The sequence below is a fragment of the Chinchilla lanigera genome, unplaced genomic scaffold, assembly GCF_000276665.1.
Source record: "Chinchilla lanigera isolate Chin_1 unplaced genomic scaffold, ChiLan1.0 scaffold00023, whole genome shotgun sequence".
Classification (NCBI taxonomy): Eukaryota; Metazoa; Chordata; class Mammalia; order Rodentia; family Chinchillidae; genus Chinchilla; species Chinchilla lanigera.
In genome coordinates, this window is record NW_004955424.1 from 18,593,252 (window position 1) to 18,665,340 (window position 72,089).

Genomic DNA, 72,089 nt, shown 5'->3' on the forward strand with positions numbered 1-72,089 from the left:
GTACAAGTTTATGTAAACTGTCCCTGCACCTATTTTGGTCAATAAAGCTTTGTTGGAACACAGTTATATCTATTGCTGCCAATAGCCCCTTTAATGTTTCTATGGCAGAACTGAGTCTTTACAACAGAGCTAACACAACCTACAAAATCTAAAACATTCACTGTTTACCTCCTTCAAAGAAAGACTGCAACCTCTGGTTTGCAGTAGGCATACCACATAGAAAAATCACCAGTGCCAGTTCTCAGTATCAGTACAGATTAGAATCAACCAGTTATCACCGTCCTACTTAAACATTGAATCATACTAAAAAACTCAGTTCCCCACCAGAAAAAACTATTTGATATTTTCCTGTCTGACAGTACAGACTAGTTTTTCCATTATCTCTTGGGCTCAGCAGCAAGTACTGTTATAAAAATTCTGACTTGCAAAAGAAGGCAGTCTTGGAAACTTCTAGATTCAAAAGAGCAAAGAAGCTTTCCAGATCAACACTGTCCAGTGTGAGGAAGATTCTACATCTGTGCTTCCAAATGTTTTTGAACAAAATTTTTGATTTTAATTAATTTAAATAGTTCTATATTTCTAGGGTTTGTCGTATTACATAGTACAATTCTGAATAATAACTCTAAGTCCTGTGTTTTCCTGTAGATTTAAATGTAGCTAATAATGATACAGACAGACTCACAGATCAATAAAGATCTCAAAAATATTTTATAAAAAGGCATCTGAATACATTTGCATAAATAGGAAAAAAGCCTTCTTATTAGCAGCACATAAACCTAAACCAAAAAGGCAATGGAATCTGGTGGAGTAAAAGGGTGCTGCTATACTTCATTTTTTTTTTTTTTTTGGTACCAGGAATCGAACTCAGGACCTTGAGCTTGCCAGGCAGGCACTTATGCCGCTGAGCTATATCCCCAGCCCACTACTATACTTCAGCTGTTGAAAATACTTTCAACTTTGTGGAGATTCTGGTTTCTATGGTTGTAATTCTTTTTTTTTTTTTTTTTTGCCTCAGCTAGAGTTTAAGCTTTTAGCTTAAATCACAAAGAACTCTTTTAAATCTTTGATGAGTCCTAAATATTCGAATTTACTGCCCACATTTTCCTTTCTGCTTCACAGCATATTTATTCATTAGGTCCTATTTTTCTTATTAATTTAAATTCTGTCCTTTCTCATTTGAACAGAGAATAATTTTGGAAGAGTTACTTCATATTCCCCACTGCCCATCAACCCAACTAGAAAACACCTAGTGAACCACTGTAAATCATAACTGTTTGAATAAAAAAAATTAAAATGTCCATTTTTCTCTATTCTGGGTGTGAAAGAATCAGATTAGAAAATCCCAGTAAGCCCAACTCAAAGAAATAAGGGACAACAATACAGCTGCCAACTTTGTCCCATAGGTGTATGTCTTTCAGATTAACAAGATTTAAGCCATACTTCTCCAGCTAGACATGTTGGTTTTGCCCCTGCCATGAGGATCCTATGTGGCTGGGAATGTCAACTTTACTCTGAGGCTGAGTCTATGAAGAAGAAATGGCAGGACTCCTTGAGGTACCTGAGTCACCTACATAACCTCTACTCTGTATCTTTGTCAACTCTCAAGAGATATGATATACACTAGAGCCATAAGTATCTCACAGAATGCCAGATTGTCATATTTAGAGCAAGCAACAAAAGGTTAATCATGTGACATTGAACAAGTTAGGTCTTTAGTCATATCCAAGTTGAGGACCTTTACTTCCCTTTAAAATTTAAAATGTAAGAACAGAAAAATGTAAGTATTTGATTGTGCCTGACACCCTTCCCTCCTCTATGCAGGACCACTGACAATATGTGCTACATTCAACACGGAGGTACTCAGTGATCCATTTTCTGAAACTTCAGTTACAATTTTTGGACCATTCTCCTTCCAAAGCAATAAGGACCTTTTGGGCGGACCTTATATATTTGTCTCAAAACAATAGTGAGATCCAAAAAGCTCTAAGAAGGAACAACAGAAGTTCCTTTCTAGCAACACTGTTCACTACATGTTAAGACAAGAGCGGCTTTTTTCTCCATCACATTAGAAATCACAAGAACATCTGCCAAGACTATCATTGGTGATCTTATTCAGAGACTAAGCCGTAACTTTGAGAGGCTCAAAAGGATGGTTTTACTACACACAGACTGGAACTGTTAAGTATAATGATAACTGTAGAAAGTTGAAATCCCCAGTCCATTCCGGTTCCAATAACAAAACATATGTATGATAGGTACAATGCCTGACTACAACTTTTTCTACATTCAGCACTACAGCTGAATTTCCAGTCTATGGAATCTGCAAATTCCAGAACTATTGTGGCTGGAATTTTGGTCTAAACTGATTAGTCATAGTCCTGCAAGTCACCATAATGAGGATAACCAATACTCTTGTGTTTCTGCCAATTGTGCTACTGTGTAGACAAACCATGGATGATAAGATTGGCTGAAGATTGGATTGCAATTGGAATGGTCTCCAGTAGGCTAAACTGCCACATGCAAAAGGCCTTGTAATATGTCAAGGCAGAGATGTCTGCTGATTTGCAAGGCTACTGTATCAGAATATGTTTTTCCTGGACTCTCACTGGGACAGTCCTCAATGGGAGCCTTAGTAGAAGAAAGAGTCCTTGAACCCAGAAGTCTCTTAGCCTCCTTGGACTGTAGTTTCTTTATTCATAAAATAGACTCTGAAAAGCTGCTTTACATCTTCTTTTAGGAATCAAAAGAGATAACACATATATCTTAGTAACTCGGTAAGCCATTTAAACATGTCAAACATAAAATTTAAAAGTGCCTTGATTAGAAAGAGCTAAATGACACCAACAAAAAACTTACACCAAAACCAAGTGCTTTTAACTTTTCTGCTTTCTGAAGGGATCATTTCCTACCATTAAGCCTTACAAACAGTGCTCAATCTGGTTGTCCTATCTTCAAGTGTGGGTATGGAGCATCCTTAATATTCTAAAGGTGGAGATGAGGATTATTCCTGCAACATACTAGAAACTTCTTTTCCTGCTGTTGTTGCAGTAACTCTGTTTCCCCCAAAGGGCCGATGATGCCAAGGAAGTCACTATGCAGTGAAATCAACCTGCAGCTAACACAGATTTTCCAGATTGTAATTCCCAAATTACAATCCATTATATCATTACTTCAGTGAGCATCAGACCCATTGCTCTGCATTACAGGTTGATTGTCCCACCTGTTTAAATTTATATATTGAAGTCTTAACTCCTAATACCTCAGAATGTGAATTCATTTAGAGATGATAGCTTCCCAGAGATTACCAACTTAAAATAAGTTCACTGGGCAGACCCTAATCCAATATGATTAGTATCTTTTCTTATAGACTGGAAATTTCGAGACAGACATGCTGGGAGAACACATGTGAAGAGAGAGACGGAGGTGAAGGTAATGTTTGTGGACACCAAAGATCAACAAAGACTGTCAGCAAATCACAAAAAGCTGATGGAGAGGAACAAAACAGATTCTCTCAGTCCTTAAAAGGACTCACATCTTGGTCTTGCACTTCTAGCCTCCAGAAATGTGAGAGAGTTAATGTGTTGTTTAAGCCACTCAGTTTGTGATGTTTTGCCCTCTCAAACTAAAATACTCTGGGAGGATTATCCTCTAAGATAGCCACATGCTCTAGAGAAGGGAGGAAAGGGAATGAGGAATAAAACTAATATCTTTAAATGCATAGTATATTTCCAGTGCTTCACATTCCATATAATATCACCTTCATCAAATCCCTATGAAGTGCCACCCTCATTCTGCGGATGAAGAAACTGAAGCTTAGAGAATTTAAATAAATTTCCACATGTGGTACAGTTAGCAAACAGCAAAATGATGCTGTCTTCCCAGACCTTAAACATGACCTCTGCTCTTCCCACTTCTTCTCTGAGCCATCTAACCCTTGGAAAGGGTTCTTCCATGTTCTCTAGACATTTTAGAATTTCTGCTTTCTTGCATTGTCCTCCTATAAATTTAACTTCACAATCAACCTATTCCTTACTTTCATACTACCTAGAAACTAAGCCAACTACACAAGAGGAGGCATTGTTTTAGATTTGATGTAGTTTTTTGATTGCACAACTATTTTTCTGTTAGCTCAGTTGTAATCAGAACTTTCTTCTCTGAAAAAAGCAAGATGGAGTGTTAGTTTTCTTCAGCATTTAAGGTGAAGATCATGAAATTATCACAAAATGGTAAAATGGTTACAGCATGAGAAGAGTCAACACCAGTTCCTGAGTGGCTGGAGCAGTACAATGAAACATGAAGAGTTTTACAGTTACAGCTGAGGTGTGTTAGAAATTGCCCACCCGTCATCAACTACCCAGAGCAACACATATGCTAGATTCCTGATCTCAATCATTATATTTGAACTTTTTGAAGGTGTAGAGATGCTGGAGGGAGAATGTTCACTAGCTTTGTTTCTCACATGCACAATAAGAGTTCCTATGAAGACCTGTTCAAAGCCATACCAGTACAAAGTTAAGACATGATAACTCCACCCTACCATTTGCAGTGAATACAAATTCAATTTTATGGCCCACCCCAGTGTTTTCAGGTAGGCAGATACAGAAGAATAAGACAGCTACAAAGACATCTGTGCTCCACTCTTGCGTTACCTTTCTAAACAATGATGCTCCCTTACTGAGCGGCATGGAAAATGAGGTAGGAAGTTAAAATGTTTGATAACTAGGGCCTTAGGATCAAAACTAGGTGGAAATCTCAGCTCTTTTTTATGCAGGGAAAACACTTAACATCACTAAGTTTAATTGTCTCTCTTAAAAAAATATTGCATGAGGAAGACAGGATAAGTTCTTAATTTAAATTCCATAGGTCTGCCAAAAAGATTGCTTTGAATGACGTAGGCTATGTAAAGGGCATAGCATACAGTACGTGCTCAAGAAATGGTAGCTCTTATGATGAGACTAGAGTATATTTTTTGGCATCCTCTCAAGGTGTGGGCCTTATTGGGAAAGTCACCATCTCTGTGGTTGTTTTTTGTTTTTGTTTTGTACCAGGAATCAAACTCAGGACCTTGCACTTGCCAGGCAGGCACTGTGCCGCTGAGCTATATCCCTGGCCCTAGTCACCATCTCTGACCATGGATCCTGCCTATTGTAGCACTGATATCTTCCTTGCTTACTTGAACCATGCTTACAATTAGGTGCTACATTTTGGGAAGAAGGATATCTGGGTGACTTTAGATCTCGGTAATCTCTGTTACGCAGCAGTGCACAGTTATGTATATTGGAGCCTATGCTAGTCAGCTTTCTGTGGCTATGATAAATACCAGAGAGAAATCAACTAAAAAGAATGAAGGTTTCTTTCACCTTGTGGTTTCAGAGGTTTCAATTCATGGTTACATGGCCCCATTACCCTTGGGCTTGTGACAAAGCAGAAACATTATGGCAAGAGAATGTGGCAGAGGAAACTTCTGACTTCCTGACAGCCAGAAAGCAAAGAGAAAGAGGGTAGAGGCTGAAATACTAACTCCTCCTTCAGGAGTAAGCCCCCAGTGACCTAACTTCATTCCAGTATGCTCTACATCCTGAAGCTTACACTACCATCAAGAGTACCTGAGGTCAGTGACCAAGCCTTTAACACACGGCTTGGGGGACACTCACCCAAATGATAACAGAGCCCCTAGCATGAATGATCTAGACTTACCCCACTCTTTACAACATACAACCGGTTGCTGAAATCCGTCCTTTACTCACTCTGCCAACCCAGGCAGAAGTAACTCCTCCCTTCATACCCTTCACTCTCCTAGCAACCCAGAATGGTCAGGAGCACCACCAGACCCCCAGGAAGGCAAACTGAGAAGTACTAGAGCTCCAGAGTGTTGGTTTAGAACTGCAAAGCAAAATGTTGGAAAAGTTGGAAAAAAAGAGCTCATATCTCAGAACTGAGGGACCTGGGGAAGCACTCTCCCTTTGGAGAGACTGAAATTTCCAAACCGATCTATCTCACACACCCCTCCATCCATGAATTGACTTCTTTGAACTCAACCCAAGGGCCCCTGCCTGGATTGCCTATGGCTGTCAGTGACTTTAAGTGGTCTGCTCTGAAGATCCCTTCCCTGGGCATTGCCAAGGGTGTGCCTGTGTCTCCACAGGACTGAAGGAAGGGGATGTTCACCAGATACATAATGAATCGGTGCTACTCAGACACTCTGAAAGAAACAACTAGCTGTTTGCACAAAAATGCTGGCCTATGTGAGGGAGAAATCACCAAAATGCTCCAAGATAACGCCTGGTGTGGTGGCACACACCTGTAATCCCAGCACTCAGGAGGCTGAGGCATGAGGATTGCTGAGAGTTCAAGGTCAGCCTGGGCTACAAAGTGAGTTCAAGTTCAACCTAAATTGCATAGTGAAACCCTGTCTCAAAAAATACCAAAAAAAAAAAATTCCAAGATAAAATAGAGAATCTTCCTTGAATAAGTATATACAAAACATGGACAGAGTAGGCTTGAAGTTCAGATGGACAGCATTCTGTAGGCTTTATAGTAAATTCTTCCTTTCCTGTCCTTGGCCCACTGAACAGGAGACATGTTTCATATGTGTTAAAATTATTTCTAATTTTTTAAGAAATCAATAAACCATCAATGTACTGCAGGAGTTAATGAGATGTATTTGACCCGTTCTTTGAATGCTTGTATACTTCAAGGGGATTAAGGCACATCTCTGGTTAGGTCTTAAATTAATTCATTAATACCCTGGTTCAAAAAGAGTTACTTGATGCCAAAAACAATCTCTTTGGACTCTAAACTGCTTTGGAAGATAGACCTGACAATGTAGAATTTCAAGTTTTAGATTGTACGCTCTAAATCTACTCTGCCTTTGCTGTGAACAGAAAATGTACCACTTTGAAATATAAATCTATGCAAGCAGACTGTTTTTGATCCACACGGCCAAATTTATGACTCCTTAGGTTAAGTGTTAGTGAAGCTATAACAAACGGGAAGATATGTGAAGCAAATAATCATTTGATTTATAAGGGAAAATTGTAATGAGGCCCATTTGCACGGTATTTCAGAAAGCTGTTCTTTTTGTTGTGATGGTTATTCACAAGCCCTGGTCCTTCTGTCCTCATACTGTGAGAAGAATCTTCAGAACCACACATGTGGGATCAATGTAATGAATCCTCTGAGATTAACTTTCAAACTATGCATGGTAAAATCTAAATCAAAACAACTTCAGAAGTTCCATGACACCTCTGTATGACACTCAGCCCTTCATCACTTATATTGATGCACTGTGTTAGAAATTTCATCTAATCAACTGACTATTTAAAGAGTAAAGAATTTAATAGGAATAACAATGTGGTGGCAATTTAGTCTCCCCCTGCCTTTCATAAAAACACTGCCTTCCATTTGGTCCTCACTCAGTTCAAGACATTTCACTAATTTGTGAGTCATTAAAAAGATATTTTTATACCCAGCCTGTAATATTATACTCTTTAGTGATTATGATAACTCCCAGCAGAATTCTAGACTTGAAAATGAATGCTAGGAAGCTGAACTGTAATTATGATACTTTAAATAATTCCACAAAAATAGACATAGTTAAACAATTTATGGTCTTTGATCTTGTCCCAAATCTACTGAAATCACTCAAGCTAAATATTTTCAAACAGAAAGGTGATAGCTACTTTCTCCTGTACCCTACATTACCCCAATCTGGAGATACAGAAATAAAGTTTCCAGATGTTTGTCTTATTGAAAGATCAGACCCCAGAAAACACATTTCTGATGGACTTGAGTGACCACCAGAATAAAACACTTTGTGTGGCATTGACTCTACTAACCTGATTTGCACATCTCTAAAAGTAGAACTAAGAGAGGAGGTGAGAGAATAAATAAATTTTTATTAATTTTATCTGACTTTTTGCAAAACCAGATCAATAGCTAACAAACCTCAGCAGGCATCAGCATTACCAGCAGTGCAAGTGGCCTGGCCCCCACCCTGGAGTATCTGATTCAGGAGATCTGGGGTGGCCAGAGAATTCACCCTGCTGAGAAGTTCTGTGGTGATGCTGAGGCTCCTGACCTAGTGGCTGCATTTAGAGAACCCAACAGCTAAACCTATAGCTTCTGTTTTCACACACATAGTTGTACCTTGACCTGAAAGATTTTGAGCACTTAGAGCCAATCAGAGCTGTGGTAGGAAGTAAGTGTGATGTCTCCCCAAGGGTAAAGCCTGAGGTCATTTAAAGAAAGCAACCCCCTTAGAGGAGTTCTCAATCCACACAGCCAAGGGAAAGACAGTTTTCTTACCTAAGAGCAAATTAACCTAGGAACTCATCAGTAGATGCATCTGGAAACGAAAGACACCAAGTTGTTTAAAGTCACCAAATTCACAGGGGGAAATATCTCTGCTCATTTGAAGAGAGAGGGGACAACGAGAAACAGTTCAAAATAATTCAGGTTCTTTCCGTGACCATCATTTTTATCCTTAAGTCTTCAATGATCATACATTTCAGCCGTTTAACGGTTAACAAATAAGATACAGAAATGGGATTTCCAAATTATTTTGGGCTGTCTTCATTTGCAAACATAGCCAGATCTTGCTTACTAATTCCTATGCGAGCATGGAAATTGTTTGCTTGGTTTGTTTTCTTTTTAAAAAAATTTAGACATGGAGATGAGTGCCAATGAGATTATCAGAATATTTAGCTTTAGAAACAGAGGAAGCTCAAACCAGATGGAATTTGGCAGGCCTCTCCCGACTTTTTCTGCAAAGTAGACAACAAAGAATCTCAGGAAAGGATTGGGTGGTGATACCACCATTCCCTGATAATCCTCCCTCAGTAATTATCCCCAGTTTTGCCTCAGGGACTTAGAGAACTTGGGCTAAAGCAGGTGGGTTGTTTTGCAATCATTTTCCAGATAACTGCAGCTGAGAATATCTGCACAGAATACATCAAAACAGAACAAAAAACTGATTAGAACAAACAAATGGTGAATGCTGTTTAAAGGACTTTGAAGAATATTTTTACAAGTGTTAACTTACAAGAGATTGGCACTGGCCTATAAGGCAGCCTCCGATTAGAGGTGGAGGGAAAAAATGTAACTGAATTATTTTGAGCTTGTTTTTATTATGAAGTAAATGTATTTTGGTACACTATTTCCAAATTAAATAAACCTATGGGGAGATATCTGAGGGTTGTGAAGCTGGGCTGGCAACAGGAATAATATCAAGTATCTCCTGAGCCCACTCCACGAGCTTCACAACCACCCCAGGAGGAAGCCCTGACCTGAACACTGATAACAGTTCAAGGTCATGTGCTAAGTAGCAGAGCTGACCACCTGCATCCGTGTGACTCCAAAGGCCCTGGCAGGCAGCAAGTGGTTCAGAATTTGTAAAATAAAACAATCTGTTTTCCATAAAAAGAATTGTTGCTAGAGGAAAGTGAAAGATGTATATAGGATGTGCCTCTTTGTCCTAAAGCTATGTACACAGATGGGAGCTATAACGGAAGAACCCGCACCTCCGCGGAGAGAGGGGGCAGCAGCAATCAGGTACAGGGAGCCACATCTACATACACAGACTTTAGCCCCCAGTGCTGGCCCACATCCATTTGCGGTCACTGAAGCAGTCATTGTCTATAATTCTTCCTTGTGTCACCCAATTCTCTGGAGGAACCAAAATCTCAGCAAACTGTCTACTATCCATTTCGTCTTCCTCCTCATCCTACCATCTTTCCCAGATCTTGATAACCCAAAATGAGAAAACACTCGATTATCAAAACTCTAAACAAAATAAACAGTATCTTACACACAAAAAAAATAAATAAATAAATAAATAAAAATAAACTCAACACTCTCAGCTTAGGACTTTGCATCATTTTTCAAAAGACTGAAAATGAACTTAGCAGAAGACAAATATGGTGTTGCTAAAATCTCCACATTTCCTTCCAAAGCTGCTCTTCTCCACCCACGTAATTCCCATCTCCACATAGGGTGCTCTTGGCTTCTTGAGCCACACACAGGAGTCACCTGTGTCTCCTCCTCGGTCACTCTTCCTCCGCCCACCAGCCACTCCTCAGATCTCCCTCCAGGTTCCTGCTCCTCCCTCCCCCCCCCCACTCATCCCTGCCATGACTTTCCTGGTCTATGTGGACTACTGTCACCTGCCTTAGATGAGCCACCTCCTGCCTGGTCTTTGCATGCAGCAACTAGAGGCATTGTTTTCCATTCATCTTTCTAAAAAGTCTTTATCTTTTTAATCATATATAAACATAAATATGCTGAAAACGGCCCCCAAAAGATATGCCTGCCTTAACCCCTTGGAGTGTAAATGTGGTCTTCTTTGATTTAATTTTGCAGATGTGATTAAGGATCCTATATTAGGGAGATAATACTGGATAATCCGGTGGGTCTAAAACACTATCACTAGGGTCCTTATAAAAGGGGCAGAGGAGCATTGCACACACATGGGAAGAAGAGGTAATGTGACTACAGCGGTGGAGATCCTAGTGATACTAACACAAGGCAGGGGACACTTGCAGCCACACAGAGCTAGAGGAGGCGATAGATCAATTCTCCTTAGACAGAGACTGCCAAAACCTTGATTTCTATCCTGTGAAACTGACTTCCGGTTCCCAGCCTGTGAGAGAATAAGCCAATGAGAGAAGGTTATTTGCTACAGCAGCCATATGAATCTAACACATGCATTGCCAACTTAAAATTTTAAAATTGTGGATGAGATCCCAATATGACTTGATCATCCATCCTCCCACCTCATTCTATTGCCCTCCTCTGGAAAACCTAACGTCATAGGTTTCTATCAACCCAGCCCTTTTCCTATGCAGGTGTATGCATAGTGTACTCAGGAAAGATGCTAGTGTAGGTTACGTTTAGGTTTTAATGAACCCACTTTACTCCCCCAAAATGTATGGTTCACTTCTATCTGGTTATGAACTTTACATATTAGACTAAAATTATATATGTTCCTCATGTAACTTACATCTTTTCACCCCACATTGTTTTTGATATACATCTATATTGCTACAAGAACTTATTTCCGATTAATTTGTTTTCTCTGCTACAATGGATCTCATTCTGTGAATACACATAATTTGTTTATACATTTGCACATAAATTGGGTCAGAGTAAATTCTGAACAATATCACCTGTCCAGAGCCTCCCACTGCTTTCTCTTGCAGCCTATTCCCCACAGCCTACCCAATCTCCCTCCTATCCTACTTCATCCCACGCTCTCTCAAAGGGCTTTTGTTGGCTTTCTTTGGTTCCTTAAATCTATCACTCTCGCTGCCACCTTCGGTACTCCTCCCCGGACCACTCCATCCCCAGATATTTCCACCTCTAGCTCTCTATTCAACTGTTCTTAAAGTTTTTTCTTAAAAAACTCAAATCTCACCCCTGCAGCCTTCCCTCCACCCAGTCCAAATTAGCCCCATCCTATCATGCCCTCCCACAGGTTTTGTTTTCTTTTCTTCCATGCACCTCTCCCTATCAGTACTGGTGTGTATGTTTGCTTGTTGATATATCGTCTGTCCGCTTAAACCACACGAACCCGTTTTATCCTCTACTCCATACCAGCACCTAGAACAGCAGCTGGCATGAAGTGAATGGGTAGCATATATTTGTTGGCTGGTAGAATGAGTGAATCGATGGGTGAATGAATGGTGAATGAAGCTGTAAAGAAATTAAAATCTTGAGAGTAGATTACAGTTAACCAAACTTCAATTGCTCATTCATTCCTAGCACAGATTTTATCAAGTGCTTATTGTAATAAAGTCCTTGAGTTAGTACAGGTGATAAGAAGACATAGTTTACTCAATACAATGACTTCTTGTTCAACAGATTTGGTTAGTGAGGGCTGTCCCGTGGAATGTAGGAAACTGCAGTGGCATTTATTGAAACAGGGTTTAACTTTACCTCTCACTGCATGCTTTTTCAAGCAGGGTGTGTGTGTGCTCCCGGTGGAGACTAAGTCCCTGGACCCTTAACAGTAGTCAGGGGAACAGGTCACTGCAGTAGTCAGGCCTCTTCTGAGCAAGGAGGAAAAGATTTAACCAAGCCTGCCCTGATTGGGGCAGGATTCCCACAGGTGGAAAGGCTTTCCCCTAACTTCCAAGAGAAGATGGCCCGTAGCTTCCAAAGATCCACCGGGGCTCAGAAATCAAATACAAAATTGTTTGCTTTACCATTCACTTCCAAAACTTTCAGAGCCTCGTATTTCACTCCACGAATGTGATTTCAAAATTTATCTAGCTTCACTGCAGACCTGAAGCATTGATAATTCTTTCTAGGCAATCCATTTTCTAAATTTTAATTATGTCTTCCTTCAGTATAGCCAGAAAATACACACTTAAGCCTGTGCCAGGGAAAATTATGGCCAGCGATTTTACGTGTCTCAAATTCCCTTCTCAACAGTGATTTTCCTCTTACTTAAAAAAAAAATGTTCTCAACTACTAGGTTTCATCTTTTTTTAACATTAACTTCAAACCCCAAAGCTAAATTGGTATGACAAAGGGAAGCAAAGAGGAAGAGGTGGTTATAAAGTGCATTAACTCTGGGGGTACTAAAGGAAAGGATGACTCAGGATTTGGCACAGATAGCAAAACCTCTCATATCGACCCATAAGCACAAAAGTTTAACCCTAATAGCCACCTAGAATTTCTGGATGCACTAGGTAGGTGAATAGCCTTGTAGCATAGGATTTGTGTCACAGAGAAAGTAACCCATGTTCCATCTTTTTCATCCCAATTTAAGTCATGCAGAATGGAAAGTGAGTAACTGGTAGCAAAGTCACATTTCCCTGACAAGTCACCCTGTGTCTAAGGGTTGTGTTAATGCCCTTGAGGACCAGACTTTAATGAGTAAAGGTAACCCCAGCAAATTATGCTGATTTTGAGACCCACTGTCTCTCCAGAGGGAAGGTCTCCAAAACCATCCCTGGGTTGCTGGGTTGTCAGAATTTCCAAGAGAAGTCAAACATGAAGAAGCTTCCTTAAAAGAAATTTCTAGTTCTAAATGTTGGGAATACATTTTAATATCCTTTAGAGTTTTCTGTGTAGAATTTCTGTGGGCTGAATTTGTCTTGTGAGCTGCCAGTTGCCACCCTACTGTGTGACTTGGTCTTCCACACCCATATGTTCCTTTTCTTTTTTTCCCTTTCTTCTTTTTCTTTATTATAGTTTACTAGTGTATGTTAATACTAAATAGTGGTGGTCTTGGGGAGAAGCTGGTGTATACATCTGACACATCTTACTCAATTTAAATTCCATTATCCCCTCGGCTTTTCCTCCCACTTCCCACTGATCCCCTTTCTCATCTCTAGAAGTCTATCTCCTGGCTTCCTATCCTCTCTCATTCATTCATCCATTCTTTCATTCATTCATTTACCTATTTATTGTTGGGTTTCTCATATAAGAAAAAACATGTGATATTTAACTTTCTGAGTCTGGATAATTTCACCTAATGTGATTGCCTCTAGTTCCATCCATTTTCCTGATTTCATTCTTCTGTGTGGCTGAGTAATATTCCATTGTATGTATATACCAATATTTTCTTTATTCATCAGTCTGTTTTTGGCCCACCTTTTCTTGTAATAAACAGTTTGAAGTATCTTCCATGCCATTATAAAATAAAATTGACAACACAACTACATATAAACCTAATTCAAAAATTTAAAACTAATGCCCTAGCTTCAATATGAAGGAAAAATTTTAAAAGATATGTGTATTTAAAATGTATGTATTTCAGGGTACAAATGCAGGGTATCAACCACTTCAGGAGATGTGATAAATTTACCTGACACCTGTTTAGAACAAACCACTAAGATCCAACAGCTACAACACGCAGTGATACAGATATGCTGGCTAATGACTCAAATATGATCATGCATAAGTGTATCTTCTCCAGAAATCTCCAGTAGGACATTTGCAAGCCATGAAAGATGCATAGTGGCATGTAGGGCAGGACTGACCCAAATGACTGTCCTCACCCTGCAGTCTGCTTCTGCCCTCTGATCATTATAACAACAAAATGTGCTCCTGCAAAGCTACAAATGTCCCTGGGAGGTGATGCCAATTGTTTTAAGAACCACTGACATAGCCTGGTCAAACAAGAGATGAATAAATTTTAATTTTCCACTGACTGTATGACCTGGCATGCTATGCTTGACCCCTTTGAGTGTTCTAGTGTTCAAAAGAAGGAAATGATGGTACCTATTTCATAGATATTTTTGTAAAATTTAATGCACTGACAATTGCAAATGCTTGGATAATCAAGCTGCAAACAAATGCTACCTTTTTATATCATGATATTGGGTTGGGATCAGGTAGTAGTCCCTGATTCATCATCATCCCTCAGTCTAAAATTGTTGTTAATTCTGTGTCTCCTTTTCCAGAGTTTGTGAAGGAAGTGAGGCCCACTAGACATGTCCTGTAGAGATGCAAATCCTCGTTCATGACTCTGGACAAAGGTTTCCATCATTTTGCTGATTCTTTCTTTTAAATGATAATCATTTAGAAGAAATCCACAAAGATACCACTATCTCATATTTTCAAGCTGTTTTATTCGAGCATTTTTAGATTTTACCACATAAGAATAAATGAGAACCCGACCACATCACATGTGATAAATCAGTTCTGTCTACATGGCTCATGCTTTCTTCAGGGAAGAGTCCAAGTGTGATCCCTAACATTGGACCAGGGGAGCTCTTAAAAACATATGGCATCCACGTACTTACTGGTGGGTGCTATTTGTCTCTATCTATGTCCCCTTATACACACACATACACACGCACACCCAGGGCTTCAGGCTTCTATCTCCTGTACTCCCAAGACAACTGTGCACTGCTTAGGGTTCCTGTGAGCACACCTGGCCTGAATGTCTGCTCCTATAGTCAGCTCCACGTTAGTCTCCCACAGCCCTGAGTCCAACACTGTCTCCCTTCCCGTGCTTTGTATCAACTTTGTAGGGAGCTCAGCATTGTTCTCAATTTGCTGTAAAACTAGCACAGAAAACACAACCATGCTCAGAAGAATTTGTATGTATTGCAGGTCTTACCCAAGACTGAAGTGAAGAACTATTTCCATCACAGCTTGAAAATAATGTTCATGTAAGTGTTAGACCCCTATTTTATTAGTGTTTGTTTAACCACTTTGCCACATTGCCTGACCCTCCGCCAAGTCTTCGCAAAACTCCTTGCATTTTCCTTTGCAGAATGACCCCACTCTCCATAGCCCCTGCCCCTCAGCAGGACTGTGGCCCCCACCCAGGCTCTCCTGTGCCCTCTGCAACCTCTGCTCTAGAGCTCACCCTTTCCGGGCCCATCTGGCTCAGTGACAGGACCAACAGGGTGTCAGTATTTCTAGCCCTGCTGATAATTTATACCACCCCTCTCAAAAGATGGGGAAGGTTGCAGCTAGCGTTGGTTTTAAATAATAATTTTTCTGTCCATGTTAGAGGATGTTTGTCACTGGAGCATAATGGTTTGAACTCAGAAGACGAGAAACTTCTCAAATTCTTACTTTATTGTGAGTCACTTATTTAAAAACAACTGTGGGCCAGACATTTGCTAAGTCCTTATAACAAATCATTACTACAGGTTTTAGATATTAATTTCGTGCTGAATTTGTGGACAGAACTTGTCAGCCTGACCCTGCTGCCACATGAAGAAGAGGGCTAGAGCTGAGCAGGGCACTGACACCCTGCACCTTGGGTTCTCATTTGTTAAAGAGCAAGAAGGAACCAGATGAGCGCAGTCAATCTGGACTTAGAAATCACTGTGTAGTAAAGAGCATCGCGTAGTAAAAAACGGGGAGAGGCGCCGTGTGTGTCCAACAATGACCAGCAAAAATAAAACCATTTATTTCATGACACAGTACATTAAAGGTGTTTTATAGCTCTATATTTATATTTTCCACATTCCTGTTATTTCTTAGGAAAGACATAAATCTATCAAAGTAAAAGCACAAAAGTAGGATGAAATGCAGCAAACACAAATATTAACATTTTCAGCAAAGTCAAATGAAACATTTTCTCACAAAAACTTAGGCACAATGCCATACGTTGGCTTAGTTACTACTGACTTTATATAATTTTCTCATATTATTGAGCCAGAAAAATCTAAAACAACAAAATGTTCTTCGAGCCAAACCTAAGCCTAGTCAGTAGTTCCCTCAGTTCAACTTAAGGATTTGAGGGTTAAAAACAAATAAAAACAAGCAAACAAAATCATCTCTCTGATGTTGAAATAATTTTCTTCTGTAAATTAAAATAAACATCTGTATTTTATGTACACTGTAATCCAGTGATTACCAAGCCCAAAGAGAGAAGAATTTCTCTGGTCCACAAAAGGTTGATTAATCATAGTTCAAAATGGTTTTCTTCTCACTCCACCACAAGGAAAAAAGAAATTGCAATCTTAAACATATCTAAAATATAAGATCTATTGATATGCAAAATTTAAAACTTAAAAAGAAATAGACATGATTTAAAGAATGAGGTAGGAGATAGCAAGAACTCTCCTCAGGCCTGTGTTCATTTTTAGTAGCACAAGAGATACTTTATATTTTCTTGGCCATGTTTAAGCCATTCAAGCACTACTGCTATCATGTTTTTGTCACTTCATAACCTTTATTTCACAGTTTCAACTTTTAAAAGGGCTTTATTCATCACCCCAACTCAAAAGTGAATAGGCACATTTTAAGTATGCTGCCACCAAGTGGCAGTCCTGCTGTAATCCCTTGACCCAAATTTCAAAATCTTTGGTTTCACCTGCCATTCTGAAATAGATCTTTACTAAAATCTTTCTCTTTGTAGATTTATTAGGCTTCATTAACCAATTAATTTTCCACCACTGACACCACAAAAACATCGATACTTGTAGTCCCCTAGTAATACATTTTTTTTGTCCACTAGTACAAATTCTTTCAGAATGAAAATTCTAAGTAGAAAAAGAATTGCCTGTCATATGTGAGACACGAATAGGCACATTTAAATGGATAATCTCAAAGAGTATATTTTAGATCAACCTTTAAAGAAGTGAACATTTACAGTACAATGAAGTACCTTCTCCTCTGACCCTCCGCTTTTCTTTAAATAGTCTTATCTGAATTGCTAAGCTTGGCATCAGAATCCCTTCTTAACAATTTGCCCAAAAATTCTGAGTTCTCTCAGACTCAAGGACTCCTGTGGGCTTTGGTGATAAGCATATATTCTCTTTCCGTCTCACTAATAGTTACCACGGTGCTTCATCCGGGCTGCAAGAGTGAGCTCATGGTCCATATTCCCTCTTGCTCGCTCTTCATGAGACAGCAGAGAGTATCCAAGCTTCTCTTCCACCTCTCTAAGCTACAAGTGGCTAAGTTTCTACTTTATTCATCTTTGAGCCAACTTTCCTAATCCTAAATCATCGACTTCCAATTAGAGCATCTGGCAGAACTTGTGGAGACTAATTTCTACAGAGAATTTCATTAGTTATCTCAACCCCTAAACTACCTTAGCAAAATACCCAAGTCTCTCACCTATGTACACTGTTTCACCAATACTTTAAAAAAAAATTTAAAGCTTTAAAAACTATCTTCTGGAGGAATGTGTATCCCTTACACGGAAATATCTCCTACAAAATAGATATGAACTTTATCGATTTCTATTGTTTCATGATAGGGGATTTTTCGTATTGCTTTCAGGTATATTTTATAATCCACACAAACTAAACAGCTATACACACAACTGCTATAAAAAAGGAAGCATGGGAATATTTAAAAAGCACACTTGATAAATAGAAGAAAAGGTTTTCTCTTCTGATTCAGAGTATCTGAACCTCTCTTTTCCTCTTCGCAGTCTCTGCCGCTCCTCTCTCCTTTCTTCTCCTTCTAACTTCTCCCCTGTCTGTCCAGCCCTTTCTCAGTCCTGGGCTTTGCCTGCCCTTCCGCTGCTCAGGTGCTCTGCCAACCTCCTTCCACTTTACTCCCAGAGACAAGGCTGCTTACCTTCCGCACCTATGCCAGCTTTCCATTACTGTAACAAGATGCCTGAGAAAATCAGCTTAAGGGTGGAAAGGGTTATTTTCAGTCATGCTTTCAAAAGAGTCACTCCAAGGCCACTCGGCCCTGTGATGAGGCAGCACACTGTGACACAAGCACCTGGCAGAGCAAGGCCCTCAGTCATGGCGACCAGGAAGAAAAACAGGAAAAGGAAGGGGCCAGGGTCCCAGTAGCCCACTCAGAGGCAATCTTCCTATGCCATAACTTCCTTCCACCAGGCCCCACCCATAAATTTTCCAGCAGCTTCCTATAGCGTCACCAGCTGGCAACCGTGCCCTTGGCACATGGCGCTTTGAGATCGAAGATCCGAACCACAGCCGTATCCTAACAGCTTCCTCCTGCTCGGACAGTTCTAGCCGGTCTTGTTAACCACTCTGCTCATGTGAAAAACTGCAACTAAGACACAAAGGTGTCTTTTGAACACAGAAGAAAAGGTTTGGTTCACCCCCAAATGTTTAAATTCCTCATATATTTTCTCTCCCTCCTTCACGTCATTGCCTTTGCCATGGATCTGGAAGCCAGGATGATTGCCTCTGCCACAAACTCAAACCCTCTGGAGTTTTGTTTTGTTTTGTTTTCTGGAAAGTTAGAGGATTGGGCTGATCAACCTGTAAGACGTCCTCCAGTTTAAGACTAATGGAGGTTTTCCTTAAAATATAAATTCAAATAATGTCTGATTAAGAATAATAATATTTAATAGGTTACCCTTTTTGGACCACCTGCAACATACCAGAAACTACATATGCTATATAATCACAGAAACACTTAGCAGCTATTGTGCGCCAGCCACATGCAGAACATTTTACATACATTATCTCATTTGCCCCCTCGACAGCATTATTAGGCATATAGTTTTGCAAATGAGGAAAGTGAAGCGCAGAAAGATTGAATAATTTGCTCAAGGTCATACAGCTAGTAAGAGGTAGAAACAGGATATGAGGCCAGTGGGTTGTCCCCATCATCCAGACCCTACTGACTTCCCTCTACTCGGAATAGCCCTGCCAATCCGGCATCACGATCACAGGCACATGGGTGAATGAACATTCTCTCTCTGAATCAAATCGTTAAACGGGGATATGCACAGATTTTCACTGTGACTGGTTTTCATAGAGTGTGTGTCCATATATAAATTTGCATGCAAATAGAAATGTTAAGTAAAGGGAAATGGAATTGCTTTAAGCAAATATTATATCAGTGGAATGATTTATACAAAGAATTTAGAAGTAATATAAGAACAGGTTAATGTTGTGCCATTAAATGTAAAAATGGCCCTTACACTATTACTAAAACTTTTTTCTAGAAATTCTTTTTCCCTATCTTCTTGCTCTTTATTCATATTTTACTCTACCTTATAAAATATATTATTCTGTGTTCTGTGGCTTGTTTTTCCAAATTTGAAGTGGGTTTTTGTTTTTGTTTTTTGTTTGGCTTGGTTTTTATGTGGTACTGTGGATTTTTTGTTTGTTTGTTTGTTTTTCTTCTGGTACCAGGAATCGAACTCACGACCTTGCACTTGCCAGGCTGGCGCTTTGCCATCGAGCTAAATCCCCAGCTCCTGGTACTGTGGACTGAAACCAGGGTATTTGCAATGAGCTATATCCCTAGCCTATTTTTATTTTTCATTTTGAGACAGGGTCTTGCTAAGTAATTAAGTTGACCAATCAGAACTTGAACTCGCAATTCTTCTGCTTTTGCCTCCCAGAGTAGTAGAGATTACAGGTGTGTGCTACCACACCCAGCTGCCAAGAGTGAAAGTTTTTAAAGCCTTTAGCTTGTTATTTGTTTTTTTCTGATGGCTCTTGCTAATTGAGTCTTACTTCTTTGCACAGACATGAGTATTTTTAGCATTTTGTTTTGTCTTACTTTTTTTTTTTACTGTAAGGAAAATTTACTTGTGGAAAATCCTGGAACCCTAGAAGGAAGATGAATTTCACAAATAATGATTTATGTTTGCTTTGTTGGTGAATGGAGACATTACCAATACTGGAAAACTTAAAAGTTTTATCAGCGTGAGTTTTCAGGCCACTAGGGTGATATTGACTTGATCTGCAAAGCTTCATGACAGATGGCTTATGTTTAACAATTTTCAAGGGAGATTTTTCTTGCATTATCACAGTACCAACGCTTGAGACAGTGTGCCTTGAGGTCCCCTGATGGGCACAAGGGTTGTTAGTTTTACTTTTAGAGCACTGTTGCATAAGGGTGTGACTTCACAGAGCCCAGCTTCCTGAAGTCACTTCTAACTGACTCCCTCCTTTACCCACTTCTAGGCACAGCTACTTTTTACTTTCTTGAAAGCTCATGAGTGAGCCATAAAAAGATAGCTTAAATTTTGACTACATATCTTTGTTTTCAGTGGAGAGTCTGTTCAGGTACCTTATCCATTATTTTTCCCTGGACAAGTTAGTCTGCATCATTTATGAAACAATTAATGTATGCATATAGGATGGACTCAATATTTACAATAATATGATATTCATAGTTTGTTATTAAGAGTGAATGGGATTAGCTAGACAATCGATTTGAATTTTGGGTGCTACATAAATGTTAGCCATGCATTTGCTCATTTCTTAACTCATTCAAAAATAATTGCCTATTAAGTGCCTACTGTATGCCCAACACCATTCTAGGTGCAAAAGCTATAGTAATGATAGAGAAAAGTTAAGAGGTAAAGATAGAGTGAAGAACAAGACTGATAAGAAGTGACGGTGCATCCATCTCAGTTTCTGAGCCCTATCTACATGGGAAAGCCAGGCTACACCTTCCAATTCAACATCACTGGTCTCCCCTGGCCAAACGGAACTTGAGTAAACAGCCTGAGTCCATCTTCAATGTCTAGGATGCTTTCTGAATTAACAAGTGTACATGAAGCCAGAGTCAAAGGAAACTCTCTGAAGGCTGAACAAATGAGGGCAGGAGGCAGGAGATTGTTCTTTTTCATAATTCTTTGGAACAACATAACTTCCTATCATGTGTGTACAGTATGTTGCTTTTATGGAAAATAAGGAGCAAAATTCTAGGTGCATACTATTAGCTAATAAAATCTAGTGAATAAGAAGAACATGCATAGGCAGGAGGAGTCTGGACCTTGGTGAATCCTTCCCAGGGACTTTCTAGAGCTGGGCATAAACTCTGAAAGCCTCCTATATTTGTGAGTGAGTGAGTGCATGAGTAGGTGAGTAGGTGAACCACTAGATGGATGAATGAGGTGAAGTCATGTTAAGAAAGGCAGTATAGGTAGTGGTTAAACCTGGAGCACATGTAGTCCACAGATTGCATGGAAATTACACAGTGTCCTTCTAGAAGCACATGTTCCCTTGCCAGAGAGGAGGCTTTGGCTGAACTGAGCACCGACTGAACTTCATCGTCTCCTAGCCCTCTTGCGTGGGCTCCTTTATACATGAAAAGTCACTCAACTATACGGAGTTACTCTCAGTTAAGGTCACAGATGTGGAACTAGATGCGTGGTTCAAATCTGGGCTCCTCCTGCTACCAACACTATGAACTTGAACAAGTTTCCTCTAGTTTCCTTACAAGTAAGGTAGAGATAAAGCACCTTTTCAAAACAAAATATGTTGTGACAGTCTAACTAAGGAAATATATAATCTAGTTCTGAACACTGCTTGCAAATAGTAACCAGTGAATCAAGGTTTGCTGTCTTCCTTGTCCTTGCTTCATTCACTTTTGGCACATTTGAAAAAATATATTTCAGTTTGCACAATGACTTAACTACAGTATATGCATGGGTTTCATCTTCCATGGGGTAGAGAATTAAATGATGGTGTCTGAAAGCCCTTTCTCAGTGACACCTCTGCCATATGTTGACTCAAAACTACCATAAGTGACTTGGAATTGCTCACTTCCCTTTCAGTATAAAGTTTCTTGGCTCCAAACTAAAGTAGTAGCATTGCATAGCCTTGCTCTGAAGTTTAAATGAGATAGTGCACCCAACAGTATTTTCTTTTCATGTTAAAGTACTATCCAACTAGAAGATATTGAAGTAACTGGAAAGCATAAAGCAAAAGCTAGTCCTACTCTTCTCCTGTGTCTGTAAACATGAAGGCATTCACTAGGAACTTCTGAATTAATATGTAAACACATTGGTCAATGAATGAGTTTAGTAGTGCTTTTCAAAAAGAGATGGGATCAGCTACATTAATATCATCTGGGAAACTTGTGTAAAACTTCCTTGGGGATGGGCTAGATCAGCATATCTTGACATCTACTGCACACTGCACTGATTGAGGAGCTCTCAAAAATACTGCTGCCTGTATCCCACCCCTAGACTTGGAGTGGGGTTTGTCTGGGGTGTGGTCCATGTTCTGGTTTAAAGCCCCCTTGGCTGATTCTACCGTGCAGTGTGGGTTGAGAATCACTGTTCTGATTCAAGGAGTGCCAAGGCAGATCCAAATATTTGGAAACCCACAAGTCATCTGCAATGCCCTGTTCCTTGCCACTTCCCTCCATGAAGGCTGCAAGAGAAATGACTCCTTTTCTAAACCTTTACTACAGTTGGACAGCCAGATCTGGACTAAGGGTCAGAAACCTGGTGGATAGAAAGGGAAGGGTGCCTTAATGCTTTTACTGCTCTGGAGAAAAAAAGAGACAAATAGGCCTTACATAACTTCTGCTGCTTGACCCCCCGTCCCACCTTGAACACCAAAGTGTAGCTAGGCTTACTGTGCACTACCAGAGAAAGGCCAACCCAGTGGAGCTCGGAGGCATCAGCCTTGACTTTGTAGTCTCTGAACTGACTTCAGCAATCACCCGCCTCTGACCTCCTTGTTAACGTGAGAAAATCAAACCATGATTTGTTTAAGCTGCTGAAATCCAACTGTTACATGCAGCTGCACACAATCCTGACAGGAGACGATCCTGTCTATTTTCTTTTACTTCATCTCCAGAAACAAGGCCAGTATACTAAACACATTTATGTAAAAGGGACTCCAAGTTATTTACAGAGTGATGAGTTTTCTGAGAAGAAATATGAAGAATAGCTTACTTAAAGGTGTGGCCTCTTACAATTAAAAATACTAGGAGACTGTCCTACCCACAGAAACACCCATGATATAAGAGGGAGAAGGGGTTTTTACTGAGTGTTCCCCAGCACAGCTTTCTTCCCTAATCGTTCCTTTGCAGAAATGAACAATCTAAAGGACAGGTGTGAGGGAAAAATATATCTCCTCCACTCCCAGTCTACCATCCTCTCCCAACTTTTGGCAACTGCTTGAGGAGCACCAGTAAGTTTACCCCTGGCTGACACTGGTGGTTCTTTCTGGGTTGTCTGGCAAAGAACTAACTTTATTCCAGTAGCTTCCCCAAATGTTTCATCTTCCAACTATGTCTCCAGGTGTGTCATTCTCTGAGCAGCTGGCCTGGGCAGTAAGATGTCTGTTCTGTCTAGGAGGGCGCCCTTCATGACTGCAAAAGCCCCATGTTCATTCTCCTGGTCAGGGAAGGAACCAAAAAGTCCAACTCCCAAAATTCCTATAAAAAGGGAGAGAAACAGGAGAGCAGAGTTCTTCTCCTGGAGCATAACCCTCAGAGAACCCAGCTGCTCCAGCTCCTTAAACCTATGTGTCCGTAGCATGGTAGATGAAACAATGGTCCTCCTGTTGGTCCTCTGCCCATGCATTCCAGCCTGCACCTTACAGCAATAGTAGTTCTTTCTTGGGCCCTTGATTCCACACTAAAGCAGAAGGTTCTCCACACTGATTTGAGTTATATAAGTTTCTTTCTCATTCTTATTAAGTTTATTGGTACAAATTAGATATACATAGTGATCACATTCACCATATGGAAAGTGTACTTGTACATGATATATCCTGATGCCTCTTTTTTTTCTCCAGTGCCTTCCTCCCCCTCCTTCTCTTTCCTACTCCTTTATTTGGAGTCTCTATCAGAGGTGAGTCACTTAAGCTTCATAGAAAAATAATACATTATCTGCATTGTCCTCTGCTCAAAAAAGTTTAAAAGCACTCTTATGCCCACAAAGTTCAAAATCTCAGAACTGGCATGGAAGTTCCGCCCTATTCTAAACCCTAAGGACCCCTCCCATCATCATCCCCTCTGTGCAAAGTGAAGCCTTGGCAGGAAGTACTGTTGTACTTCCTGCTTCTCAAACACAATTTCACAATTTGAAAATCCCAGCAAGCTTCCTAGAATCGAGATCAAGGGACGTATTTGAAGAGAACTGCTTTACAGTTGTAATCCCCGGGGTGGATATTTCACATAGTTTCCCAGAATGTGCTTCAGAAAAACATAATCCTTGAGCTCTGGGATAGGACTTGGGATTTGCCTTTTCACCAGTGTAAAGCGTGGTTTTGAATGGTCCAACAGGTTTGAGAAATAATGATAAATGGGAATGAGGGAGAATTCTGCTCTTGCGTTTTGATTCTGGTCAAAATGTTCCTGTCCTCAAAACCTAACTTGAACTTTTCACCTCCCAGGCTTCACATGAGGCCAGCCTTTGGGGCTCTCACTTTGTCCTCTGCACTTTCACCTGGAACTAGGTAGGCTACCCTAGGGCCCGTGTAATACTTAAGCTTTCATGTGGTTGCATCCTTATCTTATTAATCCACAGGCTGTAAAAGAAGGTGTGAGTCAGAAATGCCCGAGGAAGTACTTTCAAAGTGCAAATATTAAGGTCCCATTGCTCCTATAGATGTCATCCAGCAGATACAGCGTGAGGCTGAGGCAACTGTATTTTGAAAACAACTCTCCAGGTCTCCAGATGATTCTCACTACCCTCTTACCCCTACCTCATGCCGCAATTCTTTAGGAATTCCTATATCAGTCATACTGAGTTCCTCAGGGCAAAGACTGTCTGGCACTTGTTTCTAGCTTGCACATAGCTTATTTCATCATTTTGAGTTTCACAAATTGAGTGTTCAATTCAGTATGTGATTTTTTTGGATGATTGATTGATGATTGATTGGAAAGTGCAGATTAATGGCCTCTACAGTGGTCAATAATTAATTTTCATTGAGCTTCTATTTGTAGTCTGTATATCCCACTATGCCTGTTCATTAAAATCTTATTTCACATGTGGGAATGTTACCACTGATACTGCAATTCAATAAGAGGAATCATATGTATTAGAAAGATGGAGTGTTTCTCATTTTGCTCCTAGAGCACCAATTCGAAGATACCAGGACATATTTCAAATGTCACATGTGCAGGGAAGTCTGGGGTTATATCCAGAAGTATTGGCATCACGAACCCTCAGCTACCATGGAGGTTTTCCATTTACTTCAAAGGCTGCTGTGACAGTCTGTAAAAATTAAAGTTGTTTTGACTTGTTCATTAAAACAAGCACCATCTACCAGATTTGTTTTAAAAAATCAGAAAATAATAGCATGTCTGTGATAATTCCTAGCAACTAGATAGAATAATACAACAGCCAAGGTGGTGCACTGTGTAATTCTGACATTGGAGGAAGGCCCTTTTATAGTGAAAAAGGAAAGTGATTTAATTTGGGGGGACACTACACTGACTCTGTATGAACTCATTTCAGAAGGCCCTGGGAACATGGATTAGGAAAATGGTGTTTTAGGGAGTTGTGTGAATCTAATTCTTAGGATTGAAAACAGACCAGTCAGTTTAAAGTTTCAGAAGGAAACAGAAGTCTATTGCTCGTTCAGAAACTGCTGGTTTAAATCAGATATATAGACCATTCACCCCAGATGGGGGTCACCCAGTAAACCTGTTTGCTCAAGACTTCATTTTTCTGGGCTATATGGGCATTCTTAGTGCAACTGGGCCCCCTCATGATTAAAGTATTGCTCAGTGGGCCTGTACCAACATCCCAACTTCTCATGGTACTGAAATCACACCACTGCAATTGTTTATGCAGAGAATAACCTGGTGTTTTGCACTAATTTTTAAAAATAAAAAAATCTTTGAAAAGCCAGTGAAATAAAGAAAGCACAAAAGAAGAGAGATGAGAGAAGAAAAAAGGAAAAGGATGGCGAGAGGATAGAGGAAAAAATAAAGAAAAAATTCCAATGCTTTGTGTTTATATGATTTTGGAAGTCTCTGTCGGAGAAGTGTGGCCTGAGTTAAGCGAAAAGTGATACGAAGAGCTGAAAAGCAGAAAGACACAGGGGGTCGCAATGTTTCCATTAAGACTCCAGCCTTGGGTTCCCTTCCCAAGTTCACATCGCATCTCTCCCAGTATTTATCAGCCAAGGCGCTGCCTCCATCAGAAAGGTCTTTAGAGTAGATGTGCTTAGAATCTGCCTGGGATGCTGAAAATGAACTTGATTCCAGCAGTAGTCCAGGAAGCCAGAAACATCTGTGAATTTGGACTCTTATGTCAAGGTAGACTCCTACGTAAGCTGGTACACTTATGTGGTTATATCAAACTTCTTCTAAAGAAGAAGAGCCAGAGTGAGTTAAGCATTCTGCAGATGTAAAAACTTAGAGTCTCTAAGGATTATATCTACATTTTCTAAGAAAAAAAGTTGGGGCAATGAAAAAAAAATGAGTCTCAGTTTGTTATTTGTGTATATACACACTCTGTTAATCTTTAATTATACCAATTTTTACAACTCTTGCTTTAATTATTATTTTAATTGTACAAATTTATAGGGTGCTATGTGATAATTTGATACATTTATAGTCTATAGTGACCAGGGTAGGTAACATTTCTACTTCCTCAAACAATTTTTAAATGCTTATTAACATGTAAAAGTTGTGTGTATTTAGACAGTGTGACATTTCAATACATGCATGTAATATGTACTGAATCAAAACACAGCAGTCAACATTTCCAACCCTTATCATTATTTTGTGTTTGGCGACTTTAAGTTTCTCTCTTTAAATGTTTACACAATACTATATAATAGATTGCTCTGCCTACTCTCACCCCCATGCTACAGAAAACTAGCACATATTACTTCTATCTGTTCGGGTACCTGCTATCTAACCTCCCACTGTCCCTTCCCCCTCCTCATCTTCCCAGACTGTAGTAATCAGTTAAAACAAGCCCCTCCAACTCTATTTCACTGACAATTGAGCACATATATTTTAAGGCATGGGGACTCAAAATTAACATTTAAATTAAAGAAAAATTTGTGGTGCCTGTTTTATCCAGCAGCTACAATGCACTTAGACATGTAATAAAGGAGTTCCATGAATGGGTTTTGAGATCATAAAATGGGACCTGAGCTCAAGCTCTATGATTCCCCAGCGATGGAGCAGAGGGAAAGTTCTATAAAACACCTGAACACAGTCCCTCATCTATGCAATGAGGACGATAGAAAGGTAAGGTTACCAAGGTATTTTATGGATGTGATAATTTAAGTGATATTTAGGACTCTGCGATGGCTAATTTTATGTGTCAACTTGAGTGAAGTAAGGAGTGGCCAAGTAGCTGCTAAATATTATTTCTCAGTGTATCTGTGAGAGTATTCCTGGCAGAGATTAGCATCCAATCAGTAAATGGAGTAAAGGCTTCTCTCACCAATGTGAGTGAGCACCCTCCACTCCACTGAGAGCCCAAATAGAACAGAAAGGTGGCAGAAAGATGATTTTGCCATTTCTTCTTGAGTGGAGACATCCATCACCCTTGGCCACCAGCGCTATCAATTCTTAGACTTTCAAACTCACACTAAGTTACACAATCAGCTGTTGAGAGTCTCCAGCTTTCAAACAATAGATGGTGGGACATCTTAGCCTCCATAATTTCATGAGCTGATTCTCTACTATACAACTCCCATTGGTTCAGTTTCTCTAAAAAGCTCTGGCCTGATACAGATGGCTACTCCTGGGTCAGGCCAGATGCTAGAAACTCCCGTGGTTCACTGGGCTGGGAGTCAGACTGCCTTCCTTTGTGCTCAGCTCTTCCACACATTAGCCATGTGCCTTTCATTTTGTCCATTCATCCCTTAGGTTTGAGCTTCCTCATCTGTGAAATGAAAGTCTTTGACTAGCAAATGCTGCACTAGCTATCTAGAAAGACACTGCTTCTTCTATGGAATATTTTGTCTTTGAAGTCACTGGAGAAAACTGTAATAGTTGTACAGAGGTCGTGTAGCAAGATGATACTTTCAGCTTCAGATAAAGATGACCATAATGACTTTCGTCGTGGGGCAGTAGATACAGTTAAACAATCTAAGCTTTGTTGAGAGGTAAAAGCCTAAATATGGCATTTCCAACTTATTACCTCCATTTCCGCCCTCTTCTGCCAGGCCCTCAATCTCCTTCCTCTTTATCCTAGGCTTATAATGTCCAAAAATTTTATATTGCCCCCTCTGACCTCCATTCCTTCTTCTCCTCCTCCTAACCCCAACCCAGTGAGCTGGGAGCTCCTGCAAAACTGGTTTGGTGAACTTGCTGGGTGGGACCTTCATTCCATCAACACTAACTGGTTCCCAGAAACCACTCAGATCTAGTGTTAGGTGGGAGACAAAGGAACACAATAAAAGAATGTGATTTGGATTGAATTTCAATTCAGGCATGAACATTGTTTCTCAATGATGAGAAACGGATGAAGGCAGAATCCCACTGGGTGGAGCAGTGGAAGGAAAGAGAAACATGACTACTTAGCTCCAAGGCTGAGAGTTCTAGAAAAGCTGATACAAAACTGTCCACTCTGAAAGTGGACTCTTTCAAGTGAAACAGAGATGCTTACCAGGCAGAGTTCAGAATCTGAACTCAAGGTCTCACTACAGAAAGGGTGAAGGATTGAGACGGGTGACACTACTGAAAGAATTTTTAAAAGACTGTTGTTAATGTCTCTTAATATGTATTCTTGCTATGTTTAATCTTCCTGACCATACTAAAAGCAGATTTACAAGATAATTGCTCTAAATCTCTGCCTCCCTGTTTGCAGTTTCACCTTCACTTATCCATGAAAATTTAAGACCATGAAACACTAAACTAAAGATACATGGCCAAACCTGTAGTTAACAATGAATAGCAGAGGGAAGTGAAAGGTACTAGAGTGGGTATCTTGTAAGGGTGCTTAAGTCCTAGAGATGTCTTAGAATCACTTCTGTAATCACCTGAGAGACTTAGTGTCAGTTTAGGTCTTCCTGGGACCAGAATAGTGCTTCTCAAACTTGAATGTACACCAGAGCCACCCAGAATATCTGTGAGAACACAGGGAAGCTGGGACCCTGTAATCCCATAATCCCAGCACTTTGGGAGGCTAAGCCATGAGGATCTCAAGTTCAAACTCAGACTGGGCAACTTAGTGACTTAGCGAGACCCTGTCTCAAAATAAAAAGGACAGAGAATATAACTCAGTGCAAAAGCCCTGAGTTTAATTCCCAGTCCCCCTGAAAAAAAAAAAAAAAAAAAAAAAGAAGGAAAGGAGAGAAAATGAGAAAGAAAAGAGAGAAGGATGATTCCTTTCTAGCCGGCTCCCAGATGATGTGTATGCCACAGATTAGGGATTGACCCAGATCGTTTCAAGCAGTAGGCTACTTCCGTCCAATTCCATCCAACCTATTCTACCCTACTTCCTACACAGGTTGAGGAATGTATTTTCCATCTGTGACCAGTAGTATGATGAATTAATGTAGAAAGCAATTCAAATATACAGCCAACAGCTGGGGAAATGATGGGTAAAAGCATTTGTCTGCTTTTTGAAACTCCAAAAATTTACAAATAGGCTGTGTCTTAATCCTGGGCTGAATGGAAAATTTCAGATTTACAGTAAGTGTAATTCATGTCCTAAGAATAGTACACTGTTTTGATAAATGTCCTTTCTTCCTTCTTTCCTTCTTTTGTTACTTTTCTCCTTTTCCTCTTTCTTCCTTCACTCTTTCCCTCACTTCTTTTTCCTTCCTAATTCATTCCTTCCTTCTCTTTCACGCACTCTTCATCCCTCTTTCCTTCTTTTATTTTCCTACAAACATGTTTCCTTTCTTCTTCTAATATCACCAAGTCAAATTTTTTTTAAATAAGATAAATTGACAGAGCACAAATTGGAACCCATCTAAAGGCTGATGGAAGGGTTCGAGGCCCCATCTTGGAAAGCTCCCCAGCATCCTTTACTCCTGTGACTCACACTCTGTCCATGCCACCATAACCATGGGACTTTAGGGTCTGGCCCATGCAAAACAAGGACAGCCATGAAAGTCAGGGGGAATCATCTATCTCACTGTCGATGGCATGCATCACTCTGGTGCTCTAAGCCCTATCTATGTACACACATCATTTTGTGTGATTTATGGCCCTAATTAGAGCCCAGTGACAGTATTCTATCAGCTAACAATGCATATCCTAATCACCTTTTCTTCATACAAATGATTTCCTTAACTTTGCATGCATAACTTAACAGCTTTTATTTTAAAAACTCATGTTAACAGCTTTCCTGTGGTAACCAGTAGGGGTGCTATGATAAGAATCTAATTTGCTGTAAAAATGACTCATTTGTCAAATAAGCATAAAAATAATTGTTCCCCTTTTGACTGTTACCCTGCTGTTTCCAGTCATTTTCCAAAACTAAATTATTTACTCATTTGAAAGTTCAGCTGTGCATATTTTAATTGATATTCCCTCACAGGACTCATATTGTTAATGACAATAATTAACCCGAAAAGGCTGCTAAATAATTATGCTGGATAGATATGAAGTATTTGCACAGAAAGTAAAATCAGCATTTGAAAAACTATCAAAATGTAAAACTTTCATATTTTATGGCAAAGCATGGTAATAGTTCATAATCAAATTAAAGAGAGAAAGGAAAATGTAGATCGTATGATTTGATGCAGAATATTTTATGTTTTCAATATAGAAAAGTAGTCTAGCTAACAAGATTACTCTGCCATCTCAGTAAGCTCCCAATATTACTATTCTAGCTGGCAAAATAAATTGTTCTCTGGCACTTAGCATAGCTTGAAACTGGAGCAAACTAGTGTTTAATAATAATACCTAACAGATATTCACTGCCCCTCTCTGCTAGATAAATCTCCCTGTGATGAGCTCAACAAGCTCCATACATACCCAGTAAAGATGCCAAAACTAGACAGATCATATCCCTTTCCCAAGAAAAGCAGCCATCTCTCAATTTGTGAGAAGTTCCCTGTAGAAGTAACAGCTCATTCTCTGGGGCTCAGTAAAACCAGAATTCAAAAGAACCTCTTCACTTTGGAACCTTGTCAAATTACAAAGGCAAAGAAAGGACCACAGAGGTTTTTAGGCTTATTAACAGTCTTCTGTAAATTCTACAGGCTTCTAGTCCCTAGAATTCACAAGGCTAGTGTACCAAGGGATATAGCTGGAAACCATTTACTTAAGTGGACAGTTAGGACTGCTCTACTCATTGGAGTCAAGAAGTGGTCACGAAGAACCAGCTATATGTATTCCACAAATTCTTTTGAACTAAAGCAAGAGGCAATGTTATAAAGCACAGAGCATTAGAACTTCAGTGAAGGTCTCCATAGATAAATAGATACATGCCTGTCATATGTCAAGAACAGCCAACATTAAGATATTGGCTTCTGTGCCAATATCTAGAATATATGCACAACTCAAAAAATTAAAATGAAAAAATTAAAAGATCCGGTCAAAAAAGGGTCAACTGAAATGAATAGACACTTCTGAAAAGAAGAAATACAAATGGCCAATAAGGGGCTGGGGATTTAGCTCAGCGGCAAAAGCGCCTGCCTGGCAAGCGCGAGGTCATGAGTTCGGTTCCCGGTACCAGAGAAAAAACCAAAAAAAAAAAATGGCCAATAAGTACATGAAAAAATATTCAGCATATTTGGTCATTAGAGAAATGCAAATCAAAACAATATTGAGTTTCCATCTTATACCAAGAGGAATGACTATCATCAAGAACTCAAAAAAAAAAAAATGTGGGCAAGGTTATGAGCAAAAAGAAACCCTTCAACGTTGTTGGTGAGAATATAAACTAGTACAACCACAGTGGAAAAAGTATGGAGATTCCTCAAAAAATTAAAAATAGAAATTCCGTTTGTTCTAGCTGTACCTCCCCTGAGTGTCTTCCTAAAAAAATTAAAGACATTGTGTATCAGTGATACATATATATCCATGTTTACAGCAGCATGATTTATAATTGCTAAGTTTTGGAAGCAGCCTATATGCTCATCAACAGATTAATGGATAAAGAACATGTGATATATGTATATAAACATGTATATGTATCTGTCATAAAGTATGCTGGATTAATTAATGGTCGTTTTGTGTGAGAATGCCCAGCTGAACTGAGTCAGTATGGTTCTGGACATGGAAGACTCACCTCAGGATCGTTACCAGAACAGCATAAAAGGAGAAGAAGGGAAGCTTGTATGCTGCTGATTTCCCACTGGAAGCTTTGTTGTGGGTGGTTTTCCTTATACAAACTCCAACTGGGCTGCTCTCAGAGGAGGAGGAGCTCAGGTTCTTGCTGTTGCTAGGGATGACTGCTGTTCACTTAGGGTGAGCTCTGGTCTTCATCTTTGTCTTGAGTGTTGCTTCCTGGCTACAGTGCAGACCCCTCAGCCTTCTGACACAGATCCTTCGGGCTTTTGGTGTAGCTTCTCTACCGAATAGCACAAGCCCTTGGGCTTTCCAGCACAGATTCCTCAGCTTCCTCAAACCAACTTGTGTGAGACATTTCTGTGGGTTCTAGGCTTCCAGTTCGACTTCTGCGGGACAGTGCCATGGGATACAGGCCCTCAGCTGGACTCTTTGAGTCTGTAGTGTGCAGACAGATCTCTTGTCCTCTTCTGTATTTGACCTTCTTGGTGAATATTATAAGATACTACTATAAATGTATACGTCCTGTATTAAATCCATTCCCTTCCAACTCCGACTACATCATACAGAAAGATAAATTTGAGTCATTTATAGAAAAAGATGGGTGCATCCTGACAGCATAATGCTTAGTGAAATAAACCAGACTCATAAGGTTAAATATTGCATACTTTCTCTTACGTGAGAAATCCACATGAGAAATATTTCTTTTAATACTTTAAATAGCAAAATAAGGGAGATGATAGGAAACAGTGAGGTACACTTTGAAGAGATGGGAAGGGGATATGGAAAAAAAGAAGGGAGAATAAACAGGGTAGGGGTAAGTAAAAATTATTAAGATTAGATCTGTTTATGTACCAGTTTCTCAGATGATTATAATTATTATGTATCACGAACATATATATATGCAGTGCCTCTGGCATTGCATCAGCTCCATTTATTTTTATCTTCCAGGTGATACTACTGCTAGCATAATAATGTAATAAAAGTGATGATAATACTTTGTATTTATATAATTCTATTTATTTTTGCTCACAGGTGCAAAGACTAATGCTAATGGGGAACAGGAGAATAATTTATGAATACATGGTCATGCCCTACTTCCACAAATATCTCCTGCAAGCACTGAATATATGGCATAAATGATACATGGAGGAAAAGGTGAGTATAGTCCTAATCATGCTTGTCACGAAATAAAAATTGCGACTTCCATAAAGAACAAGATTTGAGTTAAGTATATACCTAGGTTACTCATTAGCTGCATGATTTCTTCAATACTCATTCTTTACATATACATTAATTTAGTAACTGTTCTGTACTTAGTATTGGCAAAATAGTGATCAGCAAGATAGACTGACTTCAGGTCCTTTCTGTCTACCAGAATTTAAACCAAAGGGTGTTAAACCAGAGTATAAAAGTGACTTTATTTCCAGTCAAGATAGTACAGAATGAGAAAATTTGAGGTATCCTTTTCTCCCAAACTGCAGAACAATATAAAAACATAATTAAGGTCAATAGTAGGATAAACATCTCTGAACCTAACATGATTTTAAGGAGTTCAAAAATGCTATTACTATGAGAACTGATCCAGAACCTGGGGAGGAAGCAGTAAAGGTAGAGGCAACCACAAACCACTAGACAGGAAAAGGTGATCACTAAGTGGGAAGAAATATGATAGGACCTGTCTTAGTTACTTATCTCCTTGCTGAGACAAAATAGCTGATGCCAAAAGTTAGGGAGGAAAGGTTTATTTAGCTCACGGTTTGTAGAGGTTTCATTCTGTAATCAGCTGGCTTCAAGGCAGGGTGGCACATGGCAGAAGGGCAAAAGTTCATGGTCGTGGAAGACAGCAAAAGCAACCGAGGGAAGGAGGAGACAACCCTCTTTCTCTTTCTGCCCCTTATATTGTAACCAGTCTACCGTGGTTAGGGTGGTGCCAATTTAATCAGTGGACTGATCCAGTGATCACCCACTCTTAATTCCAGTACTCTTAATCCTAGCATTGTACCATGAGTCAATCACACACTCTAGATTTAACCACCTCCGAAAAAGCCCATCTAAAACTGCATGAGGCTTTTGGGGGGACATCTAGACATAAACCATAACAGGGCACTTAAAATTAACTGTATAAAAAATTAGAAAATACATGAGATAATCTAGTGCTAAAAGAGCTGAAAATTCATAATAAATACAGGAATGCAAAACAGATAAAATTAACCTTATAGAACAGCATAAAAAGACTATAAAATAGTATTTTTTAAGCTACTGAATTGAAAGTGAAGTAACAGTCTTATTTAAAGGAGACAAGAAATTGTGAAACAAGAACAGGTAGAAATAATATAAGATCATGTAAACCTAAAAAAGAGCCAATTAAAAAATCTTGGAATTTAAAAAGTAATCATTAAAATTGTAAAAGAAACTTATATAGATAAGTAAAACCCTACACTGGACAAGATCAAGAGCAGAATTTTGGAACTGGAAGAGCTCGGTAAGGAATTCATCCAGCAGAAAGCACAGAGAAACCAAAGTTACACCATGTGAGCACAGCTTAGAGACACAGGTTTGGAACTGAGATACCCTAATACAGGGCTCAATAAGCTATGACTCACGGGCCAAAGCAAGCTGTCTGCTTGTTTGTATGCAGCCCATGACTGCGTGGTTTTATACTTATTAATAATTGGGAAAAATCAAAAGAAGAGCAATATTTTGTGACACGTGAAAGGTCCCTTTTCAGAATCACTAAGAAAAGCTTTATGAGAACACAACCACACTGGTTGGTCTATGTTTTATGACAACTCTCAGCCACAACAGTAGCATTAAGTAATTGTAACAAGAACAGAACAGCCCACATAGTCCATTTATATTCACTCTTTGCCCCTTACACACAAATTTCCAGATTCCTGCTCTAAATTCCAGTTTCACAAAGCAGGAAGGAAAGGGTATAGAAACTATATTTGATGAGACAATAATTAAGAATTTTCCAGAATTAAAGAAACAGTAATGACAGAGATTTAATACTCTGCTTCTTAACTGTTCCTTATTTTAAGGATATTGACGTGACATTTTTCAAGCTATCACTGAGTTTTACAATCCGAGGTACCCAGCCAACTGTAGTATTTCACTGAACTGACCAATTAATTAGACAACTCATCAATTCAATCAACTATCTGTTGTTGGTTCACTCAAATGATTATCTAATTTTGCTCAACAACATCAGAAACTCCAGTCCTACAAATCTCAAAAGAAAGTTCTCCGGGATTCTATCCATTCATCTTTTCAAATTTCTGCCTTCTCTTAACATACCATTCCATGAGTTATCTTGCTCAATCAATGCCTTCTACAAGGCATGCCCTTTCTATCATTCTTCTCCTTGTGATCTTTCAGTTTGCAATCTTTCATGAGTCAGTTTAGACATTTGCTGTTCATTTGATCTAAGTACTACAAATATTTTTTGTGTGGCTTCCAAGTGCACTACTGGACACAAAAGAGACAATGCTGAACAAGCAAGAGCCCCTGCTGTCAAGGATCTTACTGTACCTTCAACACAAACAGGTATAATGTTAACACATAACTATTATACATTAAAATGACTACTAAGTAAGAGCCAAAATCAAGAGACAAACACATGATGACACATAATATCTGGGGCCTTGGTGAAGGCAGGGAAGGTTTCCTGAGAAAGGAAGATCTTAGTTGGAATATCAAAGGCAAATAGGAGTTAACTGGACAGGGACAGTGAGGGGGACAAGAAAGAACTCTAGGCAGAAGGCATGTCATATGCAAAGGCCAGGAGGTAAGGACACACACAGAATTTCAAAAACTGCAGTTGGAAAGTAGAGGCTAAAGCACAGGTAGTGAGTCATAAACACAACTGTGAAAGAAAAACAGGAAAAATGCTGTTAGGAAATATTTGAAGTCTCGCCAGGACTCCTGCAGATTTTTCTCAGGCAAAAGGAGAGGTTTTGAATAGTATTGGGAGGACACTGTGATCACCTTTGAACTTTAGAGAAATAGGAAGTTAGAAAGTTGAGGAGGATGGCTTGGTAGGAACAAGATGGGCATGGATACAGCAGAACTTGTTTGCAGGAAGCTGAAGGAGTTGCTACTTTATGCCTTTCATTTTTCTGTGAAGTCAGACAAAATGCTATCTAGTAAGAGACGTGACCAAATAGCTGGCTGGCAGCAGGGTGGGGTTGCATGAAAAATAGGATAAAGAGACAAAGAGCTAATTAGAATAAAAGTACTGCCAAGCACATTAAGATTTGAGACCTTGAGTTTTTAGTAACTCCATCTACAGTCGTCCCTCCCTATATCATGGTTCTCTTATTATGGCTTCAGTGTACCGCGGGTTTTTTAAAAAAATATATCTCATTCTGTATCACGGAGTTTTCGCTATTATCATGGGATTTTGTAGCACATAGGTATTTATATAATATTTATGATTCTAATTATTTTTTGCGTAAAAAATTTAAAACAATATAAAAATATTAAAAATGTTAATTCAAACATATTAAAAGAATATTAAATTGAACTAAAATACTGTACAGTATGTATTTCATGATCAGATGAATTCTGTACAGTACACAATGGAAATGCAGTACGTCACTACCTCCCGCCTGAGCCCGGCACAGCCACCTGGCCACGCAAGCGGACCAGGACCCAAGACCCGCACCAGGTAGGCGCTGCTTATATGCAGGGGGAGTGCATGGCACCACCTCTGGCCCTGGGCCATGCTCCAAGCAGGCCTGGGCCGGGTGAAGGTTGAGGGTCAGGTGCTGGGCTCGGCTTGGCTGCAGCTCTACTGGGTCCTGTGAGCCCCACTCCCGGACCCACTTCCACCCTCCATCCCCATCTGCCCTGTCCTCCCCTCCTGCCCTCAGAGCTGAGACGCTGATTCGCTCAGCGGTTTCCAGATGCCTCCCCAGCTGCAAGCCGAGGCTTTGGGAAGAAAGGTCTCCCTGGGAAAGAAAGCAGGAGTGTAGGAAGGGTTTATAGGAGTGTGGGAAGGGTTTATAAAGCCTTAAAATATATATAAATAATAAAATAAATATAACACCGCTGCTTCACAGATTTTCACCTGTTGCGGGGGCCTCTGGAACTTAACTCCCGCGATACGCAAGGGATTACTGTATTCAATAACATGGCCCGGAACAGATAGTGAGTGATCAAGAATCTACCATGGAGTTTTTGTTGGCATATGAAGGGTGATCAAAAAATACAGTAAATTTTTTTAAAGTATTAGTGTAAGACACATTGTCATTAGTCCCTGTAATGGTTGATACTCTGTGTCAACTTGAGAAGTTTTGAAGTTTAACTAAGTGACTCAGCAGGGGGCGAGGGTCTTCTTGTAACCATCCTCATCCTGTGCAAGAGGAGGGCCGGGAGATGGTGTGAGTGCTGCACCCGCCCTAGTGGGGTAGCCTGCTTACAGTATAAGGGAGGAAAAGAGGCTTGCTCTCCCCCTTTTGTTCTTGTTATTTTTGCTATCTTCTGCCACCTTGAACTGTTGCCCCTGTGCCCTGCCTCCCTGCATTGGAGCTAGCCAAGTATGGACTGAAAGCTCCCCAAACTGTGAGCTAAATAAATCTTTCCTTCCTTAATTTGGGGCATTGGGGGTATTTTGTCTCAACAGGGAGAGAAAAGTAACCAGGACAGTACCCCTCAAGATACTCCCCTTCTCTTTGAAAACACTTATCCCATCTTCTTGTCACTTCCTGAGCAGTTAAGGAAGTCCTCCTTCATGAGAATTTTTTGTTTGTTGTTGTAGCCACTGTCAGTGTCCTCAGTTAATTTCAAACATTTAACTTTTGTGGCCATTTTGGCTTTGAAAGAGAGCCAGAAGTCACACAGGGCCAGGTCTGGTGAGTACGGTGGATGGAGACACCGTAATGCTTTTACAAGCCTGCCTTTCTATCGAGCGGCACTGGAAGGCAGCAGTCACCATAGTTTTTATCTCACCTCATAAAGATAATCATGAAAAAAGACTTCCAGAATTGCAGCAGAAAGTGGCAAAAATGATGGGATAAGTATATTTGAAGCAAGGGGGAGTATTTCTAGGGGAATTAATGACAATATGTCTTTTACCATAATACATTTTTAAAATGTAAACATTACAGCACATTTTGATCATACCTCATATTTGACAAAGAAAACAACAGTGAACCATAGGAGTTAAAGGCTCTTTCAAAAGAGTGGTTTAAAGCTTACTATGGGACCAGGGTGAGTAGGGAAGAAGGCAATGACAGGAGAACCAGAGCCCTAGAAGGCTAGAAAATGCTGTGTGAACTGAATGATAAGGATCAATGATAGCCCCAGAAGGCTAGGAAGGCAGTGTAACATTGTAAAATGGCAGTGGTTCTATCAACAAAGCAGCAATGTCGGACTCCAAGGCCTAGAGCACAGCCATAACAGAAAATAGGCGAAACCATGCAGAGGCGTCACTTAAGAGCGGAAGTGACAAAGCAGCTAAGTGGCCAGGGTAGTAGGACATTGCCACATGGATGAAATTTTAGCCCTGTATCTTGGCATACCTTGGCTGGAAGACAGAGAAGAAGAATAAGGAAGGGGTTGGGGTATAGCTCAGTGGCACAGCGCCTGCCTGGCAAGCTCAAGGTCCTGAGTTTGATTCCCGGTACCAAAAAATAAGAAGAAGAACAAAGACACAGATTTTTAGGGCCAGGAAGAGTGAGGAAAACACCAGTATCTTCACTGAAAAAGAAGGAACCGTGCAGATGGTTAAAAAAAGTACAAGAGGTAGAGGCCAGTAGAACTGAATGGTGTGAGCCTCAAAGTAGAAAATGCAAAATATATATGGAGAGACACAGAGAGAGAGAGAGACAGAGAGAGAGCTGCAGTACATGCCAGACAGAATTTGGTTGTGCTTTGGGGGTTAGAAACAAGCTGCAGAAGAAGCCATGTGGAAATGCTGAATTTTTAGCTGAACTAGAAAATGGATATAGATTAGGGAAGAAATTGAGAATATATATGAAGGAGAATATATGTTTTCTCACACATATATGAGAACAACTGCAAGGCTAGGGAAGAAGAGGACTCTGGAACAATTGGGAGAGGTCAGTTTATATCATTCATTCTCACACACACAGTTGTGAGTGCCTTCCAAGGACTACACCATGTACTCAGTACTGAGGGTGTAAGTGTAGAAGACTTAGAGTCATTCCCCAAGGCACCCATCATCCTTTCATCATAAGCTATCTTGGAGTTCACTGGAAGCAATCTTGACTTTACAGTAGAAGCAGAGACTGTGGGGAGACTGTCGAGAGGTGTTCAGAGTTCACTGCCACTTTTCTGAGCAAGACATGAGATGGTGCAGGTATTGATTTTGTGAGTCTCTTATGACCAGCCCAATACAACTCCAGAGGCAAGGCAGCACAACCTATTGGCAACCCTATGCAAATGCACGGGGAGGGGACCCCCCTCCAGGTGTCCCAGCTCTGTCTCTACCAAACACTTGTTTTCAGAGCTAACGTGGAACAATAAACAGAGTAAATAAGCACAAATTTCACCACCTCAGGGACACCTCATGTACACTGCCGTGAACATCCCCTCCACCATATAAAACTCCTCAAAATTAGGAGTCTGGTTTTATGTTTTTATAACACTGCACTCAGCCCAGTGTGTGGCACAGCATTCAGTAGATCAGCAGCAACATACATTGAGTAGAAATGAACTGAAGCAAACAACTGACATTGGTATGATACATAACAGTTGACTAGGTAGCTTCACTTAAACATCCCAGGGTTGTAAAAACTTTGCAAAGTAACCAATCACATTGCTCTCCTTTTTGTAAAGCTCTCTATCAAGTAGAATCAGCATAATATTTCCTTACATTACATACAAGAAAAATGAAGTTAAGTGACTTGTCTTTGGTAGCAATTACAATAGCTACTTAGTGACACACAATTAGCTATTGGTAGATACAGATCAAGACCTGTGAAATCCTGGACAGTTTCTGGCACAATTGTAGTCAGGACGAAGTTCATTTCTTGGTGAGTGTGAGGAAGAGGAGAAATAATGATATTAATATTTGTTGTATAATAGTATTGATAATATCATCATGAAACATATTAATAATAGTAGCCACTTACTGCCACACTACGCTGTGCTAGACTTTACTTACACAATCTCCAGGAAAAAAAATCCTGTAGGACACCCGCCACTAGTCCGTGTTGTACATGAAGCAGCTAAGAATCATAGAGGTTAATTAACCTGCCCAAATTTACAGAACAAGAGACATATTGCTGCTTCAAAGCCAAATCTCAGTGATCCTCCCTTTCCACTCTGTCTGATAAATCAGTCCCAGTGTGCTCTTGACTAAACCTTCAAGCCTAAGTATTCTGAAACCCTTGGCCAGGAAGAATTGAGGCAGTGCCATGACTTCAGTGCTGAGCATCAGCCGTACTTCCTGACCACTAATCTCTAGTTCTTGTGTGACAAAGAAATGAACAAGACCAAAAACAAAGAAAAGATATTCATTCACTCATCCTTTCATTCACTACTCAGTGAATGCTCACTGTGTACTGGTCTGTTCCAGACATGGATGGAGGTGAACAAGGGAATGAAACAGGCAAAATCACCAGCCAGTCACTGTGCTCGGTGCTCCCTAATCTATGTACCACCCTTACACACTTGCGTGCAAACACACACACACAGACGGAGCCGTTGCCACTTCTGCAAATGGCCCTCAGGCCTTCTGGCCCCCAAGACCCGAAGAGAGGCAGGCTGCCTTTAATCAGAGCATACACAAGGATATCATGGGATTGGATTTTTATAGGGCCTTGAAAATTGTCCCCTTACGGCCATTTGCGAAAACACGCAGCCATCATTTCCATTAGTCAGAGGGATGTGCAGGGAAGGAAGGAAAGCAGATGGTGAGCAAGCTCTAAAATACCGTGGCTGTTCACACCTGCTCAAAAGCAAAGGTGGTCTAGCAAAGCTCAGCGGGACCCCGGCCGTGTCCAAATCTCGGGGCTGTGTTGAGATGGTGCCTTTCAACCTCAGCCATCCGACTGAACGGTTGTTGCCTTTTAAAGGGCTTTTGCAATGCTGTCCGCCCCTCCTTCCTCAGGGCAGCGCTCCTCCCTGCCAGGCCTCTTTTTATGGTTCGTCTCCAAAACAAGTGCAAAATAGTGTTGGCCCCAGATGCGTCCTCTGTCTCTCTGGCCACTGGAACACCATCTGCAAGTTGAGTGGGAACAGTAAACACTGCAGGTTAAGTAACTCATTACTAATATTTTCCTTGAGCTCTGAAACTTTTTAAACAAACAACAACAACAATTGTATCATAATAACCTTCCAGAGGTTAACAGCCGGCAGGTGGTCCAGCTCAGTGGAAATGCAAACCAGACAGCTGTTTGATGATAAACTGTTGATTCTTATGGCGATCTGGGGAAAACTTCTTGCCGAAAAAGGGTCTTCTCTTAAAAATCCCTAATGAAACAACACATAAATGTCAAAATGACAAAAATAAGGAAGTGTGTCATAGACTAAGCATTTTAATGTTCTTTCTGGCTTCCTCCAGAGTGTATTCTGGACCTAGCCACATTTAATGGCACAGATTCTTAAAGAGGCGGTGCACAGCATGAATTTTTATGACCCAAATAAAAATTGAAGAGAGTCACTTTCTCTGCCATAGTCAGTGTCCTCAGCAGATGTCTGAGCGGCTCAGATTTCAAGCCAGTCACCAAAGCCAGCATTTTACCTGGACCCAGAGGCTGTGCAGAGTGCATACGTGAGGATATAAAGACACCCTGAGATGTGTAGAATTACCCTGTCTGTCTCGAGCTCATTGAGACATGGCTGGGATTCCCTTGAGACACCTTAGCAAGGGCAGAGAAAATTCCACAAGCCATTAAAATGGTTGCAGAATGGTGGATGAAAAAGCTCCTCCTCAAAACCTTCCATGAATACCACAGGCCCCACAGATTGATGGCTGTGACTGTTTTCTTCCCCCGTAAAATGAAATGAGACAAAAGAGAATCAGTCCCTAAATCAGTATTTAATTACCAGTCTATTATGTTACAATCAAAAACATTTCAGAAAGTTCATAAAAGAAAAATGAAGTTGAACCTTTTCCTACTGAAATCTGTGGCACATGATAAAATATAAAAATCTTGGCACTCTGAGGAGAATGAACCTATGCAATGCCAATCACTCATTTTTTAATAAAAGAGAAACAAAAATGAAAAGTGTAAAAGAGAATTTTGCAGATCCTGGTGTAGTGGCCATACATTGGTAGGAAGGTGGTATCACAGCGAATGAAAAGATTTGTTTGTTTGATCCATGTTTAACGGAGTTTTCTACCTGGCCCTGCAGTGACAGTGGATCTGAGCCAAATTAACAAGGATAAGATGGGTAGGACAAAGTGGAAGCACCCATCATACTTAGCAAGGCCTCAACACTTTCTGCTCATGTCACAGATAAAACAGAATTGGACAGTAAAGTGGGGAAAACAGATTTTATTCATAAAATTATTGCAACAGGGAAAAAGAGAGCTCAGTATAGAACTAGGCTCAATTCCAAAAACAAGGAAGGAAAGTGGGAATTTATAGCCCAGAGTAAGAAGAAGAAAGGAGCTAATGGATAGAAAATCACTAAGAAGAAACAAGGATGAGGAGGAATGCTGGTAAGCAAATCTAAAGGGACTGTTGCTGAAGTCAGGCCAGGTGATTTGATATCAGCTGGGGGATGCTGGAGGTTGAAGAACCAGACAAGACATCCAAGGTGATCAGATATCAAATTTGGGGGATTCTGGTTAAATGAATTTAGCAGAATCTTTGCTAAAACTGGACAATACAACACAGAAGGCCCAGAGTCAAGTCCTGGTTAGGAAAAGCATTCAGAAGAGCCCTACTAAATTTTGGTTAAGTCTGTAGAAAGAAAGATATGAGGGTAGTAGAGCTTCACTCTGATAAAATAGTGTCTACAGCCCTTGAGGAATTTTATACCAAACTTGAACTAGATCATGAGCTGCTTAGTTCCTGAAAGCTCTGAAGATAAAGTAAAATTTAATTTAATTTAATAAATATTTATTAAGGGTCAACATGCAACATACATTCTGCCGGGCAGTGTAGAGCTATAAAAATTAAGACAGTCCTGAACTCCAGGAACTTTCAATCTTGAAAGAAAGTAAAACATATGAATAATTAACTAGATGATAAAACAAAAACATAAAGGCTCAGAGGCTCTTTCCCTATGCTCAATGTCAAGTCTGTTATATTTGTATTTATTATCTAGTAGGGAGCTTCCAGGAATGCTACGGGGAGAAGACTGTGCTTGAACTGGATTTTTGGGAGAGATTTCAATCGTAAAATTTCATTCCAAGAGTGGAGTAAGCTAAGAAGCATAAGTGCAGACAATGAAAACTGATATCTTGTCACCACACACATTTCCCCCATCTTCTATTCTTTCAAAACTCTAAGTACAATTAATAAGCCTGTATACATTTTCTTTTAGAGAACTATTTTTTCAATTATGTAGCTTTCTCTCTGAAATAGTTGTTTACCCCAGGAGTAGCTCCTGCAGATATGTTTATTAGTAGTTGTAGTCACTGACAATAACTGTAACTATAACCCCACTTGTAGAGAGTATGCCCAGCAATTCTCACCCTACTACAATTCAGACCTTTCAGGCTCACTGGTATAGAAAGGTGTTTGATTTGGTTTGGTTTTGCCCTTTCTTTCCCAGCCTTCTGCATTATCTTCCGGCCCCTCCCATCATGTGATTTATCTCCCATTCCATCAGAGCTGTGCCCTTGTTGAGAAATGTAATTCTTGAAACCCAAAGGACTTCAAGGGATATTGTGCTGCTATCTATACAAATCCCTTCTATTGCTTTGCTAGGGTCCATGTAATGATATTATTTTCTCAACTTGGGAGTGTAGTGGTCCAAGGTCAGAATGTTGGTAGGGTTGACTGTGACTTGCAAATGGTTCTCTGTGTCTTTCCGTGGTCTTCTCTCTGTGTATCTGTGTCCTAATCTCTTCTCAGAAGCACACCATTCACATTGGATTATCTCTTATAGATCTATATGCAAATACAGTCATATTCTGAACTACTGAGGGTTAAGATATCAACCATAAATTTAGAAGACACTATCAAGCACATAACAGTACCTAAATCACTAAAATTCTCTGATTACCCACTTGTATCACTGTAGGAAGAGAATTGTAGTGGATTTCATGGGTATTTTGCAGTTTTGTAAAATCCAGTGTTGAGACAGTTGCATTCCTGAGGTCTGTTCCTTGGAACTTCCTGTGGGAATCCCCAGTTTGTCTCAGGGTCTGATATCATTATCAAGTAAGGCATGAAAGTCCCTACTTGATCACAACAAGGAATTTAAGATTCAGAATAGTTAAGTGATTTTACTAAACTTAGTTGAAAGACGAGAAACTATACAATCGAGTGTTTTATACAAAAACAAGTGAAAACAAGCTAACGCATCAGCCATTCAGTTTTTAACAAAGTCAGTCTCACATTAATTTTTTAGATAGAATAAATGTCAAAAATACGGCTATTTTGAGGAATCTGCACACTGATTTCCACAGTGGTAGTAAGAAGTATTACTCAGCTACAAAGAAAGATAAACTCGAAGCTTTTATAGGTAAATGGATGCAACTAGAGACCATACTCATAAGTGAAATAAATTAGACCCACATGTGTAAACATTGTATTGTCTCCCTGGTATAAGAAACTGAAAGAGTAGATAAGATCCAAAAGGTACAACAGATATTGTGAAAGAAAAATAACTGCTCAAAACAAAAGAACTGGGATGGGGGAAAGGAGAAAAGATGGAAAGAGAAAAAAAAAAATATATATATATATATAAAGATAGCTAAGACAATTATACTACTAATTTTTATTATTTCACTGAAAGGAACAGTTAGTGTTTATATTATTTGATCAATATTGCCTGCCTGTATCTGGTAATCTGAGCAACTATTTTGAAGATAACCATATGCAATATAAAACCATTGTTAATTTCCTATCATCTTGTTTTGAAATTCTGTATCATTTTTATTGTTTTTTCTCTTTAAAATAAAGAATATGATTTGAGCAGAAGTACTAAGAGTAGGTATTTGACTTCATGATGTTTTCAAGATGCTCAGGGAAGTTCTGTTACTCAAATATTTAATTCTTTATTCGATGCAAGGTGGCTGAAATTTTGCTATTAAAAATGATCTAAAATGATTATGTAAGCTAATGCCTTGTTGTGTTTAGTTTTATTACTTTAGATTATATGAGTTCTGAAATACAATACTGGAGAGACTACATAATGGTCCACCTTGCACCCATTATCCACCTTCAGTAATTATCAATATGGGGTCAGTTTTGCTCCATCACTATCCAAACAACTTTTCCTTCATGGGTATAATTTTAAAGCAAATATCATTTGTGTGTGTGGATGTACAGACAGAGATCTTTGAAAACTCAGACACTGATGATCATTATCTAGATCAGGACTCCACAAACTACAGCCTATGGGCAAATCCAGCGATTGTTTCTGTAAATAAAGTTTTATTATAACACAATCCTGTCCATATTTTTAATAGAGCTCATGGTTGCTCTCATGTTCTAACTGCAGGCTTGAATAGCTGCAAAGAAACTGCATAGTCGACGAAGCCTAAAATATTCAATACCTGATCCTTTAAGCAAAAGGTCTGCTTATTCCTAATTTAAGTGAATCCCAATAGCAAAATAGTAATTTTCTAATTTTGTCCTTTTCTTGTCACCTGAAATATTCCTATAGGGAGAAACTTCTCATCAACTATTTAGTCCTCTGAGGTACAAAACTTCAAACATATAGGAAAATCAGGATACATGCTGAATGATTTCGCTCTGCTTGCTGGATTTAAAAATGAGATAATTTCCTGGTATTCTCCAAAAGTGATCAATAAAGTGTTAAAGGTCTCTTGTGTTTGTGTTTTTATTCATTTTGTTTTAAAATATTACTGTGAATATGTTTAAATCCTTTGCATCCAATTACTATTAATGAATAAATAGTCCCTCCTCTCTAAATGGAAACTTACTTCTTTCTCTTGAGTTCTTTTGAAACAACCTGATATGTTTGAGAACTTTATTATAAATTATTCTTAGCTCATCTTATATACTTCTTTCCCAATACAAGAAATTACCTATTTTCTCAAGGTGCTGTAAGCACTTATAGGAAGCCACATTTAGTAAACGAAATAAAGAAAACTGGATGACACCTTCATAGGAGACTGGCCATTATTTTGAAGTCTTGAGAATAGGACTTGAAAATATGTCTTCCTAAGAATAAAGATGATGAATATATACTGGTTCTTCTAATTTAAATTCAGAACCATGGGATTTTTCCTTTATTTCAATGATCTTACATTATTATTTCTTTTTACCACTCTGAAAAACATGTCAACTTCAAGCCAAAAGAAATGCTTATTTGAATTATCCATATACACACACAACTGCAGGATAGCAGTATCAACACTATCACCAATAATTTGACATGAAAATATTGAACTTGAGTACTGAAAATAGGCTGAGTATTTTTGTTTGTGTGGTTTCTGTTTTTATTTTATCTTCTAGTCTGCTGCTTTAGGACAGTATTTCCTTCTGGGATTATCTTATTAAATCACTCTGTTATAAAGTTAAGCTAATATTTTTCATGAAACAAAACATTTTAGCATGATTGTTTAAAAACAAATAAAATTTCTGAGCATTTTTATCTTCATTACCAAGAAATATTCTCAACAGAAACCACAGTCCCCACCCAATCTTCAACCCACACCCCAGATGGGATAATGGACAGGGTGAGGCTCAGAAACAAGGTATGTCTTTTGTTTGCATTTTTTTTAAAAAAAAATATTTCTTAAGAGGAAATATTAAGTTCTTTCATTTTATTTTCTTTACCAAGTGAAAATTCTCCTGGGAGATGTAATAAATACATATTACTAGTAATTCACCGTTAGTATTAATGGGCTCTCATAGGAATAGGGGAAGGAGTTTGACGTCACTTGACTTTCCTCCCAGGGAAAGGGAGTCAATAAAGGATGTGAAAGAAAAGGAATAGAACTGAAGACCCCTTAAGTTGCAATTCAAGTATGTTTCTTCATCCCACTTTCCCTAAGAGTCTTCCCCTACTGAGCTACTAGATAGAGAAATGGGAGCAATTTCATGGTAGTCAACATCCTTAAGCCTCCTTTAAATCACTAAATTGTTTTTGAGAGGCATGACTTCTCTCTTCGTAGGTGTATTTCTATTTCACTCCGCTTTTCCTCTTCTTTTTCGCACTCTTTTTTCCATCATTCCAAGCTAGGGATTGCAAACCATGGCCAAACCCAACTACTCCCATTTTTATGAATGAAGTTTTACTGGAACTAAGCCATGTCCTCTCATTTTTACCTGTCTATGGTAATATTTGCTCTCTAATAGCAGATTTGAGTGGTTCAGAAAGAGACTGCATGGTCCACAAAGCCTAACATATTTATTGTTTGTCTCATTACAGAAAGAGTTTGGTAGCATTTACTGTCAACTACTGGTGGACCCTAACCTCACTTTCCCAGGGTATGGCTTGGCCTTTCTGAGCCTGAAAGTCTGGAAAACCTTAAACAGGACAAAATACAGGTTCTAGAAATTATGCTAAACTCCAGGTCAAAAGAAGCACTTGCTAGGAATGATCTGAAATCATAGATTCAGTTTCTAATTTTTGAGAATTCTCAATGAACTTAAAATTTTCTTTTAGGAGAAATACAAATACAAATATCCAAATATTTTGATTAAGAATAATGATTACTATTATTGTATGCTTTTCATGTATTAAGTACAGTTTTACACACCTTACAGGTAATTATTACCTTTTTAAATTCTTGTATCAACCCTAGGAGATGAGTTCTATGCTTATCTCTATTTTGTAGTTGAAAAAGCAGATTAGAAAGGACAAGAAACTTGCCTAAGTTTGCACTGCTGAGAATTAATAGAGCTGGAACACATGCCCAAGGATTCTCAAGCAAAACTCATGGTTTACAGTCAGGGGTAATGCTGTTCTAAGGCTAGAGGTGGAGTTTTCCACAGCCCCAAGTCTAGAATCCGAAGCCCCTGAGAAAGAGCTGACCCTTCCTGTTCAAGGCTCAGACTCCCGAGGGAGAGAGCTACTGTAAACAACAGGAGAAGAACAGAAATCTATCATCAAATCTAAGAGGTAACTTCTTTGATTTAAGAGGTTTCAGGTTAAATATGTCAGCTCAAGCACAGACATTTATCCTTTCTTCCACTTAGGCCTACTAAAAATGATGCTAAAAGAATAAAAAGGTTACAAACCCTCAAGAAGTAAAGAAGCGGGATAGGAAGCTTCAGCACATAAGAAATCAGATACATTGTTACAGGGGAAAAAGTCAAGAAGAAGTGGTAACCAACCTAACTGTGCCAGGAAAGTCAGAAGCAAAAGTCCCTGCAGAGGGAACTATGACTGGGAAGAGTGATGACCTCCTGCAGAATCACTCAGAGGCTAAGGAACTAAATGGGCTGGATATTGCTCCAGGCAGCCGCGAGGCTGAGGTCTAAACACCGACAGGATGGTGGAGGTGGTAGTAAAAGTCTGCATTTAAAGTGCTTGTATTCTAAATCCCTTCCATCACACCACATAGTCTCCAGGCAGAAGGCTGTAGGTGTGACCTTCTAAAAGTAATAAACTGGAGAATCTCAAAGCTTAGCAAAGGAAAGGAAAAAAATGAAGAAGCAAAAGCTGAGAGATTCAAGAAGCTTTATGGACCTCCCTGCTAACCTGTTTTAGTAGTACTGTTCCTAGAGCTGTTACAGCAAAGTAAGGTATATGCTGTACCCTCAAGGTTTCTGCTCTCACATTCTTTACTGGAGATGCCAAACACCTCTGGAATACCGTATATGACAGGTGGAACATCACCTAATAAAGATGCCACTCTCCTCTGCCCACAAAGTTTTCAGAAAACTTCACTCTTAAATAAGAATAGATTTTCACAGATTAAAACATTTGAGGAAAACCTCCAGAATAAAAGAGATAAGAGTAAACCAACAGAGAAAAGGGAATCCAGAAGAAATATAGATAATGTAAGAATAAAACTGATTCACAGACTGATAATATCCTTAGATAGATAAGAAAATACTGCAACCATGAATAAAAACTGGATGGCATAAAAAGAGGAATAATCAGACAAAAAGAAATAATTCTTGGAAACTAAAATTACGATAGGTGAAACTGTTTTCAAAAACTCAGAAGAGGATTTGGAAGACATCATGCAATCTTTCCAGAAGAAAATAACAGAGGATATAGACATGAGAATTAGAAAAGGAAAAGAAAGACAGAGGATCAGTCTAGTTATTCAGACATCTAATTTATAAAAGTTCCATAAAAATAAAATTTTAAATGGTGAGGCAGAAATGATCAAATATAAAATATAAGAAAATTTCTCTAAACTAAAATTATAAAACTTCTAATGGTCTTGTACCCTCATAACCTCTAGTGGATGCAGAATATCCAGCCAAAAAATTTTTTCTTAAATCCCAAATCATATCATTGCAAAATTTCAGAACAAGACCATCGGGAAAATTCTCAAAAAATTCCACTGAGAAAATCCAGGTCATATGCAAAGGTGTAACAATCAGAGTAGCATAAGACTTCTCAGAAACAATAATTTTCTGGATGGCAATAAAACAATGCCTTCAAAATGCTGAGTGAGCAGTAATTTCCAACCCAGTCAATTCTTTAACCAGCCAAACTAAGTTAGGTGGAAGTAGAGGAAAGGAAGACTGCTATGGAAACTCAGATATGACTTCCTTGCATCTTGTAGCTCCCTGGTTTCTTTCTTCAGAAGCTATTGCAGTAATACTATATGGATAAAAAGTAATAAACCAAGGAAGAAAAATACTTAGGAGATCTGGGAAATAGGACACCCCTACCAAAACAATGGTAAAGGGGGTCCTTGTGGTGGCAGCTACACAGTGGCTATGCAGGAGACCTCTACATTGTTATCATTTGTTTTTAATGGAATTGAGTAAATGATAAATTCAAATATTTGGGAGGAAACAGAGAACTGAGTAATATTTAATAGATTTGACAGATCAATTGGGGAAAAGTAAGAAGAGTCAATGGTCATCTTAAATGCTTTTCATGAAATATTGTTTACCTTTTGCCTTTCAGACCCATAATAGAGTTGCTCTTTTAAGGTACCTTATGGATGGTAGAGCCTTTGACTTTAATTCCGGTCAAGAAATCATGAACAAATGTGATATGCATCACTTCTGTGCCAGGCCTATTGCCTGGCAGAGTGCTCTTCTCTCTGGCATGGAGACCAACTAGGTTCAATATGATGGTTGCTCCAAGAACCCAAGACCTTGAGTGACTTCAGTAAACAGAGTCCTTTCCCTCCTAACTCTTTCAACCCACAGTGGACAGATAGCACAAATAAGATATAAATTTCTGCAGTTTCCAGCTGCTAAGGTGTTGATGTTGGTTGTTACACAACAAAATCTAGCCCAACCTGACAAGCACATGAACATCCACATATAAAAATGGGGTTACAGTTAGTATCATATATGACTGATTCTATACTGACAATATTTATGTCATTGTAATAATCAAAATTCTGACTATTTATTAAAAATTTTTTATATATTAAGGCATTGGAGGGAGAAAAGGCAAAGATGGTGTTTATTTAAAAGAGCTAAATCTATCTATCAGAAAGAGGCCAAAGATAATGGCTAAAGTTGATAAATCAAGACCAGTTTTTTAAGGCATATTATGTGAGAAATATGGACACACTAGAAAAAGCAACTTTGAGTACTGAAAGAGGTTTTATCTGAGTAACAGAACTAGGCAGTGGGAACAAGGAACTGCTTTCTTTACACATGGGGTCTAACACCACTTTATTTTAACTATGTGTATGCATCGCTTATATCAAAATGAATCTCAATAGTGATTCGTTTTTATCTCTATTTTAGAAGAATTGAGCATAAGTTGGCTTCCCCCTCATCTCACTGAATTCATGCAATCGAAGACAAAGCTGTGTACATTCTTGCCCATTCTCCATCTCGAAGCTTCTTGTTGGCTCCAAGGAGATTCTCAAAGCCCAAGGGGGAGCATGTCAGGGCTAAGCAAAGGCATCCAGGCTCCCCTGAGAAAGCAACAGTGTCATCAAGTCTGACTCATCTGAAAAGCAAAACCTTTGCAGAGCCAAGCCTTGGAGAGGTGCTGGGGAGAAGGTGGAAGAAGATACACAGTTGGTGAATTATTCTGGCAACTGGTCTCCTGAAATTAACTCCAGGTCTGAGAGTTCCATCGTTGCTTATAAGCTTATTAATAATTAAATGTCAGGCCAGTTAAGTCAGGGTTTCAGAGGACCCACCCTCTCAGTGCCAGTATCTCCAATAAAGTAAACCCCAAGACCCAAGCAGCCCTATGTAATATGCAGTTACAGGTCCTCCCTACCTTCCCAAGTTGCTTCCTAGGCTGGGGTGAGTTGTTTTAAGAGAGAAAAGCTTCAGAGGTTCTTACCCAGCAGGTAGAAAATGGCAAGGCTCAACAAGCCAGCCAAATAGACGGTTGGAAATACTCCAAGAATTATAGATTGCTAGCATGTTATTTTTAATAGTAATAAATAATAGAAATAATAGCCTTGCTATGTACTAGTAACTGTTCTAAGCATTTCAGGTATTACCTCACATGGTTGGTGTTATTTCACAAATAAAAAACTGAGGCACTCAGGAATTAAATATCTTACCAAAAGTTGCAAAAGCAGTCACAGCTACAGTGGTGCAATTTGAACCCAGCTATCTGGATGGTTCCAGGGACTACAATTAGTCAGTCACAGTATTTGGAGAAAGAATTGTTTTCTCAAGTTCCACTGGAGAGTTCTGCATCAAATAGAGAAAGTCTGCTTTTTAAAAATGCCATCGCTACTGACAATTCACAAAGCATGGATATATGTGAAACAATCATTCCCTGACTGCATAGGTCTACTATTTATATGAAGCTATTTAACTTAATTACAAATAATTTAGGCTACAGATGGGAGCAAAGAAACATTAAGGATCTTGATTTTGAAACTGTTCTAAAATAGCCTTTAAAAACCAGGAGGCAAATTGTCTTTCCAAATGGAAATGAATGTGTGATGCCGTGAAGTCTTAAAGTTATTAGCATCTTTTGCTGAGCCCTCAATCTATTCTCTTTGTCATTTACACGATGTACAGTCTTTAATTTTAGCTCCACGATCAAAGTGATGAAACTCGAGAAGCTCCCTATTCAAATCAATGGCTGTACTTGAAGTGAGGAATGGCAGGGATATGATGGTCGCTTCTCACCTCTGACAAAATGGGACACCACAGCCCCTTAATTGTTTCAGGCAGAGACCCGTGCCCAGGCTCTAGGGGAGGAGTCTTAAATCTCTCTCTCTCTCTATCTCTCTCTCTCTCTCTCTTTCTCTCTCTCTCTCTCACCCACACACACACTCACACACACACAGAGCTGAAAAGAGCACAGCCTCACCCACCCCCATTCCACCGTACCTGTGAGGCTCCGTTGCTGAAGGCAGTGCCAGGAAACATGTTTTTAGGAATTCAGAGTATCACGTTTCATAATTTGATTTAAATCAATTATCCCATCCCTCCCTGGAACAGGCACAAGCTCCAAAAATACAAAATGTAAATGGAACCAGCTGCAGCAAAGGCCTTTTGCCAGGATGAATTTCAGTCAACGTAATCAGCCTCCTTTTCGAAGTACATTATTGTTGAGACCCAGAGATTTCGTGAAACACTTCCAGTGCCCTGGGCGGGACCAGGAAGGTAACCAATTACGAGAGGGGAGAAATAGAAGGAGCTAATCTTCTCTGTCCTGGCTTGCCTTTGCCCCGAACTCTTAAAAAAAAAAATAATTCACTCCTCTGGGGGTTACTGGGAAACTGAGGTCGTTATTGGCAGTCTTCAAACACTATCCTTAATTTATGGATATTTACTAAACCACATAATCGCCCTGAGTTATCCCATTACAGGGCTCAGCAGAGCCGAGGTCTGCATCCCTGAGTGTGAAGATCAATTGTGAGAGCTTTTGTGTGAGGGAGTGCTTATTATAGAGGGCATGAGCATACCCAGCAATCATGCATATCATTTAGGTTCCCAACATGCTGCCCAGCAAATGGATCCCATGCATAGGACTTGGCATCCTTCCACTGAAATCCTTCCCTTTAATTGATTTAAATAGATAATTCAATTAAAATAATTATTCGAATCAAACTTCATATCTTTTTGGCAGGTTCCTTGGGGGCCTCTGCCCTCAATGTTATTTTAGTATTTTCTTTATTTGTTTTCTCACCAGGCTGACTTTGGCTCTCTGAATCCTTGGAAAAGTTTATGTCATTGGGCAATTACTGCACCCTTGTGGAGTTTTTTACTTGAAAGACAGGGAATGAAAAAAACCAAAATATTCTGGAGAGATGTTATAATGTGAATTTTGACCAATAGATGCCAAAAAACCACTGAGAATGGTGCATGGTCAGAGTTACCCATCCGTTCACTTGCAGTGCAGATTCAGAGTAGCCATCCAGCCTGTTAAAACTGTATGTTGAGGATGAATGATAGTATCCACCCTATTGGTACTGTCTTTTTTTATAGCCTCATTTTTCCCTTAATGGATGTTTTCTTGAAATACGTAACATTTGTGTCAGATCTAAGGAATTCTCATATAACTCTTCTAATTTTTGAAATACCATAAGTAATCTTACTTGTTCTATACAACTGTGTTGGAAACTATGTGATTCAGAAACTGTCAAGAAGGAGACAAAGCAACCGAGCCAGAGTAACTGTACCAGCACCTCCACAGCTAACACTGGAGGGGCTAATAGTCTCTAAATAGAGTTCCAGATAGCAATGTGAATAAGTAAAAAACAAACTGCTGTATGTTTTAACCTTTAGCATGTGTAAAAGTTGCAGTCCTGTCTAAGGGGTGTCATCATCTCAACCTGAGTCACAGATGCCTAGGAATCCAGATGTGGCCTCTCCCAAGCTCACCATGCTCTTGAGCATGATAGAAAGATCTGTCACAGAAGAGAATGGCCTTTTCTGGTGCTGCTCTATGATGAGCACTGGACAGTGAGTCTTCGGATTTGATCCATGAGATCTGTCATTGATTAGCTGTATGACTTTGGAAAGTGCTTTTGTTTTTCTTGGCTTCAGAATACCCAGCAGACCAGATGATCTATAAAATTGTATTCAGATTCTATTATCTACTTTTAGTCACAAGAGCCTTAATTTCTGAGACTGCAATGTTAATCCTATTTGAAAATTGTCTCTAAGGAAAAAAATTGCTTCAACAGGGCAAGAAGCCAGCCATGATTATATTATTCTGGCAGAAAGTCAAACCTCTTGATCCAAGGGAACTCCTGTTTACCAGCATATTATAAATATAGTTCTAAAAAGTAACCTGGAGGTATTGTTGAGGATGTTTTGATGAAGTGTAAATCTAGCCATTTTATAGAGGGCAAGATACACACCTGGAGAGATGTCGTTGGTAGTTCCTCATCTACCTAGCAGCAAGGCAGAGTCTGAAAGTGAGGAAGAGGAAGGGATCATGGCCGAGGGAGCCAGAGCAGGAAATCTGAGAAGGAACGCAGTGAGGCTCAGTCCTCCTGCCATTCAGCCACGGTACCCCTGCAGATCTTGCTCTGGGTAGGGCTCACCCCAGGATTTATATTAAATAATGTGTGGGAAACCCTGAGGGGTATGGGGAAGAAAAGCCATTAAACAGTATTTATGTCAAACAGACTAGGTCAAACAGAATGTTTCTTCCACACCTTATTTCTCTGAATTGCTTCTATGCAGGATTACCCATTTTAGAGGAGTCAGCTACCAGAGGGAAACCCTTTGCACACACATTTCATCCATTGCAAGTTTACCTGGCTAATAAACTGAAAACAATTTATGTGCTAGCTCAGTCACTTTCACATTGCTGAGACAAAACACCTAACACCCAAAATGTAAAGGAGGAAAGGTTTCTTTTTGCTCATGGTTTCAGTCCCTGGTTGGCTGCTGTCATGGGTTGGTAACTGGTGGTCAACTGATAACCCCCAGCTGAACTGAGTAGGCATGGGAGACTCACTTGGGGACTGTTGCCAGCAGCATAACAGGCAGAACTGGAGAAGGAGCAGAGAAGGCTGTTGAGAGTGGAAAAAGGCAGTTGGGAGCGGAGGAAGGCTGTTGGAGCTGGTAGAAGCTGAAAGGAGCAGTTGGTTGTTTCAGAGGAGCTCGTCATACTGGCTTTCCTGATGAACTTGGCTGTTTTCATCCTTCGAGGAGCTCAGGACCTCGTTGGCACTGAGAATGGCTTTGGCTCACTTTAGGGGAGCTCTGGTCCTCACTTTGAGCATTGCTTCCTGGCTTCGGAGGGGAAGATGTTGCATTGCCAGTTTCCTTGAAAAATTTGCTGCATTGGCTTCTCTGATGGGAATTCAGCCATCTTGATCACTGAAGGAGCTCAGGACCCCACTGTTGCTGAGGATAGCTGTGGTACCTTTCATGGGATCCAGGCCCTCAGCTGGATTCCTTGGTCTTGGTGTGTGGACAGATTTCCTGCACTCTTTTGTATATCATTCTTTGGGTGATTATTATAAATATCTTATAAGATATGTGTCCTGTATTATATATTGTTCCCCTTACAAAAATATCCCCCAAACCAACACAGTTGCTTTCAAGGCAGAAATGATGCGGTGAGGGTCCTTGGGGAAGGAAATCTACTTACATCATAATGGCTCTGAAGCATAGAGAGAAGGGAGGAGCCAAGCAACGATATATATCCTTCCTGGCCACGCCCCCTATTACCCAACTCTTCCACCAGGCCCTATGCCCTAACAGTGCATTCAGCTCTAAGTGTGGCACCACCATGACACAATCACCTTCTAAAAGCCCACTTCAGAGCACATGAGATTTGGAGGACATTCTAGACCTAAGCCATAGCACATGTATGGAAAACATTTTATATGCAGATATATTATACAGGAGCCAGATCAAACTGCAAGTGCAAAGGAGCTGGTGATTTAAAATGTGTACTATTCTTTTATTCCTTTGAAATGTCATTTTAAATATCCAGAAAATTGAGAAGTAACAAAAAGGTCCCTTCAGAGTGTAATGAAACAGAAGAAATTAAGTTATCTCCTAGGCCTATTCATACAAAAATAGTCTAATAAACTGTTACTACTGTAAGAAATTAATAAACTGTTGCTGTTGTAGGAAAATATTTGACCAGTTTGTCAGCCAAATTCATGGGTGTTAGTGTTATCAGAGAACATATGGAACATGCAGAATTCTTGGCTGGTGCAGGGGTTCTGACATAGTAGTTCTGCAGTGCCCAGGAATATGCATTTTAAATAAGAACTCAAGCCATTTTCCCAGACTACATTTTCAGAACCACTAACCTAGATAAGATTCCCTGAAAACTCTAACTTACTGGTGGTGCATAAGTTTATTTGCAACTTCTGTAGCTTACCAGGAATTCTTAGCTAAGTCTCTGTTAAGAGTTACGGAAAAGCAAGCACTGGGATAATGGCCAGGAGGCCTGGACCTTCAGCTCGGCCACTAAAGAATTTGCTTTGTCTCTCATACACTAAAATGGATCACTAAGGGCAAATATTAGGAAGCAGATTATTAATGTGATAGCAGAAAAATCTAGATTTCACTTTTTGAAACAAAGATCAGCAGCAGATATTATGGTAATCCTAGCTTAGTGCTTTAGTCCCCTTCCTAAGCCCAGCACCGATTCACCTGCTACATACGAGGAGGAAATACTCAATTCAGTTGAGTGCAAATGGTATTTGCCAAACACTCCTTAGAAGTCAAACTAGAACTCCAAGCAAGTAATGAAAGAAATAAGACCTGCTCTCTCTTCTTCTGGAGACTTCATGTTTCATTCTCAGAATTCATGCTTTCATGAGATTCATTAGAATTAATATCATCCTGTATTTAAGTTATATGATGTGGATGAAGCAGCACTGAGAGACAAAAGAAGGAAACATCTAAGTAGGGAAGAATTAGGTCTTTGAGGTCTTTGTGGAGAAAATGAAGTGATGGGCAAGGTCTAAGTTCCTTGGACAAACTAGAGGTGTGAATCCTAACTCTCGCTCCACTGAGACTACCTAACACCATGGGACGTAACAATGTGTCTCTCCTTAACTGCAGAGGTTCTTTTCTCTCTCCTTCTTTACCCTGCTGTCACTTTCAAAGTTTATAGGAGAAATACTGAGTTAATTAGAGCGAATTATTAAGTGGCCACTGGGCATCTCACTGAATTCAGATTAAGTAATCTATAAAGGCTTCCTCTCCTTTACATTCCTCTTTTTGGGAATTAGTTCATTCTTCCCAGATGAATAGTGACTGTAGACAGCACAGTGTTATGATTCAGGGAATGCATTCTGGAGTCTGACTAGCATGAATTTTGGCTCTAAGTGAATCATAGATCTTTGCGAGCAGTGTGACCCAATGTACAGAATGGCTCCAGACCTCAATTCCCCATCTGTGATATGGGTACTATTATGATGTTATGGTTTAGATCTAAAATGTCCCACAAAGGTTCATGTATCCAGAAGTAGGACTTTCAGAAAGTGACTAGATCATAACAGCATTATATTTCTCAATGGATGCGCCACTGATAAGTTTCAGCTGACTGTGTTGTTAGGAAGTGGAGTCTATTTGGAGGAAGTAGGTGTCTTGATTACTTTTCTCTCGTTGCTGGAACAAAATACCTGATGCCCAAAATTAAGGAAGGAAAGGTTTATTTCGCTTACAGTTTGTGGAGGTTTTAGTCCATACTTGGCAGGTTATAAGGCAGAGTGGCACACGGCAGAGGGCTACAGCTCATGGCGGCAGAACTCAGCAAAATCAACAACACAAAAGCCAGGAATGGCCACAAGCAGCCTCTTGCTCTCCCTTACATGTGCAAACTATCCACCCCAGGGTGGGTGTAGCTCTCACATCCATAATCAATCAAACTCTTAAAGCCTGCCCCATGACCACATGAGGCTTTGGGGGGACACCCAGACACAAACCATAACAGTAGGTCACTGAAGATATATCTTTCAAGGGTGTATCTCTTGCTCTGTCTCTTCCTGGTCTCTCTGGTTTCAGGCTGCCATGGGCTGAAAATTTTCCTCTACCAGGCCCTCCGACTAGACCATTCCTGCCTTGGAACCAATTAACCATGGACTGAACCTTCTGAAACCATGAGTCCAAATAAATCTTTCCTCCTTTAAGTTGTATATGTCAGGTACTTTGTCCCAGCAACAAGAAAGTGACATATATATATGGTTTGGATCTTGAGTGTTCCCTAGAGCTTATGTAGCATAGGATTGGTCCTTTGTCTGTTATATTACTGAAAAGTGGTAGAATCTTTTGAAGGTGGGGCCTAGTGGAAAGAAGTTGGGTTATTGGATATATGTCCTAGGAAAGGATATGGGGACTCTGGTTTCCCTTTCTCTTTTTGCCTCCTGACCACCATAGGTGAGCAGTCTCCTCTGACAAAGCAATAGGGCCATATGACCACAAAATGAAACCTCAAAAACCACAGGCTTAAATAAACTTCTCCTTCTTTAAAATTTACTCTCTCAGGTGTTTTGTCATAGCAATGGAAAGCTGACTGACACAGGTACAATAAGCTAAGGTAAAGTACAGAGAACAGTGTCTTGCAAGCTCTGTGTGGATATTGTATAGGCCTCTGTTACTACAGGAGTGCTTCCTCCACACCAGTGGCCAGTTCCTTGGGAGCAGGTAGTTCATAGCATCCCAATTCCATCACAAATGGACAACCCCCACAGAAGAGAATCTACTATATGCTAAACAACTGGTGTGTGCACATAACTTATCTGGAAGCCCTTTAAGCAAACCAGCAGTCCTCTGGCATAAGGCCCCTCATCTTTTATTTTAAACAGAGAAAAAAAGTAATAAAAATGAGACAGAATTTCAAAACAAGATGATGGGAAATTAACAATAGTCATTATATTGCCTATTGTTATCTTCAAAGTAGTTGCTCAGATTACCAGATACAAGCATGCAAAATTGATCAAACGGTATAGGCACTAACTATTCCTTTCAATGAAGTAATAGAAATTAGCAATACAATTATCTTAGCTATCTTGTGTGTATATAATATCTTTTTTCCCTTCCTTTTTTCTCTTTCCCCCAGCATGTCCATCAACTGAGGAATGGTTAAAAGAGATGTGATATCTTTGTATGATGGAGTACTACTCAGCTACAAATAAGGATAAACTCAAGGCTTTTATAGGTAAATGGATGCAACTAGAGACCATACTCATAAGTGAAATAATCCAAATTCCCATGTGTAGACATCATATTGTCTCCCTAGTGTAAGAAACTGAAGGAGTAAATAAGATCCAAAAGGTACAATAGATATAGTAGAAGGGAAAAATAGTGCTCGGAAGGGAAGATCCCTCATCTTTAGTGATGTCTGGTGAGTATTTTTTCCAAAGCAATGCTCCTAGGACTTCAAGACCACTCTTAAGTAAGTCATCAGGCCCTTCCCTTCCAGGTGAATCAATTCTTCAACAGATACTACCACCCACCTCCCCCAGCCCTGACCATCTTTTCACACAGGGCCTTCCACACATTTTCTGTGCATCTGTGCTGCACAGGAAAGTTCAAAATATACAGGAGAAGCACGTACCAGACTCCAAAAACACCTTCTCCAGTGTTTAGTTCTGGCAAGTGTGCTAGTTTATTTAGACTAAAACATTTATGAAAATAAAGCTCCATGTTCTTTCTTACCATTTTCTTTACCTTAAATTAGTGGACCCAGAGATCTCTGATGGAAAGGAGCTGACCATGGTCCAAGCTGAGAAAAGATGCTAGCTGATGAATTTCCTTGTTCATTGGGATTTAGAGCTGGAAAATAGGCTCCTTTTCTCTATTAACTTTAGTCAGTAGAGGTAAGTAGTCTGTTAAGCTGAAATCAAAGATTAAATCTAAGCTTATATAATAATGTTTCAGTCAAATAATGTGTACCCTAAGCTCAAATTTGAAGAGTTTTTTGGTATTTTCTAGATCTGCCTTCTTCTGTCTTTCTGTCAGTCTGTGTACCAACCTGGTGAAAGTTTTAGAAAATTTTGCCATGTATATACTCTAACGTGAAGAATGTGGTAATGGCTGGGGGTATGGCTGAGTAACATAGTGCTTGCCTACCCTGTGTGAGGCCCTGAATGTGATTTCAAACATCTCAAAAAATAAAATAAACCTTATAATATGTTTATTGGGAAGAATGACCTAAGCTATTACGGGTTTAGAACTACTTACTTCCAGAGTAACCAACTAGCTACATAGTAGTAGCAAGGTCCTATGGAAAAGAACTCAGGATAGGTCAGTGCTGACATGGGAAGATTAAAAAAGAAAAAAAAGGATTCTGGAAAACTTTTTCCCAGACACACACAGACTGTGTTCAACAGCAGAGCCTGGACAGTCACTATGTAAGAGCACATTATATTGGGAAAAAGAATAACTAGACTGTCACAAAAATGTTTTAGACCCAGCAAGATGGAGATGTATGAAAAGTACACACTATCTGTTACATAGTTTTGCTCATCGCTGGGCACAGGGCACAAGTCTAACTGTCCAAAGTGCATAAGAGACATGGAAAAGGTCAAAGCCACACCTAATCTCCAAGTGGGTGAGGTGTGGTAATTACGGCCTACTCAACCCAGGAAAGAGGATCCCAAGGACGTGCTCTGCTCACTGTTCAGTGTTTTGGAAAAGGGAATCAGATGAAAGACAGGTAGTGTCTTTTCCGTTCTAGGATTCATTTAGGATTTCACCCATTCTAAGGTGGTTCATATGTTAACATCTCGAAAGTCAGAATGCTTCTTACAATTAATGACATCATAGTTAAGAGGTAGTTTTTCCATCTTAGTGGAACATAAAAATAATAGTGTCTATTACACTAGATGGCAACTTAGATGTAATTAGATATGGTAGATAGGAAGTGATGTTATTATAATATACAGGGCTGTACAAGAATCCTTTGTGATCCCGTGTCTGGGGCTCAGCCCTCCTGAGCACAAACCCCTGTTGTGAGTCCTTCAAGTGTCTGTGGAGTGCTTAAGACTCCTGGGCACAATGATTATGCCTGTGTGGCTATATGAAAAATCTTGTCAGGAAGGAAAAAGGCAAGGCGGCCCTATTTATTTTAATTTGCCTTCACATATTTTAAAGGGTTTTCTCTTACTTCAATGTTGGGGGTCTTTCTACCAATTTGGAAGCGTGCCCCCCTCCCTCAATTCCCAAAACACACCAAACATACTTTAAAGCTTAATACTTTTCTATGTGGCCCTCTGTTTCTGTTAGATCAGGGAGCAGCCACAGAGGAAGAAGGGAATGCTTTCAGAGTGTCGCTTACACCCCAGAGGCCTTGTACCACCCACGGTCTTCCCTCCCTGCCTCTCAAATGGATCAGAGCAACATTAAATATCAAAACTCACCCAGGCTCTTCCAGTTTCTCCAGGCCTTCAGTCCAGCCTTTGCCACCTGGCAAGGAGCACAGCAGAGCTGAGCTCTGGGAATATAAAATTAGTTGCTATTGGTGCCTTGTCAATCAACATGCAATCCCACGCAAAGGCACAGTGCACAGCCATGTGCCTGCCACATGTAGAATGTTACTCAGCCACTTAGAGAGAGGGAGCCAATCCCCCAGGGACCTTCACACAGCCCACACTTTTGACTCAGGGATCCAAGTGGGGCAAGAGAGAAGAGAAGGGTGAGGGAAGAATAAATTCACCGCAGGTATTAGCCTCCCCACCTTGACCACCCAACTCTGGATGGAGAAAAAGAAGAAAGAGGACAGAAAATAGAAAATGGGAAGTAGAAAAGGCAGATGTTCCCTGGAAAAGATGCTCTCTTCCATAAGTAAAACAGGAGGGAAAGGGGCACATTCTCTGTACATGGCATATTTTAAAATGCTCTTAATGTAATATGTTGACATCAATGTTGCTATAATATATATGGGTGGAAATACATCAGGAAAAATGGCATAAGGGCAGGGAGAGGCCAAGAAACACCTGTGTAGGGGAATCTGGGAGGCAAAGGAAGCTTTGCTGTCCATAAATAATGCCACGTGGCAGCCACGACTCTGCTTACAGGGAATTGGTTTAGTCAGGAGCCAAGAGATGGAGATAAGGAAGAACCTACATGAATAGGCATCCAGGCTTTCCAGCTCCGCCTCGGGGAGTTCAAGTTCAGCTAAGGAGAAAGATTTTATTAACTCTGTGAAGTGACTAACCACAAAAATACATACATGAACCTGTGCTTATCTTCCCATGTTTCTCTCTCTCTCTCTCTCTCTCTCTCTCTCTCTCTCTCTCTCTCTCTCTCTCTCTCTATCTCTGTTTCTCTCTCTGTCTGTCTCTCTCTGTCTCTCTCTCTCTCTCTCTCACCTGCTTTTTCTCCCTCTGAGTTACATGGGAAAACTAAAAGAAGACAAAATCTTCCCCAACTTCTACCCTTCTATGCTATTTTCCTTTAAAATTACATTTATTCCTGTCTACAGAGTATTAAGACATGCACTGATTTATCAAAGGCACTCACAGGAATGAAATAATCTTCAGACTGAGACTTGAACAGAATTGACAGATCTTGTAGTTCCCTGTAGACCTAGCTAAGACACGCAGAGGAACCTGAATGTCATTGTCCTAGATTACCTAGAATAAATTGCCCAAATTCTTCACTTGTGGCATAGGAACATCTCTTTCTCTAGGGATTGTGTAGGAAACAAAACACACCTTTCCTTGTCTGAGATGCTCCTTTGAGTTTCAAAATGGGGAAGAACAAGTAAGGTATTCTGATCCAAAAGAATATTATTTTTTTTCTAACTGAAAAAGCTTACATAGTAATTGTTCCTTACACATATATAGAATTCCATGCCTTTCCAAGTACTTTCAACTCCATTATCATATTTGATAAATATAGGCATTAAAATCTATAAGCATAATGAGTATATTCAATCATCTTAACACTACCAAGCAAACTGATGATATTTCTGTAAGCTTTACCCATTAGTTGTTTATAGCCTTAAATGATCCTTCTCTCCATCTATTCCCTTCCACTTTTCCCTTCCCTAAAGCTTCTTTTCTAGCTGGTCTACTCAGTCCCTTTTACAGCTTTTATTACTGTTGTTACAGGCACAGGTAGCTGCATTTCTGTTGCCTCCAGGGATCTTTCTTCAGAAGACAACATGTCTCAACCATTTTCCCTCTTTTCTTTCCTTTCTCCTTTTTCTCTCATAACCCTGGTTAAATGATCTTCATATACTTCATGGGAGATGCTGGTTTATCAGTACTCTAAATTCAGTTCTCTTGGCCACACCCTTTAATGTTTGTGTTTGTTTTCCTTGTGGTTTGCTTACAGAGCACCTCCCAGGCCCCAGAGGCCCCTTGTTTCCCTCATTCTATTTCTATTGCCACAAAACTAAGCTGATATTAGTCTTAAGCCTATCAACCTAAAATTGAAATTGCTTACTTGTGAGGACCATCCTTCCAAAGTTTTTCTTACAAGTCCAACCTTTGTTTTTCACCCCAGCTGCAGGATTTTAAAGCTGAAAGAAGCCTGTGAAATCTAGTCCAGATTTCTAAGATGAGTGAAAAGTGACCCACACCCAAGTTGTAGTCTTTCAGTCTTCATAACATTTCTGTAACCGGCTCAGTCACACCTCCCATCCAACTATCACTTTCAAATTACTTGACATTGTCACCTAGTGGCCCAAATGTACTTTGAATTTATTCAAACTCCGAAGCTGAACTCCTCACTTGTACCAGCACCACCCTTACCCCCAAACCTGCTGCTCCTTCCTGGGGAATGTACCCTCAACCGCCAGATGTCATCCTTGATCAGGATGTTGTTTTTATTCTCCTTCCTTAACCTCACCCCCATTCCTCTTGTGTTTCCCCTTTCCCTCCCTCTTCACTATTTCTAGCCTAGTTCAGGCCACCAATAACTCTTACCTGAATTCCCAGGAGCTGTCAAAATATCTCTACTTCTCCTTTTATCCACTTCCAACAAAAACCATATTATCAGGTTAATAATACCCCTTAGTTATTGTAGACTGATCAGGTCTAAATAAAAGGAGACAAATGGAACGATTTCAGGGCTCCAGGAGTATCAAAACCCTCTCACAGAATTTGAGATTCTCTTAGGGCTAAGACCAAGACCTTCTCTGGGTGCCCCATACTTATTTGGTTATCAGAAGAAGGAAGGGGAGTACTCAGGAAGAGCAAAATCACTCAAGGACTTCTCTAAGTAAGGTATTAAGTTAATGTACCCAGGAGTGAGATGTCTGGGGCTATAGTCTTTATCTGGTTGTGACTGGATCCAGGTGTCTGTGACTGTGATCTTGTCTTATCCTTTGAGGTTTTCCAGCTTCATCACCACAACAGGTTTTAGTAAGGATTAGTGACTCACAGAGGTTCACTCACTACGAGTCCACCATCTCCAGACAAGGAGCCTAGGGCTTGGACAGATTCACAAGTGAACATGAAAAGCCAATTGCTTAAATCCTGCTCAGGTCTGCTTCGTAGTGGTCTCCATCACATATCCCCTTGCAGCAGCCAATTCTCTGAAATAAAAATTTGATTATTTTTCTACCCTACTTAAGACCATCCATGAGTCCTCATTGCCATTAGGAGTAAGTTCAGACCCTGAGCAGGACATACGAGGACATCTATGTTTTAGCCCCTCCTTGTCTTCAAGCTCATCTTTGACCATTCTCAAGCCCTACTTCAAACCACATTGTCAGTCACTTAGGTAAGTCAGGCTCTTTCTTACATTTTGGAACTTTGCAGAAGACATTCCTCTGTCTGCAAAATTTCCCGTCTTTTTTTTTTTTTTTCTAAATAGCAGATCATTACTGCTCATTTAGTCATCAATTTTAGAAATTGCTGCCCTCAGATGTTTGCACAGCAGGCCTCAACAATTTTTTGGCCTCAATGTCACTATTTTCTTCACTTTCTTGGCCATGGAGAGAAAATACCCAACACTCACAACTTAAAGGAGGAGAGATTTATTTTGGTTCATGGTTACAGTTGCTGGTTGGTTGGCTCGAAGTCAAAAATGGTGTGGTAGAAGGGCTTGGCTGAAAGGAAGCTGCTCTCATTATGGTGGGCAGAAAGCAGAGGGAGAAGAGCAGAGCTGAGGAGGGAGATATATAACCTTTCCAGTTACGCACACAGTAACCTACTTGTCCTGACCAAATCCCACCTCCCAACAGCACACTCAGCTGATGAACTCACGAGAGGATAAGCACAGTTCATATGCTAATTAGTACTATGCCCACATGATCCAATGACCTTCTAAAATCCCTGCCTCTGAGCGCATGAGGGGAGTCATTCTCCATCTAAACCATAATATTCCACCCTAGCCCCCAAAAGATTCATGTGCATCTCTTTATGCAAAAAAAATTATCCATTTCTAAGAGTTGCCAAAGTTTTAACAGTTTCAGCATTGCTGAAAAGTCTAAATCCAAAGTCTCCTGTTAGACTCAAGGCAAACTCTTAGCTTTGAGCCCCTAAAAAAATCAAAACAAGTTAAATATTGCCAACATATAAGGCCACAGGATAAACATTCCCATACAAAAAGGGAGAAATAAAAAGGAAGAAAGAAATCAGGCCAAAGCAAGACTGAAACCTAGCTGGGCAAGCATTAATTCCTATAGCTCCAAGCCCACTATGCAGGGCAAGTATTGGAGAGATGTGAACTCCAGCAGACTGGACAACCCTGCCCCTACAGCATTGCCTGTTGCAGCCTCCATGACCTCTCTTTCAGGATGGCTTTCCTTACTACCTGTGGCTTTCTTCAGCAGATAGTCCACATTCCTAGCTTTTCCTACCTTCTGGGGTCTCCAAAGCATTTTCTACTTCATTCTCACAACTTGACCCACTCACCTCTCAGGAGCACACTACCTGGCCTCACAGGCTTCCTTCTGAAATCTGTGTGGAAGCCTTCATGAACATACAACTCCTGCATTCTGCATGTCCATAAAACCAGCACCACATCAATGATGCCAAAGTCGGCCACCAGCTCTAGCATTACCTGGCCTCCCTTAGATCATTACTATAGAGCTTTCTAGTTGCCTGGATGGCTGAGTACTATGAATGGAATCCCAGGAACCAGTTCCCTCAACAGTCCTTCTAATCCCTGAGACTCTCTTCTCAAATGAAAGCTTTACAGCTTTGCACCCTTAACCCTGTGGTAGATGTAGTGATGTAGATTTCTGGTATGTCCTCAAGACATCGTTCTTATTGTCCTGCTACAAAGTACTTGGTTTCTTTTTAATGCTAATCTTTTCAACAACTAAGCTGTCCAGGGCCAAAACCTTAAAGGCCTCTACTCTACAGACACTTCTTTTCTGGCCAGCAGAAAAATGTTTTTAATTAATCAGCTCTGCTTCTTGCTCCTGTTCTCATGATCAATATGACTGAAAGCTGCCAGTGGTGCTCATCCTACAGCTTCAACACCGGGCTGCCTTGAAATTTCCTCTGCTAGATTCATTAGTCTACAGACCTAATCTCAGTCTCCTACAAACTCTGAAGGACATGAGAAAAAGGTAGGAAAATTATCTACCAAAGCATAACACACATATTCTGAAATCCAAGCACCAATGTAGTCCTCATTCCTAGTCAAAACCTCCTGAACATGGCTTTTACCATCTGCATTTCTTTCAACATTCTTGTTTTCTGAGCTCTGACCAGAATCTCCCATCAAGCATGACTTACAGCATTATAAAGTTTCTGTCACTGGTACCTCTGTACCTTTCCAAACTTCTCCCATGAGCCAGTTTCAAAGGCTTCTAAACCACGTGACCACAAATATTCAGATATATTCACAGTAATAACCCCACTCTGGTACCAGCATCTGTCTTGGTCACTCTCCTCATTGCTGAGACAAAATATTTGACACCTATAATTTAAAGGAGGAGAAATTTATTTTAGCTGATGGTTATAGTTTCTGGTAATCTAGCTCCAATGCAGAAAAGGCATGGAGAAAAGCCCTTTGTGAAAGGAAGATTTTCATCATGGAAATCAGAAAGCAAAGAGAGAAAAGAGAAGTTGGGCAGGGAGATCATGTCCCCAGTGACCCACCTGTTCTGACCAAACCCCACCGCCCAAAAGCACACTCAGCCACTGAATTTAACAGTCAATCAATCCACTAATAACACCCAATGAATACATAATCCAGTCACCTTCTAAAATCCCTTGTTCTGAGCACATGAGATTTGGGGGAGACATTCTCAACCTAAAATGTTAGTCGCCTTCCAGAGAGGCCCTGCTGCACAGCAATCTTCACCATCACCACTCTCTATCTCCCTGATCTTATTCACTTGCCTTCACAACACATGTCGCAACTTGGCATTTGCTTATCATTGTTTCTTCTTCCCTCCACCTCGACCCTTGCCTCACTAAATTGTAATCAGCAAAAGAACAGGGACTTTTCCTGCCTTTGTCACTAATGAATCCCTAGTGCCTAGTAATAGTTAAATGAGCATTCCCAGTGTTGAACATAATACTTTCATATAGTAGTAATTTAATATTCAATGATGGAAGGGAGAAAGAAAGGAAAAAGAGTGGGAGCAATAAAAGTTAAAACTTACAAGTTGATAACGGTTTTCTCACTTCCTTTTTTAAAATGGAAGTCAGAATTCTTTTATTGGGTAACTTTGTTTTTCTCCTATTATTCATTTGAAACAACTGACAAGAAATGGATCAATCACCAAACTTCACACAGAATCCAGCAGAGCTGTGAGGCTGTGAGTCATGGGAACATTTCCAGACTTCTCCAACTCATTTCTAAAGCTCAGAAGCCTGCATCGAATCACCAATTTCTACATCTTCAGGAGATGTGCCAGAATTTGTACACAGCATTGCACCTGGACCTGCATGTTTTTAAAACAATTGCATCAAGAACTCCTGTTCTATTCCATTTCTCTTGAACACTCCCTCCTAGTGCACTTCCAGATGTGTGTGAATGGCCTCTTCTTTGACCTTCTTCGTTGCTTCATCTCTCCCACAGATTCATCTCTCAACAGAGGCTCTCATTTGTTCTCTGATGTGTTGCACTTTTTCTCTTCTTGGTTTGCCTTTATTCTATAAGGATTATTTGATCCCTATTCTGAGTTTCCTCAGACCCCTTCCCCTAATAATCTATTTGAGCACCTTTCTTACCAGACTAACGGATGAAGGCATTGCCTTTCTTTTTTGAAACAAGGAACTACACTAACCCATCTCCCATCCACTGGCCCGTTCTCGTCTCTCCACAGTTATTCCACAATCCCTGGCAGAGACCTGCCTTCCTGCTTCTCAAGTGCAAGAACAGAAAAATGCATCTGCTCCAGCCAGGAAATTAGAATTCATCCAGAGCAGGGAGGTCCCAGGATACATTCATTCACATCGGGCCACAGTTCCTTCCTACTGATGTTTGTGCTTCCTTTCACAGTCCAGCATCACTCCTTTTGGCAGAGAAGATGAATGTAAAATAGGCCTGATGGAGTCTGCACTGCACTGATCATTCATCAGCAGAACCCTGGTGCTGCCAAGCACTCAGCCAAAAGGGCTTATTTTCTTCTTATTCCATGTTCAGTTTTAAATCTTTTTCCCTATTTAGGGATTTTTAAATCCTTCATTCACTGTGGGCTTTAAATTTCTAGTTTTTGAAAACTTTTTCCTTTTCATTTTCTTCTTCTATCTTTCAGTGTTACACATTTTGTATGCCTCCTTTCTTTACAATTTATTCTTTTAAATATCTGTACATCTTCCAATACCCAAGTTTATGATGAGAGACTTTTTGGGATCAGACAGGCACTGTGCCACTGAGCTACATCCCGGCCCAGACCTATGGGACCAACCTTATTCTATAGCTTCTTTTTTTCCCTTGTTTTTCAGCCTAATCCCTGTAAAGTCATCAGAATAACAAGGTGGAATCAGAACTAACTTTGCAGATCACTTTTTAATTTATTTTCAGTGTACTCATTGCAGCTTGATTCATAGAGTATTGTCACAAGTAAATAATACAAAAAAGAAAAAGATCAAATTTACACAAAATCTGACCATCTAGAAATAATCACTATCAATATTTAGAAATACAGGGCTCATTCCTAGAACTGGAACCACTTGGTTAAACAGTGAATGAAGTTTTGGGATACAGATTGCAAAATCATTTTCCAAGCAAGCTTCACATTCTCTGTAAATTGACCAGTTTATAGTCTCTGAATATAAGCATGTAAACTTCCCACACCCAAGACAACTGTATTACAATTTTTAAAAATTTTTATCCAATTTGATGAATGATAAATGATATTATTCTTGCATTTAATCCTGCATACTTAATTTCTAGTAAGAAATATTTTAATATATTTATTGACTTTGTTTTTCAGCCGTTGTGAATTATTCACTCTTATCTTTTCCATATTTCCCTATTATAGTACTTGTATTTTTGTTAAATCATAGGAGCTTTTAATACCATAAAAAGAGTGGTAGACATATCCTTATAAATATCTTATTTCTAGTTTTTAATTTACTTTTAATTGTTCATTATTTCAGTGAAATTTAGTTAATTTGTTTTGTCCTGTATACAGTCTATATTTCCTATGCTCTATATGTTTTATCTAACAAAAGATGATTCTTTTAAAAGGACTCATATTTCCTTCCAGTACCTTTATTCATTTTTTCTTGTATTTTAATATTAAATTTATGTGGAACTTGATTTGGTAAATGTTGTATGGCAAACAATTTAATATTTACATCAGATGGCTATGCTTTCAAAACCATTTATCAACAATTCTCTTTTTCCCAGAGATTTTAAGAATCTTACAGAGCAGTTCATGTATGCTTGGGTCTGTCTTGGGATACTCTGTCCTATTAATTTGAAAAAGTGGCACATTTATTATTAAGTCTTCTTATTCAGAAGTAAGTATTTCATTTACATGTTTTTGTTCTATCATAAACACACATGTTGGTTTGGGGGTATTTTTGCAAGGGGAACAATATATAATACAGGATGCATATTTTATAAGATTATTTACAATAGTCACCCAAAGAATAATATACAAGAGAGTGCAGGAAATCTGTCCACACACTATAGACCAAGGAATCTAGCCGAGGGCCTAGATCCTGCAATAATATCCTACATGAGTCCAACTGAAGACCTAGAGCTCATAACAATGCCTCCCACAAGTCCAACTGGAGGCCCAGAGCCCATAATAATATCTCATACAGGCCTGTTTCACGGATCTGCACTGGGAAGGCCCAAGGGTCAGTGGTGGAATCTAGGAAGTCTGTGCTAGCAGGATGAAGGATCTGTGCCAGCAGGATGAAGGATCTGTGCTAGCAGGCTGAGGGATCTGCACTGGAGCCAGGAAGCAACACACAAAATAAGAACCAGAGCTCCCCTGAAAAGTACCACAGCCATCCTCAGCAACAGTGAGGTCCCAAGCTCCGCCAGTGGTGAAGACAGCTGAGTTCCCATCAGGAAAGCCAACACAGCAAGCTTCTTCAGGAGACTGAGATGTGCACCTTCTTCCCCTCCAGAGCCAGGAAAAAATGCTCAGAGTGAGGACCAGAGCTCCCCCAAAGTGAACCGAAGCTATTCTCAGTGCCAACAAGGTCCTGAGCTCCTCGGAGAATGGTAACAGCCAGGTTCATCAGGAAAGCCAGCACCATAAACTCCTCCAAAACAACCAACAGCTCCTTACAGCTTCTACCAGCTCCCAACAGCCTTTCTCAGCTCCCAACAGCCACCTTCTCCTTCTCCAGGTCTGCCTCTTATGCTGCTGGCAACAACTCCCACACCCAGCACCATGCTTACTCAGTTCAGCTGGGTGTTAAAAGTTGACCACCAGTTGTCAATCCATTAAACACATTAATATTTCTCAATAAAGATCTATTGTTTTTCAAATAAGCCCTTAAGTTCCTCATTAAGTTAAGTTTTCTGAACACATTTGGTATTGTCTTTCCCTCATATTTTTACTGGGTTAAGATGCAGGAACTTGAATAAACACTGTGAAGTGCTGCTCAGATCCTCCTTTTGGGCTTAAGCAAGCATTTCCCCAGCTACTGGGTATTTGTGGATGACAGATTTAAGTTTAGTCTCTCACTGGAACTGTTCTTAGCACAGGAAAGCTAGTTTCTCAAAACTAGCTCTCATATCCAGATACTCCATATCCAATAACTGACAAGTTGGGGTTATCAGGCAGGGAAATGCTTAGGAACCATTGCAGCTACATGACTTCTCATAGGATGGTATGAGGCTCTTATGGAAACTGCATCACAATTCAACAACTTCTCCTACTGCCCCAAAGGTATTGATCCTGAGGACCCTCATCATACATGTCCTACATGAAGATCTCCAGCTTTCAATCTATTTCCCTGAGAACAAGTTCTAAGACAGCTGGTGCCAGAATTGATCTGAGAAAGAAAATCTGAACTAAAATGCAATTTTGAAAATGGATCACCTGCTCACAAGCCAACAAAAAGTACCCCATCACAAAGAATGGATGGCTGATTGTCTTGGTTATTTTTCTCTCATTGCTGAGACAAAATACCTGACACCCAGAATTAAGAAAGGAGAGGTTTATTTAGCTTACACTTTGTGGAGGTTTCAGTCCATACTCAGCTGGCTCCAAGGCAGAGTGGCACATGGCAGAGGGCAACAGTTCAAGGCAGCAGAAAAAGCAACAAGAACAAAAGGGTGGAGCAGCAAGAAGAGCAAGGCTCTTTCCCTCCCTAGTATTGTATACAGGCTCCCCGCCCCAAGGCAGATGTAGCACTCACACCCCTA

General features: G+C 39.9%; 1 long non-coding RNA gene across 1 annotated transcript; it reads right to left on the bottom strand.

Moving 5' to 3' along the window:
* Positions 1-38,390: 38,390 nt before the first annotated feature.
* Positions 38,391-53,011, bottom strand: LOC102028988. Its single transcript, XR_261077.2, has 4 exons — positions 52,797-53,011; positions 52,013-52,145; positions 41,578-41,715; positions 38,391-41,463 (listed from the first exon to the last, which is right to left on the bottom strand). It is a non-coding gene; the product is annotated as an uncharacterized LOC102028988 (long non-coding RNA).
* Positions 53,012-72,089: the final 19,078 nt, after the last annotated feature.